Here is a 72,089-nt window from a genome sequence, read left to right as displayed (position 1 = left end):
TTATTTAAGGGCATTAGTGTCAAATCATGTCGGGATGCTCCCAGGCTATAAATAGCCACCCCCCACAACCACTTGCTGGTTGGCTGCTCCGTTAGAAACTGACACTTGTCATAAGAGCAACCCAAATTCCTCAGAGCTTTCGAGAGAAATTCATCAGTGAGGAAATACACCACCCACCGAAACCACAAACCAAACCTAGTGATTGAGCATCACTGAAGAAGTTGTTCCTGTGTGGGACTGAAGCCTTTTACCTTTGAGGACTGTGCATCCTCCAGACGGTTAGGCGTCATGGTCTAGAGCAATCCAGCAGTCAATTGTGGATCGCCGAGTGACCAAGTTTGTGAGGGTTTGGAAGTCTGCCCTGAAGACTTACCACGAGTGTTGGGCGAGGACTGTGTGTCCTTAGCTCAAGGAGAATACGGTAGGGACTGTGTGTCCCGGGACTGGGTGTCCTTTGGTTTCAATACCAAGCCGCTCCAAACCAGATGTACAACTGTCACAGCAGTTGGAACTGGGTCATCAACGACTGTCTTCTCTGAGAATCGGGTTCTAATTCCTCAACTCTTTACTTTCTTTGTATTATGTGTTGATGACTTTCACTGTAACTGTTTGAAGAATTTGCTGAAGACTTTCTCTGAATTTCCTCAACCCCAAATTCTTCACAATAGTTAATCATCATCTGTATTCTGCGTGCCTGCTTACTGTGCAATCTGTTTTCACATTCTTCACTCTGTAATATTACTGTTGTGAACGGTTGCACGTCTGATCCTTTACTGTTTCCGTTGTAAGTTAGTCATCAGTGAGGAATTTCCTCAAAAGGAATTTCCTCAGTGATGAAATTCTAAAAATCTCCTATTCACCCCCCCCCCCCTCTAGTCGATATAACGCACTTTCAAGAACACAAAAGAGTTTGTGGGCGTTGATGTTCAATTTGCTGCCCTCCTTAGTCTTTTCTTGATTCGGCGGTATTGTTGGATTGAAGCGGCATGGACCAACTTTACTCGTATGCTTACAAGAGACCGTTTTCATCGACTGACATGCAACTTACTGCATAAAGATGTCTGGCGGGTGCATGTTTATTCAAGTTTAGTTGAATCGGATTTGACCAAGGTGGTCCTTGGAGAAGGTTAAATAGAAACTTGCATATCACCATTGTGGTTTTGCTTAAGTAAGATGCGATCATACTAGATACCCATAGCAGCCACGTAAAACATGCAACAACAAATTAGAGGGCGTCTAACTTATTTTCGCAGGGTATGCATGTGATGTGATATGGCCAAAGACATGATATGATATATTGGATGTATGAGATGATCATGTTGTAATAGTTAAATATCGACTTGCACATCGATGTTACGACAACCGGCAGGAGCCATAGGGTTGTCTTTAATTGTTTTTGCGCTTGGAGATTCTTTGCTTTGTCGCTAGTAGTAGCTTTAGTAGTAAAAGCATAGTTAGCGCGACAACCTCGATGGCAGCACAATGATGGAGATCATGGTGTGGCGCCGGTGATGATGGAGATCATGCCGATGCTTTGATGATGGAGATCAAGAAGCACAAGTTCATGGGCATATCAAGTCACTTATGATTTGCATGTGATCCTTTTATGCACCTTGTTTTGCTTAGGACGACGGTAGCATTATAAGTTGACCCCTCACTAAAATTTCAAGATAAAATTGTGTTCTCCCTGACTATGCACCGTTGCGACAGTTTGTCATTTCGAGACACCACGTGATGATCAGGTGTCATAGACTCACCATTCACATACAACGGGTGCAAAACAGTTGCACACGCGAAACACTCGGGTTAAACTTGACGAGCCTAGCATGTACAAACATGGCCTCGGAACACAAGAGACCGAAACGTGGAGCATGAATCATATAGTTGATATGATCAACATGGAGATGTTCACCATTGAAGCTAAACTCAACTCACGTGATGATCGGACTTGAGTTAGTGAATTTGGATCATACGACACTCGAATGACTAGAGGGATGTCAATTTGAGTGGGAGTTCTTAAGTAATATGATTAATTGAACTCATTATCATGAACATGTCAAAAGGTCTTTGCAAATTATGTTGTAACTTGCGTTGTAGCTCTATTATTTTTTAATATGTTCCTAGAGAAAATTTAGTTGAAAGATGATAATAGCAATTATGCGGACTAGGTCCGTAAACTGAGGATTGTCCTCATTGCTGCACAAAAGGCTTATGTACTTAATGCACCGCTCGGTGTACTAAACCCCGAGCGTCGCTTGTAGATGTTGCGAACATGTGACATACACGTTTTTGATGACTACACGATAGTTCAAGTGCATAACGCTTAAACAGCTTAGAATTGAGGGGCAGAAGACGTTTCGAACGTCGTGGGACATATGAGATGTTCCAAGGGATGAAATTGGGATTTCAGGCGCGTGCCCTTGTTGAGAGGTATGAGACCTCTGACAAGATTCTTTGTCTACGAAGTAAGGGAGAAAAGCTCAATCGTTGAGCATGTGCACAGATTGTCTGAGTACTACAATCGCTTGAATCGAGTGGGAGATGATCTTCCAGATAAAATAGTGATTGACATAGTTCTCCAAACTCACTGCCACCAAGCTACAGAGCTTCGTGATGAATATCCTTGAGCTATTCGCGATGTTTGGCACCACGAAAGTAGAAATCAAGTAGGAGCATCAATTGTTGATGGTTAGTAAAACCACTAGTTTCAAGAAGGGCAAGGGCGAGAAGGGATACTTCATGAAATGGCAAACCAGTTGCTTCTCTAGTGAAGAAACCCAAGGTTGAACCCAAACCCGAGACTAAGTGCTTCTGTAATGAGGGGAAAGGTCACTGAAGCGGAACTGCTCTAGATACTTGGTAGATAAGAAGGCTGGCAAAGTCGACAAAAGTATATTGGATATACATGATATTGATGTGTACTTTACTAGTACTCCTAGTAGCAGTAGGGTATTAGATACCGGTTCGGTTGCTAAGTGTTAGTAACTCGAAATAAAAGCTACGGAATAAACAGATACTAGCTGAAGGCGAGGTGACGATGTATGTAGGAAGTGTTGCCAAGTTTGATGTGATCACCATCGCACACTCTCTCTACTTTCGAGATTAGTATTGAACCTAAATGTTGTTTGGTGTTTTGTGTTGAGCATGAACTTGATTGGATTATGTTTATTGCAATACAGTTATTCATTTAAAGAGAATAATGGTTATTCTGTTTACCTGAATAATACCTTCAATGGTCTTGCACCTAAAATGAATGGTTTATTGAATCTCGATCGTAGTGATACACATGTTCATAATATTTGATGCCAAAATATACAAAGGAGTAATGATAGCACCACTTACTTGTGGCAGTGCCGCTTGAGTCATATTGGTGTAAAATGCATGAAGAAGCTCCATACTGTTGGATCTTTGGACTCACTCATTTTTGAATCGTTTGAGACATGCGAACCATGCCTATTGGTGTAGACGCATGAAGAAACTCCATGCAAATGGATCGTTTGGACTCACTTGAATTTGAATCACTTGAAACATGCAAATCATGGGCAAGATGACTAAGGCCTCTTTTTCAGTGAGATGGAACAAGAAAGTAACTTATTGGAAGTGGTACATTTTGATGTATGTAGTCCAATGAGTGTTGAGGCACGCAGTGGATATCGTTATGTTCTTACTTCACTGATGATTTGAGGATATGCCGGAGTATTTTATTGATGAATCACAAAAGTATGAAATATTGAAAGTTTCAAGCTATTTTAGAGTGAAGTTGAAGATAGTCGTGACAAGAGGATAATATGTCTATGATGTGATCGTAGAGGTAAATATATCTGAGTTGCGAGTTTGGTAAACATTAAAGGCAATGTGAAAATTGTTTCACAACTCATGACACCTGGAACACCATAGTGTGATAGTGTGTCCGAACGTCATAGCCGCGCTCTATTGGATATGGCGCATACTATGATGTATCCTATCGAATTACCACCATTGTTTTTGGTTAGGCATTAGAGACAACCACATTCACTTTAAATAGGGCACCACATAATTTTGCTGAGACGACACCGTATGAACTATGGTTTGGAGAAACCTAAGCTGTCCTTTCTTAAAATTTTGGGGCCGTGATGCTTATGTGAAAAAGTTTCAGCCCAATAAGCTCGAACCCAAAGCGGATAAATGCATCTTCATAGGACACCCAGAACAGTTGGTTATACCTCCTATCTCAGATTCGGAATCAAAGTGTTTGTTTCTAGAAATGGGTCCTTTCTCGAGAAAAGGTTTCTCTCGAAAGAATTGAGTGGGACGATGGTGCAACTTGATGAGGTTACTGAACCGTCACTTCAACCAGTGTGTCGCAAGGTGCAGGAAGTTGTTCCTGTGGCGCCTACACCAATTGAAGTGAAAAGTTGATGATAGTGATCATGAAGCTTTGGATCAAGTTACTACCAAACCTCGTAGGTCGACAAGGAAATGTACTGCTCCAGAGTGGTACGGTAATCCTGTCTTGGAGGTCATGTTGCTAGACAACAATGAACCTACGAGCTATGGAGAAGCGATGGTGGGCCCAGATTCCGACAAATGGGTGGAGGCCATGAAATCCGAGGTAGGATCCATGTATGAAGACAAAGTGTAGACTTTGGAAGAACTACTTGATGGTCGTAAGACTGCTAGGTTACAGATGGATCTTTGAAAGGAAGACAGATGATGATGGTAAATGTCACGATTAAGAAAGCTCGACTTGTCGCAAAGTTGTTTCTGACATGTTCAAAGAGTTGACTATGATGAGACTTTATCACTCGTAGCGATGCTAAAAGTCTGTTGGAATTATGTTAGCAGTTGGTGCATTATTTATGAAATCTTGCAGCTAGGATGTCAAAACATTGTTCCCTCGATGGTTTCCTTGAGGAAAGGTTGCATGTGATACAACCAGAAGGTTTTGTCGATCCTAAAGGATGCTAACAAATATGCAAGCTCCAGCGATCCTTCTAAGGACTAGAGTAAGCATCTCGGAGTTGGAATATGTGCTTTGATGAGATGATCAAAGCTTTTGGATTTATACAAAGTTTATGAGAAACTTGTATTTCCAAGGAAGTGAGTGGGAGAACTATAGAATTTCTGGTAAGTATATGTGGTTGACATATTGTTGATCGGAAATAATGTAGAATTTCTGGAAAGCATAAAGGGTTGTTCTAAAGGAGTTTTTCAAAGGAAAACCTCGATTGAGCTACTTTAACATTAAGCATTAAGATCTATAGAGATAGATCAAAACGCTTAATAGAACTTTCAAATGAATACATACCGTGAAATGATTTTCAAGGAGTTCAAAATAGATCAGTCAAAGAAATTGTTCTTGGTTGTGTTATAAGGTGTGAGTATTGGGTAAGACTCAAGACCCGACCACGGCAGACGAAAGAGAAAGGACGAAGGTCGTCCCCTATGCATTAGCCGTAGGCTCTATTGTATGCTATGTTGTGTACCGCACCTGATGTGTGTCTTGCCATGAGTCCGTCAAGGGGTACAAAGAGTGATCCATGACTGAATCACTGAACAACAGTCAAAGTTATCCTTAGTAACTAGTGAACTAAGGATTTTTTTTCTCGATTATGGAGGTGACTAAAGAGTTCGTAGTAAAGGGTTACGTCAATGCAAGCTTTCACACTAATCCGGATAACTCTGAGTAGTAAACCGGATTTGTATAGTGGAGCAGTCATTTGGATTAGTTCCAAATGGTGCGTATTAGCACATCTATAGGAGGACATAGAGATTTGTAAAGCACACACAGATCTGAAACATTCAGACCCGTCGACTAAAAACCTCTCTCACAAGCAAGATATGAGCAAACCACATAACTTTATGGGTGTTAGATTCATTACAATCACATAGTGACGTGAACTAGATTACTGACTCTAGTGCAAGTGGGAGACTATTGGAAATATGCCCTAGAAGCAATAATAAATTGGTTATTATCATATTTCCTTGTTCATGATAATCGTTTATTATCCATGCTATAATTGTATTGATTGGAAACTCAAATACATGTGTGGATACATAGACAACACACTATCCTTAGTGAGCCTCTAGTTGACTAGCTCATTGATCAAAGATGGTCAAGGTTTCCTGGCCATGGACAAGCATTGTCACTTGTTAACGGGATCACATCATTAGGAGAATGATGTGATGGACAAGACCCAAACTATGAACGCAGCATATGATCGTGTCAGTTTATTGCTACTGTTTTTTGCATCTAAATGTATCTGTTCCTATGACCATGATATCATGCAACTCCCGTAGACCGGAGGAATACCATGTGTGTATTAAATGTCGCAACGTTACTGGGTGACTATAAAGGTGCTCTAAAGGTATCTCCGAAGGTGTCTGTTGAGTTGGCGTGGATCAAGACTGGGATTTGTCACTCCATGTGACGGAGAGGTATCCCGGGGCCCACTCGGTAATACAACATCACAACAAGCCTTGCAAGCGATGTGACTAAGGAGTTAGTCAGGGGATCTTGTATTACAAAATGAGTAAAGAGACTTGCCGATAACGAGATTGAACTAGGTATAGAGATACCAACGATCTAACCTTGGGCAAGTAACATACCAAGGACAAAGGGAACAACATACGGGATTAACTGAATCCTTGACATAGAGGTTCAACCGATAGAGATCTTCATAGAATATGTAGCAGCCAATATGGGCATCCAGGTCCCGCTATTGGTTATTGACCGGGCAGTGTCTCGGGTCATGTCTGCATAGTTCTCGAACCTGCAGGGTTTGCACACTTACGGTTCGATGACGTTCCGGTATAGTTGTTTTATAGGTGTTGGTGACCGAAGGTTGTTCGGAGTCCCGGATGAGATCCTGGACATCCCGAGGAGCTCCGAAATAGTCCGGAGGTAAAGATTGATATATAGGAAGTCATGTTTTGGTCACCGGAAAGGTTTCGGGCTCATTGGTAGTGTACCGGGAGTGCCGGGAGGGTGCCCGGTGTAACACCCAAGTTTTTAATTTAATTTCTTGATTTTTTAAAAAAAATGGATTTTTAAATTTTGCCTTTGATAAAAAGCTTTGAAGCTCTTTGACAACCTCTTTGAGAAAACTTTTAGAGCTTTCTATTTTCAACCTGCCTGGTTTAAAAAGGGATTCTTCTAGCCTCTTCTCAAAATGAATTGGTTTGGGGGAATATTCTACTCTTTTGGAAAACCTTGGAAATTATTCCTATAGGTTCACTTATGTCTTTTAAAGGTTTTCTTTTTCCTCCATCATGTTTTAGACCATTTTGCACTTCTACATCACTTAGGTTTTCATTATTACTTATTTACCAAAACTTTAGAAAGGTTGGACCACCTTTCATAATTTATTTTCAACAAAAGATATTTCTGTAATCAGTTTTGACCCTGGCAAATTTACAAAGGAACTCAGTGTTCCCTTTCAAGTTCTGAACCCAAACTCTTACCCTTAGTAGACCTTAGTACCCTCAACCTATTTCTACAAAAACTTTGGGTTCACAAGTTTGAAAATTTCAAAATTGATCTGACTCAAGTTTGACCAGAGTATTCTGTTTTCATTAAAAACCTGCCTTAAAAAAATTTAATAATTCTGAAATTTTGCACAGTGTCTCTGCACCCAATGAGAGGCCACCCCAAAAAAAATCACCTCAAGATATTTTGTTCACATGCCGATTTCATTTAATCGAGCACCTCGTGTGCAATAGCCACCACACTCTAAATCTTCTTCAGTAAAAATTCACAGTTCAGTGCATCGTCAAATCAGTCCGTGTTGCTGCTTCGCCACTCTCAGCAGTGTCAACGACAATCGATCGTCCCTGTGCTCGTGCCCATCCTCCCGCTGCTCACTCCCTTGCACGTTTGCTAGCGTCAGTGGTGAGCTGGCCTGAGCTAGCCAGCTCCGGCAGCAACACTAGCACCGGCTGCCGCGGCCACCAGTGCCACCTCTGTTGTAGCCTCTTACAATTCGGCACTGCCCAATGCTCCTCCAATCTCCGTGTGTCCATGGCCTCCAGTGTACGCCGCATTTGCCATCGCCACATTCGGGGGCAGCATAGAGCGCGACTTGTGCCGCTGCCGTGCACAGATAAGACCTCATTGTCGAGCTGCGTCTTGCACCGATGGTTGACCGATCTTAAGCCAAAATGGAACCCCTGCATTGAGTGGATACTAACCCGACCCCTAACCCTCCTAGCTAACCCCGAGACTGCCGGAATTTGTCCCCGGAGATGAGCTCCGTGGCACCCCCTCTCGGGACCCTATAAATAGAGACCCTCCCCTGCTGCCGAGACCCTCATCCACTCCAGCACCATCTCTCCTCTCTCCGAAGCCTTGCCCAAGGCAGAGAAGGGCCTCGGAGAGGTCTTCTTCTCCTACTCCGGCCAATTCGATCCACCTCTGACGTCGACGGCGTTCGAGCAAGGTAGACGGAGAGGTGAGCCCCAGAACCTTCCAGTAGCTCTCAGGTGAGCTCCTCCTCCTAAGCCCATTGTCAATTTGGTCGCAGGTGAGCTCCTCGGTGAGTTTTGGAGTTGCCCAAAGTTGCCGTCCGCCAGAGCAAGGTCACCGTCAACGTGAAGCCTCCCCTTTTACTAATTCTTCCTCTCTCTAACGTGTGGGTCCTCAGTGAGTGTGTCGAAACCCTCAGCCAGCCCTCTCATTTCTTCTATCACCGTCAACGACACCACATGCCTCTGGCGCCCGTGAATATTCAAACCTGACAAGGGGACCCCCTCGTTAGTGTCATCTCTCTGTGTGTGTACCATTTTCGGCGAAAGCGCCTTTGCCAAAAGCCGCCTTCACTGCGGTTGGCATATTTCCAATTCGGGCGCTTTGCCAAAAGCCGCCTTCACTGCGGGTTGGCACATTTCCAATTCGGGCGCTTTGAGTTTCGCAGACTAGCCCCTATTCTAATTTTGTTTTATTATAGAATAGCCCTGGTTTTATTTTTCTTATAACTTTTTAACTACAAAAGCTTTTTCATTGATTCTTTTTGCAAAAACTTGATCTGAGGGTCTATTTCATTTCCAGATTTATCTAAAATTTATTTGCAGCAAATATCTAGGCCTCAACTCTTACGATGTTACATGTTATATAATGTAGATTCCGACAAAGGAAACACCGACGTTAACTTCACCGAGCTTGATCCCGACTACGTGGAACCAGGAAAGCATGTTTGAACTTTTGATGTGTTGTTTGCTCACCAACAAGAATTTAATATTCATCCAATTGCATTATTCAAGCATGTTGCATATCTTATAATAACTGTTCAAAACATGACTATGGCAAGTAATGGTTACGAGAGGTCGTGGATAACCTAGTCACGCCGAACGTGATAGATTATGGCCTGGGCATGACAAATGCGTGATGGTATTGGTAAAGAATTGATAACTCCAGTATCGACCTAGATCGAGTCTTGTTCATGTCCTACTTTCTTTATTGTGCTACCATAGTTTCCTAAATAAGGATTCGGTATAGTCGGTCGTAGGCCTATTATCAGTCACACACCAAGTAGAGGGGCCGGGATGAAGGTATCCATGGCCCTGGACTAAATCCAGTCATCCGGTCAGGGGGCATGGGTGTTTCCAGTTTGGGACCGAGAGGGAGGGCACTCCCTTGTAGCACGTGGTATAAATTTGATCCCATGCTAGTCGAGGTCGGAGCCTCCCCGTCTTATGGTTTTGCCCTGGCAGCGTAGTACGGGTGAAGCCAGGCTTCTGGGGGTAAAGTGGGTGTGTGCTCGTTCTGAGTGTCTGCTTCCAAAATACTGTACACGGGATTAGTCATATTGACTATCGGAACCCATGAGCTATGGGTAAAGAGTACACCCTCTGCGGAGTTAAAACTATTCGAGTAGCCGTGTCCACGGTTACGGACGGTCGTTTGACAAGTCAAGTGTCGGTCTTAGTGTCGGTCGTTGGAGTATAAGTGGTGGAACAATAATGGTTGTGGATATCTAACGATAATGTGGAATATGATATGATTATCTCCTTGGCTCAAGAATTATCTTGAAGGTTGGTTGTACCACCCGGATATTTATTATTTATTTATATGCCCTTTCTGCGGTGTCGCTAAGACGCCCGACTGTGACTTGTTATTTATTTATATGCCCTTTCTGTGGTGTCTCTAAGACGCCCGACTGCGGTCCTTATTTATTTTACGCCCTTTATGTGGTGTCGCTAAGACGCCCGAGTGCGGTCGTTATTTATTTTACGTCCTTTTTGTGGTGTTGCTAAGACGCCCGACCGCGGCTGTTATTTGTTTATATGCCCTTTCTATGGTGTCGCTAAAACGCCCGACTACGGTTGTTATTTATTTTTTTGCCCTGTATGTGGTGTCGCTCAGACACCCGATGATGGTTTTCTAACCCTTGTTATCCTTTTGAGGCGTCGCTCCAGACACCCGATCAGTGCATTTTTACCTTTCTGTTAGGATATCTCAGGAGGATTATAGCCGATTTATCCACTAACTTAATTTATTTCTAATACATTCATTTTGATGAATAATGATCTGAACCATGCATATTAATAACTGACTGCATGCATCTCATCTTTTGTGCAAACTGTTTGCGAGTACTTTTCGAAGTACTCACTGGCTTGTTGATGTGGCCGGATATGGATGAAGGAGACCTCATGGATGAAGAGTTCGATAGCGAGTCCGATGTCTAGAGGAGTCCTAGTAAGTCTTGCGATCTTGGAGTATGCCACTGTATTATTTCATCGCTTCCGCCACCGCGAATAAATCGTCAAGTCTCACTATGATGCTTGGTGCGTAGTAGTACTTGTCATGTCACATTACCCTGATGTGATGTGCCCCTTTTATTACGAGCAGTAGAGTTATCCTATTACCACTATAACATACCCATCTGTTTGAGACTTGGACATGTTGTAATAAATTGTAGAGCAACCTCTGCTCTACCTGTTTAATATTAAGTACTACTGGTTTTCTGTATCAAGATGAGTCTATCAGTGGGAAATAATTTTTCTACACTCGGGACGCACATGGCTGATTTCCAATATTTTTTTTTACTTGGAAACCGGTTGTGACAACCTTCATATCAGAGCCAGGCTGACTGTAGGTAACCCCTAGGCACGATCGCTAACCGGATTAGTTGTTTTTATTTTCTGCATGATTTAGATATTTTCTATTAGTCAACATATATTTATGTTATGACTATATGAAAATGTTGTCTACTGCGTAGATGGCTGGCAATGGTTGCCCGTCGCAGGTGTTCGCCAACGAGCCGGTGGGATTTTCGCGTCTTCTTTCTGTCATTGCCAAGATCGCGATTGGACCGACGACTCACACTGAGTACACGTTCTACCGCCACAAGATCATCGACTCCCTGACTATGCATCAGGCATCGGTGCATTTTATTGGTGGGCGACCAGAGGCCCGTCGTCTTCGTTTTATTGGCAGAGCCATGCCTACGGAGAGGCATGCTATTCAGATGGCGGGTAGGGAGGTGATTGCCCATCTCTGGGACACCCTCCCAGTGATGAAGACTCGTCCTTATCACTACCTGCCTTGCCACGTATCGTACACCAGTCACTATGCTTTTGCCTGCCCCAGAGGAGAGGAAGACGATGCTATTGGGATGCTCGTGCGGTACCTCATAGCCCTGGAGTCATCCTTTGATGGCTTAGTGGATGACTTGGTGGCTGCTCGCATGGAGACCCTTACTCGTCCTCACCACAGGACTAAGCTCCTTCGTCCCGCACCACCTCGGTCATGCCCATCTTCTTCTGCATCGTGCATTCCGCCAGCTCAACTTCGCCGTGAGCTGCCTACGATTGAGGAGTTACATCAAGTCATTGCTCCTGCCCCAATTAGAGCTGCTATGCCTGCTAGTCTAGTTCATGCTTCGCCGCCTCGTGCAGTCTGCCTAGAGCCCGTGCTAGAGGAAGTGGACCCCCCGGCTACTCATCTCGGACTTTCCCTGGGTCAGCCAATCCAGGTCCCCTCCGACTCCACCTAGAGATGGTGTAGCAGATCGCCAGTGCGCTTGTGTGGTATGTACGATATGTATGATGTTGTGCTCCTAGACCGAAGGGAAGTAGTCGTGTTAAGTCATGTAGGACCAGGAGAAGTGCACTAGCTTAAATAACAAGTTAGGCATACGAGAGTACGACCTCAGTGATATGTATAATTATGTGTGATGTAAGATGTATCGCAGTCCTTCTCCAGATGCGACCGTTAATTTATGAGAAGACTTTTCACAATGTTTCCTTGGAAATTTTTTAAAATTCTATTCTCCATTGAACTTGAATTTCTCATTTGGTTTTTGCAACATTAACCCAGCTTTGAGAAAATGAGCCGTCCCTGGACATGCTCCATGCCAAGAATACACGGAGAAAATCAATTTGCTTAGACAGGGAATGATTTCACTCAAGGACAGTCAAGCCGACACGAGAGCAGCCTGGCATTTTTAGAGGTCTGCCGTCTGTATGAGCAAAGCCAGCAACAACATCACGAGATGATGAATCAACTAATGAATATGGGGAATCAGCATGGACCATACCCACAACACTCCAGATTGGCTGAATTACAAAAGACACGTCCGCCAACTTTTTCGCACATCGACAAACCAATGGAAGCAGACGATTGGTTATGTGACATTGAGAGGAAGCTTACAATTGCAGAATGTTCCGACCATGAGAAAGTACTCTACGCACCCCACTATCTGACTGGAGCCGCAACCTCGTGGTGGGAAAATATCCTCCACGTACATCCTGACGAGAACAATATCACGTGGGCTGAATTCAAGGAGAGTTGTCATGGGGCACACATTCCCAAGAGTGTCATGAAAATCAAGAAGAGGGAATTTGAAGACCTTAAACAAAGGAGTTCCAGTGTAATGGAATATCTGGACCAGTATAATCAATTGTCCCGTTATGCAAGTGAAGACTATTAGACAGAGGATAAAATGATGAAGAAATTCCTGGATGGAATCGCTCCGGCATTAAAATGACAGCTGGTCGTTCACACATTTCCAGACTTCAACACACTTGTGGACAAGGCCAACATGCTAGAGGCCGAACGTCGCAGCTTGGCTGACATTCGTAAACGCCGTCGTGGCAATTCGACACCAGCACGCAACATCAAGCCCAAGACTGAGGACACAAAGAATCAAACTCCTCGTACTCCAACCTCAACAACTAAAGTCAACACTCACTTTTATGCGAGGAACAAGGATTTTACTCCCCGCCCCGGTATCACATGGTTCGCATGTGAAGAGGCTGGACACTTCGCCCGACAATGCCCAAAGGCCGGGAATGGTGCAACTAAAACCAACCCTTCTAGCTTTGACCCAGCACCAAAGCGCAACAACTTCAACCCCAACAACAATCACACGAAGGGTCACCTAAATCTTGTCGCAAAAGAAGATGTTACTAACGCGCCTGAAATAGTGCTCGGTAAGTTTCCTGTCAACAAAATTTCTGCCATGGTTTTGTTTGATTCTGGAGCTTCCCATTCGTTCATTTCGAAAACAAAAATAGAAACACAACTTTTCAACCCTCCCCTTGGAAAATTCGATGATTATCAAGTCCCCGGGAGTACAACAGATTACACAAAAATATTGCAAGGACGTTACTATTGAGAACAAAGACTTGACGTTTTGGGCAAATCTCATTGTGATCGAAAGCAACAATGTGGATATTATTCTGGGAATGGACTAGTTAAATACCAACAAGGGACTTATTGACTGCTTCAACCGAACGGTCACACTCACCCACCATCAGGGTAAAAGAGTAAAAGTTGCAGCCTTAAAGAAGTAGAAATCAATCCAAGCAGGACTAAATCAGAAGGAAGCTAGTGAGCTGAAGGACGTCCCAGTGGTATGTGAATTTCCGGATGTATTTCCTAATGAACTACCAGGCATGCCACCAGACCGGGAAAGAGAATTTGTCATTGAACTTGCACCTGGTACCACCCCAATATACAAAATTCCATACCGCATGACACCTACTGAGTTAGTCGAACTCAAGAAGCAAATAAAAGAACTGTTGGACAAAGGATACATCAGACCAAGCTCTTCACCTTGGGGATCGCCAGTATTATTTGCCAAAAAGAGAGATCGAACGCTAAGACTTTGCATCGATTATCGAGCCCTCAACATGGCAACCATCAAGAACAAATATCCACTACCTAGGATAAATGATTTGTTTGATCGGTTAGCACAAGCAAAGGTATTTTTGAAGATCAATTTGCGGTCAGGGTATCATCAGCTTAAGATATGTTTAGAAGACATTCCAAAGACAGCGTTCATGACATGATACGGATTGTATGAGTTTACGGTAATGCCTTTCGGACTAACAAATGCACCAGCTTACTTCCTGCACTTAATGGATAAGGTATTCATGAAGTACATGGATAAGTTTGTTGTAGTCTTCATTGACGACATACTTGTCTACTCCAAGAACCCCGAAGAACATGCGGAACGCCTAAGAATTGTGTTGGAAGAACTGCGTAAACATCAATTATATGCCAAGTTCAGCAAATGTGAGTTTTGGCAGAAGCACGTTGGATTTTTGGGACATGTAATGACCCAACAAGGCATAGTTGTGGATCCAGAGAAGGTCAAGGCTATAAGTGAATGGCCACAACCAGCCAACATGACAGACATCCGAAGTTTCCTCGGAATGGCTGGATACTACAGGAGATTTATTGAAAAAAATTCCACTATTACCAAGCCCATCACCCAGCTACTCAAAAAGGAAAGAAGTTTGAATGGACTGAAGCATGTGAGAATAGTTTCCAAGAGCTGAAGAAGAGACTAGCGACAGCTCCCATGTTGATTGTGCCAGACTTAAAAAAAATAAGTATACTGTGACGCCTGAAGGAAAGGCCTCGGATGCGTACTTATGCAATAGGGGAAGGTCATGGCTTATGCATCACGACAACTACGGCGACACGGAGAAAATTACCCCACTCACGATTTGGAGTTGGCCGTCGTGATACACGCTCTCAAGGAATGGAGGCAATTTCTTCTTGGAAATCGCTGCAAAATATACACAGATCACAAGAGTCTCAAATATATTTTTACGTAGCCAGATCTCAACCTACGACAACAGCGTTGGTTCGAGTTAATTAAAGATTATGATGTGGGCATTCACGACCATCTTGGTAAGGCTAACGTGGTAGGCGATGCTCTTAGCCGGAAACCCACCTCAGATAAGGACCCTGTACCAAAGCTAAGACGTGAGATTGCGAAAGAGTTCGCTCTGCTAAACCTGCTTCTCGTTCCAGAAGGCACATTGGCACAAATAGAAATACAACCCACTCTAGACGGGAATATCAAGAAGGCTCAGAAGGAACAACCCAGCATAGAAGGCATAAAGAAAAAGGTGAACCTTGGGAAAGCCCTGAATTTATTATTGATGAACATGGGATTTTATGGTACGGACACCGACTTGTGTACCAGACCAACAGGACCTCAAAACTCAAAGTTTTGAAGAAGGTCACAATGTGCCATACTCTATCCACCCCGGAGGTACAAAAATGTTCAAAGATCTCTAGACAAAATATTGGTGGCACGGGATGAAAAGGGGTATTGCATCTTTCATTACCTGATGTGATTCATGCCAATGAATCAAGGCGGAACACCAGCAGCCAGCAGGATTGTTGCAACATGTGAAGGTACTCGAGTGGAAGTGGGATGGGGTAGGCATGGACTTCATTGTCGGACTACCCGAGTAACGACAAGGACACGATGCTATATGGGTTATCACAGATCGACTCACAAAGGTGGATCACTTCATTCCAGTAAAGAGTACGTACTCCACTCCGAAGCTAGCAAGGTTATACCTTGCCCGTATTGTGTGCTTGCATGGGATACCTAAAACTATTGTATCCGATAAAGGCACCCAGTTTACATCAAGGTTTTGGGAGTATTTGCAACAAGCTTTGGGAACTCAGTTAGTGTTCAGCACAGCATATCACCCTCAAACGGGAGGACAGACCGAACGTGTAAATCAGATTCTTGAAGACATGCTTAGGGCTTGTGTTCTCACATATGGAAACAGTTGGGAGGACAGTTTGCCTTACACCAAATTTTCATACAACAACAGTTATCAGGAAAGCTTACAAATGTCACTTTTTGAAGCCTTATATGGAAGAAGATGTTGCACGCCTCTAAATTGGTCAGAAACCGGAGATAGTCGTATCTTCGGCCCACAACTACTTCAAGAGGCAGAGGACAAGGTACAACTCATGAGGGATAGACTCAAGACAGCCCAAAGTCGTCAAAAAAGTTTTTTGGATCAGAAACACCGTGACGTCGGCTTCAACCCCAATGATTATGTATATCTAAAGGTATCACCCATGAGAGGACTACAAAGGTTCAAGGTCAAGGGCAAGCTTGTGCCCCGTTTCATTGGACCATTTTGCATAATTGCTCGAAGTGGCAAGTTGCCTACCAACTAGATCTACCCGCAGAACTGTCAGACGTGCACGACGTGTTCCACATTTCTCAACTAAGAAAGTGTGCAAGGAACCCCCGATCAACAAGTAGCCCATGACAGTATAGAAGTGCAACCCGACCTATCCTATCAGGAACACCCCATGAAAATATTAGAGGAAGCAGAAAGGAGGACACGACAAAAAGTCACCAAACTATTCAGGGCACAGTGGAGCAGCCATTCACAGGATGAGTCCACTTGGGAAAGAGAGGATTTCCTGCAGAAAGAGCAACCGCAACTTTTTGAGGACTGGGTGAAATCTCGGGGATGAGATTTTTCTTAAGGGGGTAGGTGTTGTAACACCCAAGTTTTTAATTGGATTTCTTAATTTTTTTTAAAAATGGATTTTTAAATTTTGGCTTTCATAAAAAGCTTTGAAGCTCTTTGACAATCTCTTTGAGAAAACTTTAGAGCTTTCTTTTTTCAACCTGCCTGGTTTAAAAAGGGATTCTTCTAGCCTCTTCTCAAAATGAATTTGTTTGGGGGAATATTCTACTCTTTTGAAAAACCTTGGAAATTATTCCTATAGGTTCAATTATGTCTTTTAAAGGTTTTCTTTTTCCTCCATCCTGTTTTAGATCATTTTGCACTTCTACATCATCTAGGTTTTCATTATTACTTATTTACCAAAACTTTAGAAAGGTTGGACCACCTTTCATAATTTATTTTAAACAAAAGATATTTCTATAATTATTTTTGACCCTAGCAAAATTACAAAGGAACTCTGTGTTCCCTTTGGAGTTTTGAACCCAAACTCTTACCATTAGTAGACCTTAGTACCCTCAACCTATTTCTCCAAAAGCTTTGGGTTCACAAGTTTGAAAATTTCAAATATGATCTGGCTCAAGTTTGACCAAAGTATTTTGTTTTCATTAAAAACCTGCCTTAAACTTTTTCAAAAATTCTGAACATTTGCACACTGTCTCTGAACCCAATGAGAGGCCACCCTAAATATTTTAAGCTCAAGATATTTTGTGCACATGCCGATTTCATTTAATCGAGCACCTGGTATGCAATAGACACCACACTCTCAATCTTCTTCAATAAAAATTCAGAGTTCAATGCATCGTCAAATCAGTCCCTATTGTCGCTTCCTCAATCTGAGCAGTGTCAACGAGAATCGCTCGTCCCTGTGCTCGTGCCCATCCTCCCATCGATCACTCCCTTGGACCTTTGCTGGCGCCGATGGTGAGCTGGCCTGAGCTAGCCAGCTCCGGCAGCAGCACCAACAGCGGCTGCCGCGGCCACCAATGCCACCTATGTTGTAGCCTCTTGCAGTTCGGCACCGCCCAATGTTCCTACGATCTCCGCGTGTCCCTGGCCTCCAGTGTGCGCCGCATTTTCCGTCGCCACGTCCTGGGGCAGCGCAGAGCACGACCTCTACCGCCGTCGTGCACAGAGAAGACTGCACTGTCGAGCAGCATCTTGCGCCAATGATTGGCCGATCTTAAGCCAAAAGTGTAACCCCTGCATCGAGTGGATACTAACCCGACACCTAACCCTCCTGGCTAAGCCCCGAGATCGCCGGAATTCGTCGCCGGAGATGAGCTCCGCGGCACCCCCTCTCGGGACCCTATAAATAGAGCCCCTCCCGTGTTGCCGAGACCCTCATCCACTCCACCACCATCCCTCCTCTCTCTGAAGCCTTGCCCAAGCCAGAGAAGGCCCTCGGAGAGGTCTTCTTCTCCGACTCTGGCCACTTCGGTCCACCTCTGGCCTCGACGGTGTTTGAGAAAGGTAGACAGAGAGCTGAGCCCCAGAACCTTCCAGTATCTCTCTGGTGAGCTCCTCCTCCTAAGCCCATCGTCAATTTGGTCGCAAGTGAGCTCCTCAGTGAGTTTTGGAGTTGCCCGAAGTTGTCGTCTGCCGCAGCAAGGTCACCGTCGACGTGAAGCCTCCCCTTCGACCAAATCTTCCTCTCACCGACGTGCGGGTTCTCGGTGAGTGTGTCGACAGCCTCAGCCAACCCTCTCCTTTCTTCTATCGCCGTCGGCGACCACCACATGCCTTTGGCGCCGGTGAAGATTCAAACCTGACAAGGGGGGCCCCTCGTCAGTGTCATCTCTCTCTGTGAACCGTTTTCGGCAAAAGCGCCTTTGCCAGAAGTCGCCTTCGCTACGGGTTGGCTTATTTCTAATTCGGGCACTTTGAGTTTCTCAGACTAGCCCCTATTCTAATTCTGTTTTATTATAGAATAGCCCCTAGTTTTATTTTGCTTATAACTTTTTATCTCCACAAGCTTTTTCATTGATTCTTTTTGCAAAATCTTGCTCTTAGGGTCTAGTTTCTTTCCAGATTTATATAAAATTTATTTGGAGCCAATAGCTAGGCCTCAACTCTTACGACGTCCCATGTTATATAACGTAGATTCCGACGAAGGAAATGTCGACGTTAACTTCACCGAGCTTGATCCCGACTACGTGGAACCAGGCAAGCATGTTTGAACTTTTGATGTGTTGTTTTCTCACTAACAAGAATTTAATATTCATCCAATTGCATTATTCAAGCATGTTGCATATCTTATAAATAATGTTGAAAACATGACCGTGGAAAGTGATGGTTATGAGAGGTCGTGGATAACCTAGTCACGTGGAACGTTGTAGGTTATGGCCTGGTTATGACAAATGTGTGACGGTATTGGTAAGGAATTGATAACTCCAATATCGACCTAGATCAAGTCTTATCCGTGTCTTACTTTCTTTATCGTGCTACCACAGTTTCCTAAATAAGGATTCAGTATAGTCGGTCGTAGGCCTATTATCAGTCACACACCAAGTAGATGGGCCGGGATGAAGGTATCCATGGACCTGGACTAAATCCAGTCATCCGGTCAGGAGGCATGGGTGTTTCCAGTCTGGGATCGAGAGGGAGGGCACTCCCTTGTAGCGCACGATATAAATTTGATCCCATGCTAGTCGAGGTCGGAGCCTCCCCATCTTATTGTTTTGCCCTGGCAGCGTAGTCCGGGTGAAGTCGGGCTTCACAGGGGTAAAGTGGGTGTGTGCTGGTTCTGAGTGTCTGCTTATAAAATATCGTACGCGGGATTAGTCATATTGATTATCGCAACCCGTAAGCTATGGGTAAAGAGTACACCCTCTACAGAGTTAAAACTATTCGAGTAGTCGTGTCCACGGTTAAGGACGGTCGTTTGACAAGTCAAGTGTCGGTCTTAGAGTCGGTCCTTGGAGTACAAGTGGTGGAACAATAATGGTTTTGGATATCTAACGATAATGTGGAATATGATATGATTATCTCCTTGGTTTAAGAATTATCTTGAAGGTTGGTTGTACCACACGGATATTTCTTATTTATTTATATGCCCTTTCTGCGGTGTCACTAAGACGCCCGACTGTGGCTTGTTATTTATTTATATACCCTTTCGGTGGTGTCGCTAACACGCCCGACTGCGGTCGTTATTTATTTATATACCCTTTCGGTGGTGTCGCTAAGATGCCCAACTGCGGTTGTTATTTATTTTACACCCTTTCTGTGGTGTCGCTAAGACACCTGACTGCGGCCGTTATTTATTTCACGCCCTTTCTATGGTGTCGCTAAGACGCTCGACTGCGGTTGTTATTTGTTTATATGCCCTTTCTGTGGTGTCGCTAAGACGCCGGACTACTGCTGTTATTTATTTTTTTGCCCTGTATGTGGTGTCGCTCAGCCGCCCGACGCTGATTTTCTAACCCTTGTTATCCTTTCGAGGCGTCGCTCTAGACATCCAATCGGTGCATTTTTACCTTTCTATTAGGATATCTTGGGAGGATTACCGCCCAATTTATCCACTAACTTAATTTATTTCTACCACATTCATTCTAATGAATTATGATCTGAACCATGCATATTAATAACTGATTGCATGCATCTCACCTTTTGTGCAAACTATTTGCGAGTACTTTTCGAATTACTCACTGGCTTGTTGATGTGGCCAGATATGGATGAAGAAGACCTCATGGATGAAGAGTTCGATAGCGAGTCTGATGTCTAGAGGAGTCCTAGTCAGTATGGCGATCCTGGAGTCTGTCGCTGTATCATTTCACCGCTTCCGCCACTTCAAATAAATCGTCGAGCCTCACTCTGATTCTTGGCGCGTAGTAGTACTTGTCATGTCACATTACCCTGATGTGACGTGCCCCTTTTATTACGAGCAGTAGAGTTATCTTATTACCACTGTAACATACCCGTCTGTGTGAGACTTGGACATGTTGTAATAAATTGTTGAGCAACCTCTGCTCTACCTGTTTAATATTAAGTACTACTGGTTTTCTGTATCAAGATGAGTCTATCGGTGGGCAATAATTTTTCTACACTAGGGACGCACATGGCTGATTTCCAATAAATTATTTTTAGTTGGAAACCGGTCGTGACACCGGGGGACCACCGAGAGGGGTGTGAGGACCCAAGAGCCTATGGGCTGTGAGAGGAGGTCGACCAACCCCTGGTGGGCTGGCCGAAGCCTCCGTCAAAAGCCCATGCGACTAGGAGAGGAGATAAAAGGCAAAAGTCCTTTAAATGGAAAGGAAGGAGGAGTCCTCCCAAAGTAGTCCACCTCCCTTTTGGGAAGGTGGACTCTTCCTTGTAGGGTTTGGCCGACCCCTTCTCCTTGGAGTAGGGGACAAGGCTGCCTCCTCTCCCCTCCTCCTATATATACTAGAGGTTTTGAGGGTTTTGAGACACAGAAATCAACCACGGCTGCCTCTCTCTCCCTCTAGATCTGTTTCTCCTCTAGTCTAGTTCGGCAGTGCTTAGGCGAAGCCCTGCTGGATTAGTTCACCACCACCACGCCGCCATGCTGGAAAACTCATCTACGTCTCTGCACCTCTTTCTCGATCAACAATGCGGGGATCGTCATCGAATTGTGCGTGTGCTGAACGCGGAGGTGCCGTCCGTTCGGCACTAGATCGGGATGGGATCGCGGGACGGATCGTGATGAGATCATGGGACGGGCTGTGATTTGGATTGCGAAGATGTTCCACTACATCAACCGTGTTATATACGCTTCCGCTTAGCGATCTACAAGGGTATGTAGATTCACTCTCCCCTCTCGTAGATGATCATCACCATGGATAGGTATTGCGTGTGCGTAGGAAAAATTTTGTTTCCCACGCAGCGTTCCCCAACGCTCCTTTTGCAATCTCATATTGTGCAAGACAAAGAGAGGATGTTCCTGTCTTTTTCATCACAATACTATCCCAGAGTTCTTTTGCATTTGATAAGTGAATGTAAGGCCTTTTCTTCTTGTTAGACATGCCTTTTCTTATGAGCATGATCGCGGTGTCATTGAGGTGTTTGTCATATACTTCACCCGGTGTGAGATCCTTAGGGTTCTCATGGTTGTAACCTTTCTCCAATATCTCCAGCATCTCATCGTTGGCAAACCTAAGATGATCATGCATACGAACTCTCCACAAAGAAAAATCAGAAGTGTCATCAAGTAAAGAAGGATTTCCCCCAGCATTATACTTAGGTTTCACCACTCTAGGTTTGGCATATAACCACGGAACACGGGTGTTGTTGTCAGATGGAGGTTGTTGGCCAGAATTAGAAATGGATGCACTTGATTGTTTTAACACACCAATTGGGTTTTCTGGTGGTGTAATTTTCACACCAAATGCTTGCAACCTCATTTTGACCAAAGCCTCAATAGAAGCATCATGCTCCTCTTTGTGCTTAGTGAGGTCCCATTCGAGATCTTCAGAAGTGAAAGATCTCCCTTCATCCTTGGATGAAGCTCCTCCTTCAAGAGGAGTAGCAGGCAATAGGTTCCCATCCTTATCCACCTCACTCTAGGGCGGTTAAGCCACTAAATTAGAGCATGAGGCTTTGATACCAATTGAAAGGATCGAGATGGACCTAGAGGGGGGTGAATAGGTACAATTACAAATTTTAATTGTTTCTTAGCAATTTTAGACAATAATGCGGAATATGAAGGTGAGCCTAACAATTGCAAAGATGGTAGTCGTGCTATGCGTACTAAGCAAGACAACAATTAATTAAAGAGTTAAGCACACGTAATACAAGTACAATAAGAAATATCACAAAGAAAAATAACTACAAGTAGAGAGTTAGAGTTAGGGATAACCGCAACTCCGAGAGACGAGGATTTATTCCGATGTTCACTTCCTTGGAGGGAAGATACGTCATTGTTTAGAGAGGTGCATGTTACCACGAAGGCTCACTGTATTCTCTCTTTGAGACAACAGCACGAAGGGAATTCTCAACCACTAGTGGTAGACCTTGGGGTGGTCTCCGAACCCTCACAAACTTTCTGGGGGTAATCACAATGAACGATTCCTCTCCAGAGTACTCCTTCCGCCTAGGAGTCTCTAACCTCCAAGAGTAACAAGATGCACCACGAAAACAAGGGTGAATCAACTTTTGCTTTGGTGAATGCGTAGATCAGGCACTCCTCCTTCACTCCTAAAAATATCAAGGGCTTTGGTTCGCTAAGGAGGGAGAACTCCAAGAAATAGAGGTCTGAAAATGGTGAAGAGAGAAAAATGGAGTTGTTGCCCGTCTCGGTGAAGAAGAAGAAGGCTATTTATAGGTGTGGAAGACATCCACCCATTGGAGGCCAGATTTCCACCAACCCCGGAAGTTCTGGGTGGGTTCGAGGTTTTAGGAAACTTCCGGTGTAGACAGAATGGTTGAACTGGTTGGAGTCCCTCGGAAGCAGCCAACCCGGAAGTTCCGGTCGCTCCGGAAGTTCCGGCGCCCGGAGGTTCCGGCAAGGTTCTGGTCGAAACAGAAACTTTGCACAGAGCTGTTAATTTCTCTGGTTGGCCCGAAAGCTCCCCGGACCTTCCGGTCCCCAGAAGTTCCGGCCTTGACACATAATTTGCACTCTCAATTTTGACAGATCTGAGAAGCGGTTTTTCCTGAACTTATTTTTATGCAAAGTTGATTCCCGGATAATTTTCACGATGCATCCCCTCTTAATAGTGTGGTTGCCCTAAGGACTCAAGAAACAAAGAAAAACTTTCATGGCACTCCGTCTTTTTTCTTTTTCCAAGTAGAGGGGAAATAACCATCCATGTTGCTTTTTTTACTTTTGTCGGAGTTATTTACACTAGAGCATGTGGTTAGAAATACAAATGAAATTGGCATAGATGTCAAAAACAATTAAGGGCAATGATGCACTTCCAGCAACACCTATAATAGCCTATGGACAAAATTTCTGAAGTGGCATCTTGTATATTTCGTCCAAGCCTTCATGATCTCCTTATGGTGGCATCAAAGTCCAAAAATTACTAGTGGAAATTCCCTTGTTCTTTCCCGTGTGTGCACCTTCCCCTCCCTGCTTGATCCCACTCCGATGGCAATCCTCCTTGTCCATGCTAGGTCCTTCATTCACAAGCAAAACAAAACTATCTAATTTAGGCAGCATCATCTGTTCATGAACATTAGAAGGATTTCCAAGAAACGAAAGTACCTGGTAATTCAATTGGCGTGTGCGAGCTCTAGTAACTAGTCTAGTATGTATAGGAGCAGTGGTTGTGGGTGTAACAATGATATTGATGTCCTCGTCAACTGTGTCCACAATGCGCAAAAAATGGTTTTTGCATGTGAACACGATGACGAAACCATGGATCATCCGGGAAAGTTGGGTTCGGAGCAAAGTAATCCTTCTGCATTAGCTTTGCTCTGGATACCCTATCTCGATTGATCACTCTTCTCACTTTGATTGAGCCCTTGAAATTGAGAATATGCTCCACTTTTCTGTCCATTTCCTCTTGCATGTTCATGAGCATGATCATGTCCATTTCTTCGTCCGAATTCAAAGAATCGAAGAACTCATCTTGAATCACTTGATCAAGATCCACGCGATCGTTCCCTTTTGTTGCTGCTGGCGCCGGTGACTCCTTCCCGTTCACCGCGTACACGATCGACAGGAGAAAACGCCTCTGAAACCCCACCTCTCTGGATCATGTACGGGAGAGGGGCGATTAGGTTTTTGGGGAGCGACTATGCTACTGCTCGCCTCCATTTGACTTCTTCTACGTCCACATCATCTTCGTCACCGCCGTGTCTCCACCAACCAACTCCGGCCGTCCTGCCCTCCAGAAGGCCGAAGCCAACAAGAAGGCGGCCAAGGATGCTATCGTTGCCAGTGCTGCTGCTACGGCCAACTGGCCGATTGGAGAGTATAACTCGTTTATCGCGCTCCTATTTGTTTCATTCTTAGTAGTACTAGCTATATGCATAGATTTTCTACTATATGTATAGTAGATGCTAGTATGGTTCGTAATCAGTATGTCAGTAATCTAGTCAATGCCATGATAGTGATTATTTCCTGGATTAATTTAATCAAAAAATTGCATATTTACTCAACAATCCAAAAACCTAATATGTGTAGGAATTTTTTTGAGTAATGGTTTTTCTGCTGCACTAAAACCGGATAAGTTTACCGGTGAATATTTTAATCATTGGCAGACTAAAACCACCTTATGGCTCACAGCTATGAACGTGTTCTGGGTATCCGGTGTTACTCCCACGGGAATGATCACTCCTGAACAAGACAAGGCATTGAGGGACGCCACTGTCTACTTTCTTGGAGAAGGTCTTAGCATGATCGGAGATAAGCTGTTGACGCATATCTACATGTGCGGGTTGCCATGGACTTGTAGGAGGCTCTCAAATCTAAATTCGGGGCTTCTAATGGTGGGAGCGAGATGTATGTTATGGAGCAGTTCCATGATTACAAAATGGTTGACAACCGTTCTATGTTGGACAAGCTCATGAGACAATATGCATTGCTAAAGAGCTTGAGGTTCTTAAGTGCGATTTACCGGGCAAATTTGTCGTGGGGTGTATAATCGCTAAGCTCCCTAATTCTTGGAGGAACATTGCTACCACTCTGAAACATCAGAGGCGTGATTTCTCAATAGAGGATGTCATCGTCCATCTAAGTGATGATTAGAACTCGAGAGCAAAGGACTCACATGGAAAAGTGTTCGAAAGTCCTTCTATTGCCAATATGGTACATGAGAGGAACTTCAATTCCCACAAGCCCAAGGGAAAGAATTCTATCCAATAGAATACTGACTTTAATAAGAAGGGAAAGAAGACCTTCAATAAGAACAAGAAGGGAGATGGTTGCTTCAATTGTGGTTCTGAGGAAGATTTGGGCGAGTAAGTGCCCAAACAAGTAAAAGAAGCCAGGATAGGACTCCAAGTTTGCCAATATGATTGTGAGCAACAATGAAAGTGGTGCATCTGGGTATGGTAATTTATTTACTGTAGTTTTAGTTTGTCAATCCACCGATTGGTGGGTGGACATAGGTGCAAATATTCATGTGTGTGCTCACATTTCATTGTTCTCTTCTTACCACGTCACAGGCCGAGGGTCCGTATTGATGGGGAATGGCGCGAGTGCTTCTGTTCTTGGTTTTGGCACATTCGATCTGACGTTTACTTCGGGAAGGATCATGGAGCTAAAGAACGTGTCGCATGCCCCCGCCATCAAGAAGAACCTCGTTAGTGGCTCCCTTCTGTGTAGAGAAGGGTTTAAGTTCATCTTTGAGTCTAATAAAGTACTCCATCCGTAAACTAATATAAGAGCGTTTAGATCACTAAAGTAGTGATCTAAACGCTCTTATATTATTTTATGGAGGGAGTAGTTGTTATGAAATATGGACTTTTTATTGGAAAAGGTTATGAATGCGAAGGTCTGCTTAGCTTTTTCCTTGCTGTTTTTTTGTAATAAATTCATGAACAATATTCATTCGAGTGTTAATGAATCTAAAGTTTGGCATTCACGTCTTTGTCACATTAGTTTCGGTGTTATGTCGCGGCTAGCAAAACTGAATTTAATCCGAAGTTTCACTTTAGCCAAAGGTTCTAAGTGCCATTCATGTGTGCAAGCAAAGCGACCCCATAAGCCTCACAAGGTTGCGGAGGAGAGACACTTGGCACCGTTAGAACTCATACATTCTGATCTGTGTCATATGAATGATGTGTTGACTAAAGGTGGAAATAAATACTTCATGACATTGATAGATGATTCTACTAGATATTGATATGTGTGTCTGTTAAATAGTAAAGATGAGGCTCTACACTACATTAAAATCTATAAGGCAGAAGTTGAGAATCAACTTGAAAGGAAAATTAATATTGTCCGATCTAATCATGGTGGAGAATACTTCTCAAATGAGTTTGATTCTTTTTGTGCGGAACATAGCGTTATTCATGAGAGGGTGCCTCTCTATTCACCCCAGTCAAACGGGGTTGTCGAACAGAAAAAACGACTCTAACTGATTTGGTTAACGCCATGTTAGATACATCAGATTTATCAAAGGCATGGTCGGGGAGGCTATACTGACTTCATGCCATGTCCTGAATAAGTTTTTCGACAAAAGATAATGAGGTCACTCCCTATGAGGAGTGGTCGAAGAGAAGGACGACGCTCTCCTACTTACGTACTTGGGGTTGCTTGGCAAAAGTCAATGTGTCGATCCCCAAAAAGTGTAAGCTTGGACCAAAGACCATGGACTGTGTTAATTTGGGCTACGTTAACAATAGTGTTGGCTATAGATTTTTAGTAGTGAAATCTGAGGTACCTGACGTGAAGATCGTTACAGTTATGGAGTCTAAGGGCACTACATTCTTTGAGGATATTTTTCCCACGAGAGATATGCAAAGCACTTCTAGATAGGAATCTGAGGAGACTCGTGAGCCTGTCATTCCTATGGGATATTATGAACAAACACATGATGAAAACCTCGAGGAGGATGACAAGGAAACCCTTGGTAGGGGCAAGAGACAAAGGACTACAAAGACCTTTGGCGATGAATTTCTTGTTTATGTCGTGGATGATAATCCCACTTATGTTTCAGAAGCTTATGCATCTCCAGATGCTGACTACTCGAAGGATGCGGTCCATAGAGAGATGGATTCTATCATGGCTAATTGGACATTGGAAATTATTGACTGTCCCTATGGTTGAAAACCATTGGTATGTAAGTGGGTGTTCAAAAGGAAACTTAGGCCCGATGGTACAATTGAAAAGTACAATGCTAGGCTTGTGGCCAAGGGTTTTGCCTAGAAAGAAGAAGAAGATTTCTTCGACACTTATTCACATGTGTCCAGACTGACCACCATTCGAGTACTACTCTCGTTGGCGGCCTCACATGGTCTTCTCGTCCATCAAATGGACGTCAAGACGGCTTTCCTGAATGGAGGGCTGGACGAGGAAATCTATATGCAACGGCCAGATGGCTTTGTGATAGATGGCCAGGAAGGAAAGGTGTGTAAGTTGCGGAAATATTTGTATGGCCTGAGACAAGTACCTAAGCAATGGCATGAGAAGTTTAATACAACTCTGACATCTGTTGGCTTCGTTGTTAATGAAACTGACAAATGTGTATAATATCACCATGGTGGGGGCGAAGGAGTTATACTATGCTTGTATGTTGATGACATACTCATATTTGGAACCAACCTCAAAGTGATTGAGGAGGTTAAGTCTTTTCTATCTCAAAACTTTGAGATTAAGGACATTGGGTGGCTGATGTTATCTTGAACATCAAGCTTTTGAGAGATGATGAGGGTGGGATTACACTCCTGCAATCCCACTATGTTGAGAAGATTTTGAGTCACTTTGGATATTCGGACTGCAAAATTTCTCAAACACCATATGATCCCAGTGTACTGGTTCAAAAGTTCACATACACAACTAAAGATCAATTGAGATACTCTCAAATTATTGGTTCACTTATGTATCTAGCTAGCGCAACGAGGCCTAACATCGCGTTTGATGTGGGCAAACTGGGCCAATTTGTTCCCAATCCAGGTGATGTTCATTGGCATGTTGTTGAAAGAATTATGTGCTATCTGAAAGGTACTATGAACCACAGACTTCACTATACAGGATACCCGGCGGTACTTGAAGGGTACAGTGATGCGAATTGGATCTCTGATGGTGATGAGATGAAGGCCACTACTGGGTATATTGAGGGGTCGATAGAAGATGTGTCTAGAGGGGGTGAATAGACTACTTGTCAAGATAAAATTTCTAGCCTAACCCAATTTCTAGGAAGACGGAAATCTAGCAATTATAACAAGTCTAGAGCACCCTACACATGCTAGTAAACATATATGGCAGCGGAAAAGTAAAGACTTTGCACATGTAAAGGAGTAGAGTTTAGAAGATCAAACACGAGGGTTGACACAGTGATTTTTGGCATGGTTCCGATAGGTGGCGCTATCGTACATCTATGTTAGTGGAGACTTCAACCCACGGAGGGTAACGGCTGCGAGAGTCCACGGAGGGCTCCACCCACAGAGGGTCCACAAAGAAGCGGCCTTGTCTATCCCACCACGGCTTACGTCCACGGAGGACTAGCCTTACTCATGGTAGATCTTCACGAAGTAGGCGATCTCATTGCCCTTACAAACTTCTTGGTTCAACTCCACAACACGAAGTAGGAGGCTCCCAAGCGACACCTAACCAATCTAGGAGGCACCACCCTCCAAAAGATAATAGATGGGGTAGATCAATGAACTCCTTGCTCTTGTGCTTCTAAAGATAGTCTCCTCAACACAAATCTCTCTCACACAAATATGCATAGTTAGGAGAGTTTGATTTGTTGGAAAGCAGTTTGGGGAGGCTAGAGATCAAGTTTCAAATGATTGGATTGGAATATCTTTGTCTCAACACATGAGTAGGTGGTTCTCTCTCAGAAAATGGATCTGGAAATGAAGTGTGTGTGCTTCTCCCACGAATGAGAGGTGGGTGAAGGGGTATATATATAGGCAGTAGCCAAAACCCAACTGTTACACACAAAAGTGCAAACTCGGTGACACTGAAGTGGACAACTCGGTGGTACCGATTAGCTCAAAGGTGTGAACTTTTGAATCTCGGTGAGACCGATATATAGAACTCGGTGGCACCGAAAAGGTGACTAACGATCAGATGGCCAAAATCGGTGGCACCGAAAAGGTGACTCACAGTTAAATGGCCAAACTCGGTGGCACCGATACTCAAACTCGCAAATTCCGATTTTGTGTATCTTGGCAACAGCATGTTGGTCACCCAAACTCGATAGCACCGATGCAGTTTCGGTTGGACCGATTTTGTGGGAATGGCTAGGGTTCTGTCTTAGGTTCAAACTCGGTGGGTCCTATGTGACAATGTTGGTTACACCGAATTTGTATATGTGGAACTTGACAGAGTGGATATGTGGGGAAAATAACTAAGTGTTTTGGTGGCTAACTTTGAGCATTTGAGCAATCAGTTCATTTTACTACCTCACCCCCTTTTAATAGTATTGGCTTTCCTATGGACTCAAAAGTAATTTCTCACAAATATAAAATGAAGAGTCTTCTAGCTTGAAGCTTGAGCCAATATTATTCCTTTCTTGCATCCATGGGTGTCTCCACATAAACCTTTAGCCATAGCTCTTCATGGACTAAACCAGAAATATCTAGGTAAAAGTGTTAGTCCAAGAGGCAATGTATGTTGTCATGAATTATCAAAATCACCAAGGGAGCATATGTCCTTTCATATATGTTTACCCTTGGAGGTGGTGTTGTTTCCTGGAAGTCTTGCAAGCAAATGATCTTAATGAGATCGACAATGGAAGCAAAATTAAGAGCATTAGACACATCTGGTGTCGAAGCAGAATTTCTTCGAGGTCTTTTGATGGACTTGTGTGTGGTTGAGAAGCCGGTTCTGGCTATCCTTATGAACTGTGATAATCAGACAGATATTGTCAAAGTAAAGAGTTTGAAGAACAACATGAAGTCCAACAAACATATAAGAATGATCTTGAAAGTTGTCAAACATTTAAGAAGCTCCGGAGTGATAGCGTTGGATTACATCCAAACGGCTAAGAATCTGGCAGATCCCTTTGCTAAAGGACTATCACGTGTTGTGATAGATAATGCATCGAGGGATATGGGTATGAGACCCACATGAGCTGCCATGGTAGTAACCCAACCTATGTGATCGGAGATCCTGTGAAGTAGGACGTGGGAAAATAAGCCAGTGGTGAACTAAGGAGAGTAACTTTACTAACCCACTCTGTTGGAGATGCATTACTCTTGGATACTGTACGGTAGGATGACCACTGCCTTAATGTGTTCTAAAGCTTATGTGTAAGCAAGATGTTGTCCTACAGAGTGATCTTTGGAAGAACACACCTATATGAGCCCGACTGCTAGTGATGGTCTATGAGATTGGGGTGATTTCTAGTAAGCTCATGAATGCCAAGAGTGTGGCCAATATGCTCCATCCAAGGGGCCAGCCTTTAGTCCTAGTACTAATAAGACTTGTGGTCAAACTTCTTTACGCCAAACTGACAATTCAAGGCATAGTCCATTGTTCAGTTGTGAAGGAGTGTAGCTACTTGTTCTAGGTGAATCTCAACCTTAACAAGTCTTCACTGAAATGCCGGTATATCAAAATAGTGATTGGAACAAGAAGACATAATGTGCCCTTGAGATATGGTGGGGAATTGTTGAAACATGAGATGGGCTTAGGGCCCATAAGACAATTTCAAAATATCTCTAAGGGCCCATATAGGTGTTGGCATGAAAAGGGGTGGTGGGAAGTTCAGTCCCACCTTGCTAGTGGAGAAGGAGTTGGACCTCTTTATAAGGGTCTCTCTTCCATATGCTATTAGAGATTAAGAAGAGAAGAGGCCCTCGCGCACTCCTCCTCCGCCGCCCGCCTCGCCACGCCATGCTTCTTCATGATGCGTTGCGGGTTGCAGGGTTGAGCCAAACCGAGCTCATACCTACGCGCTTATTTTTATCGGTCACGAATGGAGAATACATAACGGACACGCCATGATCTGAGACATTGGATCGTGGGTTGTTACCCACTCAGACATGGGTTCCGTCCACGTCTCTCTACCCGGTCGCGCCTACATAAGCAAGGCTCCTGCCAACCCTAGTCGTCACGAGATCATATCACATCTGCCTTCACGTGATTGTTCCCTTTTGCTGGTGCTACCGTCGGCGACTCCGTCCCATTCACCGTGTATACAGTCGATGGGAGATCAGGCCTCCGAAACCCCGCCTCTCCGGATCCTGTACAGGAGAGGGGCGATTAGGTTTTTGGGGAGCAACTACGCGACTGCTTGCCTTCGTTCGACTGCTTCTTCTATGTCTGCGCCATCTTTGTCATCACCATGTCTCCACCAACTGACTCCGACCGTCTCGCCCTCGAGAAGGCCGAAGCCGACAAGAAGGCGGCCGAGGATGATGCCGCTGCCACTGCTGCTGCTAGGGCCAACTGGACGATTGGAGGGTACAACTCGTTTATCCCACTCCTGCGTATTTCAGTCTTAGCAGTACTAGTTATATGCGTAGATATTTCTACTATATGTGTAGTACATGCTAATCTGGTTTGTAATCAGTATGTCAGTAATCTAGTCAATGCCATGACACTGATTATTTCATGGATTAATTTAATCGAAAAATTGCCTATTTACTCAACAAAAAAGATGACGAAACCATGGATCATGTCGAAAAGTTGGGTTTGGAGCAAATTAATCCTTCTCGAGTAGCTTTGCTCCGGATACCCTATCCCGATTGATCACTCTTCTTCCTTTGATTGAGCCCTTGAAATTGAGAATATGCTTCGCTTGTCTGTCCATTTCGTCTTGCATGGTCATGAGCATGATCATGTCCACTTCTTCGTCTGAATTCGATGAATCAAAGAACTCATCTTGAATCACTTGATCAAGCTCCGTCGGTCCATACTCGTCGACGGACAGACCATCGGAATCCATCGTTTTCCCTAAAAATTTGACCAAAAAAATCGATCAGACACTATATCGAATACATCCAGCACAAGACAGAGCCAGAGAGTTGTCGGACGTACCGCGGTGTCTTCCGGGCCGACGGCGACGTCCTCCGCGACGAGGAGGAGACAAAAGACTCCTCCGACGAAGCTCGCGAGGCAGAGGCTACGAACGGCGACGGAGCTGCGAGACGGACGACGCGAGGATCCGCCAATTCTGCGGGGTGGATATGGTGCAATTTGTCATGGGGTCAGGATGTTGGATCCGACGTGGCGGGCGTGCCCGAGCTTCTCCATATCCTTTCCATATTTGGGCTGGATATGACGGGTGCGGGTCAGCCCGGGCGTTTGAGACCGATTTGAGAGGTCCGGTTGGGTCGAAATTTCGTCGTCGAACGATCTTTCCGGGCGCTTGAGGGGGGTATGAGGGGTCCGGTCGTGGATGTTGTAAGGCCTTCCACTATATAATCGGTGTCCAGTACCTTAAAATCTTGCCACCTCATCGGCAGTGTGTGTTTGCAGCGTGTGTAAAAAGTAAACCCACACTTGCATAAACACAAATGTCTTTCGTCGCCGATCCATCCCGATTAAGGGGTTACTTACATAACATGAGTTGTGTGTGAGATCATTGTGATAGATAACAATGGTGTGATGCGTCGTGCACCCAATCGACATGATACGTTGGTCTCAAAAGTAAACCTAAACTGCAAAATCAACATGTAATTGGATGGTTAAAGGAACGGTGATATCCCATTTCACCAGAATTTAAATTCTGATGCTCGCATTATTTCTGAATTTATTTCAGGATTTTTAACGATATGTTTTTAGGGGAGGAGATGTTTCCGTTGAACTTTGTAACTCAATGATATACCGGCTCAATCGCGTGTCAATCCACCGCAAATCAGCTCAGCGCCTTCTCACTCACTCCAAGTCCAAACCTTCAGATTTGGTGATTTAGAGAAGGATTTGAGGGAGGGGGCAGTGGCTGGGAGAGGGGGCTGGGGGAGGGGAATGAGGAGGGGTGGGGAGGGGGGCTGGCCCGTGGCCAGTTAAGTCAATGTGTGGCGCCTAAGCGCTAGGCGTCACACATTGTACGCCTGAGGCTTAGGCGTCACACTGCCTGGGGGGTGGGCCCTCCCTGCCAGGTGGTCGGGGGGTGTGGCGCCGAACGGCTAGGCGTCACACAGTGTAGTGTGCCGCCTAGGTGTCGGGCGCCACACAAAAGGGTCAGGCCGGTGAAATATTTCCCCCGATGAGTCACTCCGTGAGTTCTTTCCCCAGGGGTCATTTTTGTCAATTTTGCCTTTCTCACTCACTCCAAGTCCAACCACTCCTTGATGTAGGCCGTATAGTTGTTTTCTCCAGGGTCTGTTCGCTCATATCCGCGCGTAGCCACATTTTTTTTTTTATCAAATCAGTTCACCCGGGTGGACGAATGAATTTCCCTTCTTATCTTTTGGATGTTGGTTTGACTAAGTTCGCCAATCCGGGACCCACCGCCTCTCCCCGGATTTACAACTGGATGGTGCCAGTCGAGAAAGATTTTAGACAAAACGGGGCCCGTGACGACTAGTTGATCGGGACCAGTCAAACCCAAACCACCAACCGCCCCTTCTTCCCTTCACGCACGCATCTCCATGGGGTCCGAAGCCAACGGCGGCGGCGCCGCCGTGATTGACCTGCTCCGCTCGGCGGCGCCCTGCCCGCCGGACGCCGACCTCCTCCTGACGCCCGGCACGGGGCTCGTCCTCGTCGACCTCGTCAACGGCTTCTGCACCGTCGGCGCCGGGAACCTCGTGAGCTCTGCTCCCCCTCCTCTCTTCTGTTTTCGAGTAGTAGGTACTCATATCGGTGCGCGCGCGCGCGGGGTTGATCGGCTCTTGCGGGAGCTCGGTTGATGCATGCCATGCCACCATGCTGGCTTAGTTGGAGTTTTGCTGGTTGCTCTACGATGGGGACGCGAGTGATTTGAATAGGCCAGATAGCCTCCCCCAGCTTCCTCCTACCTTGCTTCTTGGCTCTTCTTGTCACGCACTTCTTGCTCTGCCTCGTGTTTCTTTTCTCTTTATGGCCCATCTTGAATCTCCACTCCGCCCTTCTTCCTCCCATGGATTAATATCATCAATCTGCATCAAGTATTATTACTCGCTTTGCTTATAAGAAAAGATGGCGTCTGTCTGCAGGCCCCTGTCACGCCGAATAAACAGATCGACAAGATGGTGGAGGAGTCTGCTAGGCTTGCCAAGGTCTTCTGCCAGAGGAACTGGCCGGTCTTTGCGTTCCTCGATACCCACTACCCCGATAAGCCCGAGCCGCCTTTTCCCCCGCATTGCATCATCGGTTCCGGTGAAGAAAACTTTGTTCCAGGTTAAACACCGGCTCCACACTTTCCTTATTATTACTTCTCTTATTAAGCCTATGTCGCAGAGCATGTTCAGTCTCTCATGCTGGACTGGGATGCTAAATCCATGTTTTGGCAAACCTGATACGGGAGAATGACAACAGAACACGTTCCGTATCTGGATTCTGACGAAGTTTAATCTGCCATATGCAGCTCTGGAGTGGCTGGAGAATGATCCAAATGTGACAATGAGGCGCAAGGACTGTATTGATGGTTATCTTGCTTCATTTGAGAAGGATGGGTCCAATGTTTTCAGCGAGTGGGTCGCAAAGTTCCAGATCAAAACCGTAAGCGGATCCTTTCTTTTTAAGTGTTCGGTGAAAAAGAAAGGGTGATCACATTTATATATGACTCGTGAATTTGCTTGATGCAGGTTTTGGTTGTGGGAATATGCACAGACTACTGTGTTCTGGACTTTGTGAGTTCAACTCTGGCTGCAAGAAACATTGGCCGAGTGCCCCCGTTGGAAGATGTTGTGATCTATTCTGAGGGATGTGCTACATTTGACCTCCCTGTCGAAGTAGCCAGGAGTATCAAAGGAGCTTTGGCCCATCCACAGGTACTCAGCAACTAAAATATACTTCCTCCGTCCCATAATGTAAGATGTTTTTTCACACTGGTGTAGGGTCGGAAAACATCTTACGTTATTATGGGACGGAGGGAGTACTATGCATGGTCAGTGAGACCGTAGACTTCAGAAAGACTCAGAATGAGAATAGATAGCTTTCACATTCTGGAGCATGTAATTTAGCTAGTATTAGGTTTTGTAAGACATAGGACTTTGACGGAATTCCTAGTATCCAGATTTTATACCGTGCTAAAAACATAGGACACCTGATCCTTAGTTTATAGCAATAGAACAAAGAGGTGTTCTGCCTAAGAGAAGTGGACTAGTTTTACACGGAAAATACATTGCCTTGTTGGCTGCGAAGTGTTTACGCGTAGAGTTAAGCCCGTTTTCTCTTGACCTGAAAGTTACTACATAGACACAATGGTGGCAACTTTGCTTTGATATATTGTGCGTTTCTTTGCTCGTTAAAAGAAAGAAACATGGAGTGATAGTTAACCTGTTATTGTTTCAAAAGAAAAAAGTTAACCTTTTATGATGATGCAGGATCTTATGCATCACATGGGACTTTACATGGCCAAATCAAGGGGTGCAAAGATAGTTGACAGAATAATTCTTGAAGAATAAGACTAATCATTAATCAAGTCTGAGATAGTCTTGCAAGGAGGACCGTGCTAGGGTTCTATGTTGTCCTCCTGTTTATCCACTCTGTAAAATAATCAGATGCTGTATCTGCCGCCTGGTGCACTGACACTGTTCTATGGGTCATGCATCTTTATCTGTATGCATGGTTATATCTGTAATTATCCAATGAGTAAGGTTAACAAGCATTTACTACCTCCGTCCGAAAATACTTATCCTAAAGATGAATGTATCTAGACTTATTTTAATTGTAGATACATCCATTATATGCATTTTTAGGACAAGTATTTTCGGACGGAGGGAGTACTTTCCAGTATGCGCTTCCACCCTGTGTTTTGATGCCGTGTAGTTTGTATACTAGTACCTCCGTCCCTAAATACAAGTATTTCCCTAAATACAAGTATTTTTAAAGATTTCACTACAAACTACATATAAAGCAAAATAAGTAAATCTACACTTTAAAGTATGTCTACATACATTCATATGTAGCCCCTAACGTAATTTCTAAAAAGACTTATATTATACTTCCTTGTCTCATAATATAAAATCATTTTTTACATGTAGTGTCAAAGAGCATTTTTTACACTACACTATGCTCTTATATTAATGTATGGAGGGAGTACTTGAGAACGGAGGAAGTATATTCCTGGTTCGAAGTTTGTGCATAGTAGTATCTGAACTCAAAACGGGAATGGGTGGACCCGGACCTGGCCTTGGAACTGGCCCGGTGGCCCCAAGGTCAATATACGAGGCCATGAATCGACCCATTTCATTAGAATTTTCTGACCTCAGTGACCCATTGGATACACAAGCCGACCTAAAATTCAGCATTTTTTTACACATGTTTGATGTCCTCATGTATTACTCATCCCATCCTCGTCCTCTTTTGATATTTTTTTAAATAATCATGTCCACATATAGATGTGCAATATGTCTATATGTATGCATGCATGCATGTTCGTACATCCTTGATTCAGAACTTCAGATACTGTAACACGAGGATATCATTTAGACAATATGTATATGCATGCCTGTTGTTTTGTGTTTCATTAGTTCAGATGAGTCGACCCGTCTGACCCATACTGTTTGAGCCGGGTCATTTCATTTAGACAATATGTATATGCATGCCTGTTGTTTTGTGTTTCATTAGTTCAGATGAGTCGACCCGTCTGACCCATACTGTTTGAGCCGGGTCAGTGACCCGGCAGGCCGATCCGGTCCGTTCCCATCTTGAATCTGAACCAATGAGCTGCTGATGATATTGCTTGGGTAGGCGTAGATTGGTCCGCGGCGTCTCCTCGTCGTACCTCAGGATGTGCTGTTACCGAGCGCAACCATATCAAGCGCAACCATATCCAGTTCTTCAAACAAACGCCACACTGCACAAACGCTTTATCATAAATAAAACCATTATCTTGCTACATTGCTGCCCCTGCCACAGGTTAATCTTTTGCGTTCAACTATTTTCTCATTATAGATAGACAAAAAGCAAAAAAAAACATAAATGTACTCAATACGGGTCAATATATTATTACAGTACAGTTTTTACAACACTTGTACAACACTACAACAGGTCAGTCATGCATCGGCAATGCCCTTCTCAAACAAGACAAGAGGGCTGGGTGCTAGTTATATACAAACGAGCCATGATATTTGAGTGCGGCTGCTGGGGCATCGTCGGCTAACAGACAACCAGGACACAAAAATTCTACTACCTCTTTAGTTTTGCTGCGCTTCCAATGCAGCAGAGTCTTCTATTTCCACCCTCTCGTTTATCCCTGCCCTAGAGGCCATGTGCCTCTAGGCATGCACAGGACAGGGGGTTCCGGTTCAATCGAATCCCTATGTTCAATATTTGACAAGATCTACCGGTGCTGCTGATGGTCACAAACCTGGCAGCTCCTAGCAGATCTAGGGTTCGCAAATGTGCACTGATCACAGGCCCAGATGTTGCCATCATCCATACCACGGGTTGAGCTGCCTGACTTCGAGGCACCACCAGGTGCCTTGTTCTTGCTACTCTTGCTCTTACCGCCAAGGTTCTTGGAGTTGGAGCTTACGGCCTTGCTACATGCACCTTGGCCGCTATGAGCTCCAACATCATTCAATCCAGACTCCAATGCACGGACCAGGTTTTCAAAATAATTGCGAGTTACGCTGTTAAACAGACAAAGAATTGTTGTGCAGAGATGAGTAAAAGAAGCATATAGCAATGACATGACAAGTACTCCGTACTGAATTATGGAAAACAAAAGCACACGCTGCAAGATGTTTTGCAGTTAAACATAGGGAGAAAAGACCGCCACATAATTACATCGTGGAAACCAGAGTACCTTTAAAAGATTGTGGGAAACACTATTTTGATGTCCATATTAAGGATGATGACCCCAATTATATAGAAACAACACTGACCAAAACAAATACACTAGGATTTTCATTACCTGGTCAATCCAGCCAATTTTGTACGGAAGTCATTGAAATCTTTAGATGGGCAGTCTGCATCGAGATAGATCTGAAGTTCTTTCTCCGCACACTGATGAAGGCGTTCCAAACCAGATTCTGCTTCACCTGAATAAGCAATAGCAAAATGATACCCTTTAGTGATAGATGCTTAGAATGGAATCTATAGTATGAAAAATACGAACCTTGAACGTATTCGAAGAACTGCCTTTTGGCATGTTCATGGTCTGGAAGGTAATAACCATATGCGTAAGTCCACTTCAATACCCGCCTACATTCAACAATCTGCAAAATGAGATCATACAGCCTGGGTGAGATACTCAGGTAACTGAGCAAAGTACTGGCGGCACTTGGTGACTCGAGTGTCATTCGTACCTGTAACCATGCTTCAATTATGAACTTAAGCTGTGACTCAGGTTGGCTTTGTATGTCACTTAGTTTTTCAAGCTGTAAGGTTTACCAAACAAAATAACAGTCATTAGGCGTTGGAGAATTTTAGAAATAAATTGTGAATCCCTTCTAATGACACCACCCTGAGTGACATTGCTCAGATAAAAAAAATGATGCAAGCTGTAATATCAATGATGTTACAGGTACGAATGTCAGCTACCTTATCATTCTGCAAACTCTGCAGATCCCCAAGCGCCTTTTGCCTCGACTACATAATGAAAATAGTGTGTAAATATTGTATGTTACATGCAAAAGAAGAGTTGCTAGTAGTACATTAACTATTTCATCAATCAAAATGAAAAAACAAAGCAACAAAAAGTACATTTAGATCTTTATGTTCCTTAGCTTGGTCTACGGAAAATTAGGCTCTTTCCAATGGCAAGGAGTGGCTGCAGAAGAAACTTCAAATTGCATTGTCTTGGTTTGGCTTCCCACGATCACACTATTGCCCGGCTACGGTCCCGTGTTATTCATCTTCATGATGGTGATGCTAATACGTCTTTCTTCCACTCCAGATATTGTAAGAAGAGGAATTTTATAGCCAAATTGAAGGTTGGTGATCAGGTTGTCACAAACCAAGGGGATAAAACATTGAGGCTGTGCTGAATTACTATGAAAACCTCCTTGGTTCCTCTCAGGTTCGGGATTTTTCCTTGGACCTCTCAGTTTTTCACTTCCAGCAGCATGATTTTGTTTCTTTGGAGGAGCCTTTTTCGGAGGATGAAGTGTGGTCAGCCATCAAAGACTTGCCGTTTGATAATGCACCTGGACCTGACACGCTTAATGGTCGTTTCATAAGTTGTGTTGGGAAATTATCAAAGTGGATCTGCTGCTAGCACTCTCAGCTGTTCATCATGGTCATGCGTCCAAATCCGGATTTTTCAACTCTGCTCTCATCTCCCTTCTGCCGAAGAAGGTCGATGCCGTCCAGGTGAAAGACTTCCGGCCCATGAGCCTTATCCACAGGTCTGCCAAACTGGTTGCTAAGCTCATGGCCAATCGCCTTGCACCGTTGCTGCCTGATTTGGTGCCCATAAACCAATCTGCTTTTATCAAGGGAAGGAGGATTCATGACAATTTTCTCCTTGAAAGTTGAAACAAATGGCAAAATGTTTACACCAAGGGAAGGAGCCTCACATTTTACTCAAGCTGGATATGTTGAAAGCCTTTGATTCTGTATCTTGGCCTTTCCTCATTGATGTTTTGAAGCATGTAGGTTTTGGTCAACATTGGTGTAATCTCACATGTTTGCTGCTCTCCACATCTTCCTCTCAGTTCCTAGTCAATGGTGGGCTGGTTGAGCACATCTTCCATCGTCGTGGCCTCCATCAAAGCGACCCCCTATCCTCAATATTATTTATCCTTGTGATGGATGTCTTGAACTCTTGTGAACTGGGCTGCTCATGTGGGTTTGCTAACCAGTTGCTGTGCAGCGAGCTCAACACCTGATCTCTTTCTATCATCAGGCAACTTCTGGACATTTTTGGTCATGCCTCAGGTCTTGTGACCAATATGTCCAAGAGCTCGTTACACCAATTCAGTGTAAGGATGGAGATATGGAGGTCGTATCCAGCAGTTTATCTTGTGATATTAAGCACTTCCCTTGCACCTATTTGACTCAACAGCGCAAAAAACAAACCGACCAAGGCAGCCTCCACCCTCTTGTTGATAAGGCTGCTAACGATCTCCCTGGACGGAAAGCATCACTCATGAATCGTACTTGGTCGGTTTGTTGTGACTATGAGTTGTACTTTCTGCCATTCCTATTTATCTCATTACTACGTTGGGCCTTCCCAAATGGGTTATCAAGGCCATTGATAAGCGGCGTAGGGGTTTCTTGGAAGGGCCAGGAAAATGCTAATGAGCGCAACTGCTTTGTTTCCCGGGAGCGAGTCCAGCGACCAATCCAAGAGGTGGTCTTGGTATTCCTAACCTTCAACGTTGGGTTGGGCGCTCCGCGTGCGATGGTTATGGCTGCAGAAAACTGGCAAGGATCGCACATGGTCTGGTTTGCCCATCCACGTTCCTCAAAATGCTCTGGCTTTGTTTTTTGCGCTGTTGAGTCAATTGTTAGAAATGGGCAGACCACTTTGTTCTTGTCTGATCGATGGCTTCAGGAGATTTCCAAACCTTTTCAAGCTGATCTCCAAAAGAGCGGTCAAGGAGCACACTGTGGCTCAAGCTCTAACAGAGCGGAGATGGGTGCAGACATCAAGGGCGCCTTTACTGTCCAAGTGCTAACTGAACAGCTTCAGTTTTCAGATTAAGTGAAGGGACTGCACCTTCAACAGGAGTTTCCTGATCAGCACCGTTGGCGGTTTACACGGTCGGGATTGTACTCGTGCAAATCAGCATATGAGGCTTTCTTTATTGGTGCGATCAGATTCACCCCTTGGAGAATCCGGGGGACCTGGGATCCTAGGCACTGTAAGCTATTTATTTGGCTTGCCATCAACAAGTGCTGGACGGCAGACCGCCTGGACAAAAGGGGGTTGCCGCACCCAGCTGCTTGCCCCTTGTGCGACCAAGTTGAGGAATCAATTCAGCACATCCTCGTATCGTGTGTCTTTCCCAGGCAGGTCTGGTTTCATATTCTCCAAAGATAAGGCCTAATTGCTATTGTTCCGCAACCCCCCACTGGCTGGTTCACAAGCTCGTGGGGTCAAGCTCTCATTCAAGTTCCCAAAGAACTATGGAAAGAGCTTAACTCCTCATTGTCTTGTTGGCGTGGGAAATATGGAAGCATCCGAATGATTGTGTTTTCAATGGCACTAGGCCAAATGTTTCCGTGTTGTTGCTGACAGTTGCTAACGAGTTCGCCCTCTGGTGTTCAGCTGGAGCTTTCGTGCTTCGGGGGCTTTTGTCTGGGATGCTTACCTTGGACATTAAGCTCGTCCTTTGTCTGAGTTTTGGTTGTTTTGATTTATGAGAATTCTTATTTGTTCCTTAGGGTTGTGTCATGAGGTGTGTTTGGGTCAAAGGAGTTTCTGCCCTCACCCTTGTACTTATTTCTTTCTTCTTAATGAAATGATATGCAGCTGTCCTGCGTTTCGAGAAAGAAACAAGCATCAATAATATATTCCTTAACCCTATCACAGTGAGATCTTAAAAACTCGAAATATCCTACATAAAGCATTGTCTTCGACCGTAAATGAACTCCTGGCAAGTTTGACAATCAAAGAAACCACCACTGCAACTAAGAACAGTATAGCAGTCATTCAAGCACCATTTGCAACTTCCAAGTTGGCTTAGTACTGATTTGTACACTATGCACCCATGATATTCGTGAGCTTATCAGTGCAGAAAGAGCCGACAATGTATATTACCACCCAAAGGTTCGCTCACAACTTACCACTACATGATAAGAAATTATCTCATCAGTTGGATTGGGAGTTACATGCCTAGGCTACCTTGAGAGCATAGGAATTGTTTAGGAGTTTAGCTCACTATTTACCCACTTAAGACCTGACATTAAAGGAGTGTCAATGCTGCTAACTGAGTTGAGAATCACTTACTGACTGATTGGCTGCCCATCGCTCGTAGTAATGTGTATATCTCTCGAGGGAGTTCTTTGCCATTTCTCTTCTCCTTTCAGAATCGTCAAACTAAAACAGAAATGTAGAAGGAATTAGCATAAATAATTTAATGATACAATAAACTTGATGCTCATGACTAGGTGAACCATTACCGCTCCCTCTTGCCTTGCTGCCTCATAACGATTACAAGCATAAAAACCACCTGTCCTCTCCCCGTGATCTGACCATGGACCAAGACAAAGCCTGCATTCACAGCATAATGCGTCAACTATTTAAAATGGCAAAAAACTATAAGCAGAAGTGTAGCAGCAATGTGATTGTGTACCAGCAGAATTCAAATTTACATGGCGGTGTGCAGGTAATGTGCATGCAGCCCTGATTCTTTTCAATAGGCCGCTTGCACTTGGGACAAGGCTTCGAATTAGCTAGTATCCTGAAAAACAGAACCAACAGGTGGTGAAGAAAGAAAGATAGGTATGGTTGATACTCAAAACAACTCGAAGTAAAAACGTACTATATCTGCACAGATGCAGCATTCCATTGACTGAACTACAACACCATTATGTTAGTAAGAAATGGGAAAAGAATAGCACAAACTAAGCAAAAAAGTCTAGAGAGTGCCCATCAGACCCTAGAAGGATACATGTTAGAAAGAACACTAGTATGGGTGAAATGGAACTATTTAGAGAAGCCAAAACTAGAGATGTGTGAGAGAAAGAAAAAGGCTTTGCGGTCCAATTTGCGGATCATGTAAGCTGTGTATCTACTGCAAGCATTTTTGTGAAGAAACCTAATTTGGTTCAGTAAGGAAATATGACAAGTAGAATTTCAAAAGAGAAGCAAGGTAGTAACTGGTAAGCAATAGGGAAGTGGAGAGAATGGGCAAATAGTTGCTAGACTAGAACACTTGCTAGTCCCAACTGTGTGTCTTATTCCATTAGCAATTAGATAGAGCAAAGAAGATGGTTAAGGACCAGATGGGCCGGTATACATGTTACACAACATACCCATGTCAAAGCTTGGCACACTTGGAAATCAGAGATAGTAATACTTCATTGACATGATCATGCTGTTGGACAGACAATGCGAAATTTGGCAGAAGACGTACCAGTTCATATTCTCGGATTCCGCACTATTCTTGAGAATCCATTTGGAAACTGTGGAACAATCTACAGGGCGATGAGCTTCCTCCGTGCACTGACAAAAATTCACACGACTCTTAATCCTAAGCTCTACTGGACATATCACAAATAAGCTACAGCCAGAAATACCCACATTCCAACAGAACCCGTAAGAACAGCCACAAGAAACATCATAGCTGCCACTGCCAACGACAAATTCCACAGCATATTCGCAGCCAGGAGCAGGACACCATTTTGTCTGTTCAACATAAATGACACACAGTGATAATTGAGGTATAAATCAAAAGGTAATAGACAGCAGTGAAATACACACGACATTTAAGCATTTTTTTGCAGTTATCAGCTACCAACAAGAAACTCTGATATATAAAATCAAATACAAAGAAGATAATAGGTGCCAGAACAAAGGGATTGTGCAATTACCACCCATCGCTAACTGGGCAGCACTTGGTGCTCGGAAAAGAAAATTTGTATTCAGATAAAATTCAGAAAGATATGGACTTACTTTTCTATTATCTTCAATGTAAGATCTGCAAAGATATCGTTCATACTTCCCCTTATCCTCCTCACTGGCGAATAAATCAACCATATCTTGTCCAACAGCAGCAGAACAGGATGGATCAGGACATCTCAACATCAAACATCCTGGACCATCGTTTATAGCTGTGCCAATATAGCCTGTCAATGAAACGGAAAATTTAATCAGCACAAGCCAAACATTAAAGCTAATGACTTCAAACATTGCATTTACTTACAAGGAAAAGATTATATTAGAAGGTGTAAAATAAACTGAAATCATTCCATGAAACGATGGAACAAAACTCAAATTGTTCATGAAATGATAACACAGGGGCATATACACTAAATGGTTCACAAAGTATGCAAAAAACCTAAAAAGGAACCAAACTCCAAGAGGAGAATAAGGATGGCATCAAGTTGAAACACTGGAAAACTGATACTTGTCTTTAGACATGACATTTGGTTTTGTTATGAGTCATTCTAGATTTCTAGTCAAGTGACCCAAGTAAAAATACAGAATGTTAAATTGGAAATCTAGACTTTTTATCTACTCAATTTCAAAATGGTTCAAACAGGTAATATGCTATCCAATATAGAACTCCAAACGGCTAGATCCTAGAGCATTCAAATAGAGCACATATGCCCAACAAGTGATATTATTGCAAATAAGAAATGAGAACCACAAAAAAAATTGTTAACAATTTGGAGGAGCATGGCCAATGCTGTGCAACAATAACACTGCAGGCTTGCAACCTATCAGGGAAAAGCATAATAGATTTGTTTGCGTTCACACTACAGGAAAAAGCATAATAGATAGTTAGGCACACTTGGTCCATCACCAAGCGTATTCATGACACAATTATCTAGGCAAGGGCGGTGTAAAGTATGACCATCCAAAAAAAGGGGATAACAAAAGAACGAACCTCTCCAACATACACCACAGAAAGGATGCCCACATGAAGCAGCACCCATTGACTCACGTGGACAACTTTCGAAGCAAATCCCACACGTAAGCTGTTAAATGATAGAAAAGTAATGTAAGTTAAGTTTATATACACATGACCTACATGTAGCAGGAATGTTTTCATTAGCATGTCTAGTCTAGAACATAAAAAGGTGCAAGCACATCCCTTTGCCGCAAGCATTCAAAATAACAAGCCTACTGTTCAACATTTTCTCCAGTAAAAGACAGGTTACCAGGCAGGTCATACTAACTCCACAGGCTACAAAATATACAGGCAATCCAATAATATAAACGTCAACTAGAAGAATACTATATTGTCCAAAGGGGGGGGAATATGCTTCGGCGACAGAGCAAAAATAAATAAATAGCGAGCCTTACTTCTCTTTCGTTTGGCATTTCATTTTGCTTCTCCGGTAAACCAACAGCAGTACGAACTCGTGCTTCATCAACAAACCACTCATCATGCACCTTACTAACGCTCCTGCAAGAAGAAACTTTATAATGCCTTTACAGAAAGGAAATATTACAAGCAACATAAATTAAATATCACCCCTACAGAAGCTGTCACAAAAAAAAGAAGATACAAGCAGCGCTGCCATTGAGAAGAAAGGGCCAAAGAAGTATGATCCTAATATAGCAGTATCTCATTCGCACCTATTTTGTGCCGGAACTTGGATAAAATTTAACTATTTAAGCATGTAACTACCATGTCAGATGTGATGATGCCTATTACCAGTTATAACTGCGAAGAAGGGCGCATGCTTCTGATTTTGAAATTGAAAGAACAGTTGAAACCCGATTCATGTCATCTGCTTGATGTTGCTTTATGTCAGTTTCACTCAGTACACTGTAGTTTTGCTGGAATATAAACAAGAAAATAGTAGTAAGATAAAAATAGATATAAGGTGAAATGAACACCTAAGAACCACATAAGCTGAGTACTGCCAGTTCATCACTAGATTAAATGGAGAGAAAGAAAGTTAATCTTGGTCAAACCAGCATGTAGTTACTAAATAAAAATCCTTTGGCAGTAAAATCTGACTATTTAACAGGTACATACACCAAAAATCACACACTCATGGAATACATAATCAGAAAAAAACTAGGCAAAAGAAAAGAAAAATAAGAATTCTGTTGGTTGTATTTTCCACGTCCAGGAAGGAATTTGCTGATTTCTAGTATATTATTCAGCCTCGAAGAACACATGGAAGCATGCGCAGAGAGAGATAACATGTGTTTACATGCTAATAGCCCAAACCTCGATACATTGTCGACCAAAATGTACACTGGAGGCCCGGACTTTATGTATCAAAGGTCCCAAGAAAAAAAACAATATTGTTAAAAAAAATCGGATTGTTATAACTCTATTTGTGTGGCAGAATACTGATATCATTACAATTCTACAATAATATATATTTCTACGTTCAAAAGCTACCTGGATTGCAGCAACGATTATACTCCCTCCGATCCAAATTAATTGACGCAGCTTTAGTAGCTTTTGTACTAAAGCTACCAATTTAAGCATTGTGTGCACAGTGGCACACTCAGTGATGTGGGCCACCCAAAAGTGTAGTCAAATTTGGCTACAAATTAAACAGCCTCAAATCAGCTCCGTGGCTTTTCACTTCTTTGCTAACTATATATTAACTTGAATTTGTAAGGACGGCAAGAGGAGAAGAGAGGATATTGGAGGGGTGGGGGTGATGGTAGAGGAAGATGGAAACGAGGGTATTAAAAGCCGGACATTTCATTTATCATACAAACTTTCTAGAGGCTAATTGGTTCAATTTTTATAAAGGATTTAATGCTCCATGTCCAAATCAATAGATCTTGCACTTGCTATAATTTACATCATCATGCAAGATGAACGCTATGGTAAGTTAACTGTGTGCACTTCCAAACAATATTTATTAACCAGTACAGTAACTTGTCGGATTACATGATCATGTAAGCAAAGAAAATACCAGTCCTCTAGTACTCTGTGTTAAGCAACACTGCAACATTTTACGCGATCGGCTATTGCAGATTGGACAGCACTTGATGCACTCACATCACAACGCTTCAGAATGCAAGTACATCTACCGAAAGTGTGAATAAAATCTAGAAAACATATCATGACAAAATGATGGTATACTGAATGTCAATTATGTTTCACGAAGAAAGGCATACGCCAAAAAATATATCAGAACATAGAGCATTTTTCTGTTCACATCTGATTAAAACTGAAAATCAGTATGAATGGGAAGTGCACTAACGAATGGAAGATATATTCGACCCTATCAATTTAAGTTCAAGCATAAGGGAGGAACAAAAATATAACCCCGAATCAACACGCTAGAGTTGTGTACCATCAGCTTCGAAAGCTTTTCTTTCCCTAATCGTTTCATCGCTTGATATGTAGACAGAATATCACTACAAATAGTGAATCGGAACAAAATGAATTTAACGACCTATGCGAAGATCGTGCAATGTACCCTATTTCATAGTTCGAAGCTAGAAAAGTACTTGCATCCCACATAGAAATTTCCATCGGTTGTGAGTAAGTAAACACTAAGTAGACTCGTGTATTCACCTAATTAGCATGATCTGCGAATTAATCACCATCTTTTGGCTAGAGCTATCAGATCAAACATTAAAAAAGTGCCAGCTCCAATCAAACCAGCAAGCTTCAGGAAACCTCCCAAAAATCAGATTCAGAAACATACCAATTAGACTGGTATATCCTTGCTTCAAGGTTGCATGTCAGTACATGCCTAATACATACTCGCCATTATTTACTCCCCAGTTCAGAAGTTCTCGTTTGCATGCTATCCTACAGTCCTACCCTAAGCAACGCTCTCCCTATCATGCTACATTCATTACCACTTATTACCAGCAACCAGAACTGGAGTCATAACCGACGAGCAAGGCGACACACTGTGGATTACAAGCTACAACACGAAATGAATTTGGCATGCCAGGACACCAGTGACAGCTAGCACCTATTGGACAACCAGAAGTAATTCATCGGGAATGCTCGGCTTATCTTTTCATCCATGGAAAGGACTCTGATCGATGTCAGGCAATCACACAGGCAACCGAAAGCAATATCTAGATCATCCAACCAGTCACATTTCTATCCACTGTATATATAATATCGTAGTATATGCGTGAGATCATTTCTGTCCACATCATCCATCCTATCATTAAGGGGCAGACAGAACGACCGATACGTGGCCACTCCGTCGCTGCTGCATCCCCCATTCCGATTATCTTGAACAATCAATTTCTATACCGGGACCGAAGCGGACGGCAATCGATGATCACCTGCTGCCTATGGGAGATTAGGTCATCCGAGTCATCGGAGTCGCGGTCCGCGAAGTCGTAGTCCGCGTCCCCGTCGTCGCTGAGGGCGAGGCCCGCCTCGCCGCCGCTGTAGAAGTCCTCGTCGGCGGAGTCACGCGCGTCGTCCTCTGAATCCATCGCCGCCGCCGCCTCGCGCACCGGAGCCTCGAGAGCGAACCGGATCGGGCGGATCGGAGCCGCGCCCCACCGTTTGGACGGAGCAGGCGGCTCGGATTCGGGGGAGGGACGGGGGCTGTGGAAGGGGAAAGGGGTGGAGAGGAGGAAGACGTGGGGGGAGGAAGAGGATGGGTGGGATTCGCTCGGGGGCAGAGGAAGCCGCGAGCTTTCTCCTTCCTTCCTTGTTTGTTTCCGCACGTTTTCTTTCTCGCGTGTAGTAATTGCTATTTTCTGCTTCTTCTCGTAACAGTGCCTTCCAGACGGAACCTTTTCCTTTCATGGGAATCTTGCGCTGCACCAAGAAAGGAAGAATCTTTGCTTCACAAACAGGAGTGACGCGTTCCTCTGTGTCCGAATACCTCTTTCTCTTTGCCACGCCACGGCTCAGGGCAACGGTCTTTCATGCCTCGTGCGGCCGACTCCAACGTTTTGGATTTTCAAGGTCAAAAATCATGGCCAATAAGCGGTTATTTTTTTTGAAAGTGATAGGTTTTTATTCCAACATAACAGAGTTACAATCCTCAACCACGAGATCATTGGCAAAAGGAGGAGAGTGGCCCAGCCAACAGGCTCTACTATCCCCACATCGTCCATAATTCGCTAAGCAGTCTACAACTCTACTTTAATCGCAGAAAACTTTTACACGAATAAAAACCCTATCACTTAAAAGAAACTTGATCTCTTGGATCATATGGCCATAGTCTGATTTATCCAACGAAGCACCCGTTACTGCGTTGATAGCAGCAGCACAATCCGATTGAACCATAATTGCAGCGTCGAAATGCTCAGTAGTGAGCTTAATACCCTCCAGAACAGCATGTAATTCCGCTTCAAGCGCATCATTGCAATGGAACAGCTTCCGGTACGCAGCAAATATCACCTCACCCGTCCTTGTCCTCAGAATTATCCCCGAGCCAGCTGATCCATCTGTCGCGCAGTACGAGACATCCATTGACAGCGCCACCATTCCAGCCGGAGGAGGAGGCCAAGGTAAGCGTGATGCAGGCTTAACGGGTACACAAATTGGACCGTGAACCACCGGAGCTTTTCCTTTAATAATCTCCTCCACACTGCTTGATATCTGAGTGAAGGTGTTATAATAACTTTGCAGGAAGGAACATGAGACATCTTGCGGAGGGGGATCTTTACCATGAAGCAATTCATTTCTGACATACCAGGATCGCCAGAGGACCATTATAATTCTGCTACGGATGGAGACGTGGGATTCTTCCAGGAGCTGAAGTAGCCATTCGTTGCGTGTCCATTTGATCAAAGATCTATCCGGAAGAGGCCAATGATTCCGCATTAAGTCCCATAAGGAGGCAGCGATCGGACAAGAAATAAGAGCATGAAATGAGGATTCTTGTTCCCTATCACATAGCCGACAGAAGCCATTTAGATCAAAGTGTCGTCTCTTCTTCTCCGCGTCTGTAGGTAGGGTGCCCGAGACAACTTGCCAAGCAAAATTCTTCAGCTTTGGGGGAACCTCCGCACTCCACACTAACCGCCAGAGTGGTCTGTCTCCAGATGGGTTAGCACTGGTTGAGCTTGGGCAAAACTGATCATAGTGATCAGTCATCGCAACATGGTACGCACTTTTCACCGTCAACAACCCGGATCTCTCCCAAGGCCATGATATGAAATCCTCCCGCATTCTCGGTGAAGTTCTTCTCTTTAGGATGGAATCCACATCCGGGTGCCAAAAGTATTGTTGGAGCAGCTCCACCTTCCAGTATCCATGATCATTCAGGAAATCGCTAACTCTGTTCAATCGGCAGTTTCTCTTGGGTGTAATCGGTGTAAACGACGGCTCCTGGGGATCCATGGATCTCTCCACACCCTGATGTTTGTGCCATTGCCCACCCTCCACAACATACCTTTCTTTACAAGTTCGAGCCCATGTTCAATACCTCTCCAAACTGCCGATGCATTCCCAGTGAAAACCGTGTCAACCAAATTCCTGTTTGGGTAGTATTTAGCACGAAGGAGTGTTGCACACAGGGAGGTTGGTGTCATCAGTAGACGCCACGCCCGCTTGGCTAATAGTTCTTGGTTATAGGCCCTCATATCACGAAACCCAAGGCCTCCTTGAGACTTTGGCAGGATTAACTTATCCCAACAGACCATGCCATTTTCCGACGGCCATTCTCCACCCCCACCAATATTGACGCGTCATTTTGGTGAGATCATCACATACGAATAAAGGAAGCTTGAAAATACTCATGACATAAACTGGAATAGCTTGCGCCACTGCCTTGATCAAGACTTCTTTACTGGCTTGCGAAGCATACCTTTCACTCCATTCGATTAACCTTTTGTTAAGGCTTGCTTGTAAAGATTCAAATCAACCTTTATGCATACGCCCATCCGGGACCGGAAGGCCAAGGTATTTAGCTTTGAATTCCTGTTGGGTTACTTGCAAAATACCTTTTATCTCATCGACAACCAACGGCGAGCAACTATTCGTGAACAAAATCGAGCATTTTGAAGGGTAAATAAGCTGACCTGTTGCTGATGCATAAGTACTCAACACATCCTTGATAATCAGTGCTTGATCCGCTGAAGCCCGAAAGAAGAGAAGAGAATCATCCGCGAAAAGTAAGTGTGACATAACTGGGGCACCCCGACTATTTTCATCGCCTCAAGGCCTCTTTCCGACGCAGCCTCATGGAGGAGAGCAGATAATGCGTCAGCGACGAAGAGAAACAAAAATGGAGATAGTGGGTCACCTTGACGAAGACCTCGGGAAGGAGAAAACTGGTTCAAAGATTTCCCATTGAACTTCACAGAGAATTTGACAAAGCGCACCGAAGCCATGACCAGGGTAATCCAATCTCTTGCAAAACCCGAATTCAATAAGGCACGTTCCAGGAATTCCCAATCGACACGATCATATGCTTTGGATAAATCCAGCTTGTAGGCGCAAAACTCAGTCCTTGCAGACCCTATTTGAAGATGATGCAAACACTCGAAGGCAATGATAGATTTGTTAGAGATCAATCTACCGGGGATGAACGCGCTTTGATTTTTAGAAATAAGTTCGGATAAAAAAGGCCGCACACGATTCACCATGCACTTGGAAACCACCTTGTATATGACATTTCATAAAGATATATGGTGAAATTCCTTCAGGGAGGAAGGATGCTGGACCTTAGGTATTAGAATGATTGATGTTTCATTAACACCCTCCGGCATTACCCCCGATGAAAAGAAAGATCGTACCGCGTTTACAATGTCCTCCTTCATCAACCCCCAGTTTTGTTGATAAAATCTCGCAGGAAACCCGTCTGGCCCTGGGCTTTCATAGGTCCAATTTGAAAAAGTGCATCCGAGATTTCCTTCTGTGAATAAGGGGCCATTAATTTTTCATTCATATCATCCGTAACCTTAGGCAGGGTTTTATCTAACATGACATCCGATACCAACGTGGGGTCCTTCGTATACACCTCCTTAAAGTAAGAGGCGGCCATACGTTCCATCTCCGATGGAGCATTTCACCGTGATCCATCATCTTTCTGAAGCCTTCGGATATTATTCCTCCTTGCCCGCCACACGGCCTGACGATGAAAGTATTTGGTGTTGCGGTCCCCTTCCTTCAGCCAGGTTATATGACTACGTTGGAGCCACATCATCTCCTCTCTATATAGCATCTCGTCTAGTTCTTCCATTTTCTGTTTCACTAGCATTCTGTCAGCATTATTGAGCTGCAGGGATTCTAGCTCTATGCGAAGACTATTGATCTGTTTCTCCACGTGACCAAAGTTTTCTCTATTCCACTTCCGGAGATCAGACATGACCGATCTCAAAGAGGCTGCCACATTCCCAAGGTCACCAGATGGTTTTACTTTAGCCCATGCCGCCGCGATAACCTGGGATAGGCGACAGTCCCGTCCCCACATGATTTCGTAGTTTGGATTCCCTTTTCGACGTTCGTCGGTTACCTCGTCTAGATGCAGGAATAGAGGGCAATGATCTGACCTTGGGGAGATCAGGTGTTGTACTTTAGCATAAGGGAATAATTCCCTCCATTCATTCGATGCACATACTCTATCCAAACGAACACGAATATTACCATGCCCTAGACGACCATTATCGTATGTGTACGGCACGCCAGAGAAACCCAGGTCCATCAGCTCACAAAGTTCAAGGGTATCCCTGAAGGATTCCATCTGACTTTCACGTCTAGCCATCCTGAAAAAATGCTCATGTTGCCAAAGGGTCTCGTTGAAGTCCCCACAAACTACACATGGCAAATTAGAGACTCCCCTTAGTCTGAGCAGGTGATCCCACATGCGTTGCCGATTCTCCACACGGGGTTCCCCATAGATAAAGGTAGATCGCCATTGTTTACCCGATCCATGATCAGTGATGACAACATCAATATATCGCTGACACGAGTCCAACACTGTAACTTGATAGGTTTCATCCCAAAATAAAGCCAAACCACCACTATGGCCGATACAATCAACACCACTAAAACCCTTCAGGCCTAACCTCCATCGAAGATGTTCAATTTTTGCATCGGTTTGTCTTGTTTCAACAAGGAAGACAAAACTTGGGGAGTGGGCTTTTACAAGAGCCCCAACTTCATGAACTGTCCGGCGGGTCCACGCCCCCCGGCAGTTCCAAATTAATTGACTCATTGGGATTGGCGGCGCTCCACCTGGGAGCCCGCCGAGATGTTGTGAGAATCAGATTGTGCTACATCCTTCTTCGTGCGTTTACTCTCTGAACTAGTGGTTGGTGAATCAATGCTAGATGTATCCTTCCCATCTGTAATCAACAGGGGTGTCGTAACCCGACCAGGATCAGCCCCTTCATCATGATCCACCAGTAGCCGTTTGTGTGCAGATTTATCTACCTCCATTGCCAACGGGAGGGTCTTTTTGACTGGGCTGGATGTTGTGTCCTTAAGCTCCTTGTCAAGGGACGTCACCCCTTTTCCTACCGAAACTTTGGGAGCAGGGGGATCCGAAGCAAGTTTATCAGAGCGAGTCGGCTCCCATTCTGCCCTGAACTTCCCAGGGGGGTCAGCGTATAGATAGTCACCAAACTTGAGATCCTTCTCTTCATGCACACCATTACCGCATTCTTTATGATCATGACCGATAATACCACAAGCCTTACAAAACCGTGCCAATTTCTCGTACCTGACGGTGTAGATTGTCCTCACTTTTCCTTTAACAATGCTAACAAACTTTGTGAGAGGTCTCCTGACATCATGCTTCACCCGGACTCGGATGTAATCACCTCTAGAATTTCCAGCGATTCTTGTTTCCACGATTTCCCCTGATGATCTCAACAATTTTTCAACAACATCCTCTCTACAATAACCATCCGACAACTTATGGATCTAGAGCCATATGTGCATATGCACCATAGGGACTTCAGTGGCCTCAGAATAGCCATCATAAGGAGCAAAGATCACTGCCATATTACGAAACAACCACGGACCTTGGGACATGATCCGATCCCAATCACCAAGGCAATGAGCCTGGATCACGAATAGGTTGGCACAGATGGGGCAGAACCTCACGGGTTTAGCCGTGTTCCAAGAAGCCCTCATATCCTTGAAAAAAGCAGCTTGACTAAAATTCTTACTAGTCTGAACCCTAGCTAGGGCAAGCCATGGAATTTCATGTGCTAGCTCTGGTACTTCCTCTTCAACGACCACATCATCGAACTCCTCTTCATGGAGATCTAGCTTCTCGAAGAAGTCACTGAGTTCCTCATCTTGTTTACCCTGGGATCCCAGATTCGTAGATGAGAAAGCATCAGGTGCTGACGGGCTCAGCAATGGAGAAAACCAACGCCGGGAGCACAGAGGCGCCTAGGGCGGAGGGAAGTGTGCAGGCGAGATAAGGGCAGGGCGCAGCAGCGAACTACGGGCGGGCGGTAGACCTACGACGAGGGAGTCGCCGTAAGGATGCTAAACCCTAGCTGCCCCCAGGGGAATTTTTATTTTGCAATTTCATGGCCAATAAGTGGTCATAAATGTAAAATATATGTATGTTTCATAGATCCATTTTTGTCATATATTTGGATTGGATTTACGTGCACACGGGACGGATGCATCATGCATCCTTTTAGTGTCTGCCTCGGACCCGCACGTATGTCGGCCATCCAACCACCTCCCATCGGTCCCATTTATTCCGTGTGTGTGAGAGGGCTCCACACGTCAGCCACCCAGTCCCCCTTCCCTAGGTCCTTTTTAATGCCACGTGTGCGGGTTGAGGGGCGGCGAGTGCACTTCTCGATCTTCTCCAACTCATGTGCCGCCTCCCCTCCCCCCCTCCGATGGACGACAAAGGCTAGCCAACGTCACCCATTGACCAAAATATCATGGAAGTGGATATCCCAATGAAGCCCGGGAAGCACGATCATGAGGCCTGCTCATTCTCTGGGTCCTCGAGGCGTCGCGTGACGAGCATATCCCTGATGTCACATGCGACATCGTGCCAATACATCTAATTCGGCATCGAGAATGTCAGCGCTACTGTGATGAGGCCACGCGAGTGTCATGGACGGACGTACACGTGCGAGACGACTATCACCTCAACCCAGAGAGGGTGCATGTGTGATGTAGGTAGAGACCCTAGGGTTCCTAATCTTTCACACTTGGAGGTGGGAAGGATGAACACAAGAAGAAAAATAAGAGGAACACTCAAAGAAAAGAACACAAGTCACACATCTACTAACTCCACATATCTCATACAAGCGCATAAATCCACAATAAACAAGAGGAAACGAGTAAAGAGGTAGTTCTTCCAAAATCCATGGAGGAGTTGGGGCCTTCATGGGGTAGTCTTCTCCAACCCTAAGAGAGGAGTGTCGGTGTTAAAATCGGTAGATCTTGGGTAGGGGGTCCCGAGCTGGTGATCTTAGCTAGATGGTAACATGAAAAAGGGGACATGGTAGTCTACCCAGGTTTGGGCCCTCTATGAGGTAATACCCTACGTCCTACTTGTATTGTATTGGTTGTGGATGGGGTGCAAGGTACAATATTTCTACCTCGAGATCGTATGAATGAATTCTAGTCTAAAAACATTGCCTCTAAAGACTAAACCCCTCGACTTATATATGCACCGAGGGTATCTAGGGTTACAGGTATGTCGGCTACAACTATGCATAACATGTTGATCATTCAAATACGCCTTGAAGTGTATGCCAAGTCTCCGAAGGGCCAAAGCATGTGTGGCACATTATTCAGTTGTCAGTGTGTCATCGAGCCGACCCAACCATGGCAGGCCGATGTGGTGTGCACCCCTACTCCAGGACACTATCAGTTGCCCATGAACTTGTCTTCAAGTCGAGGACTCTAATTGTTTCTTCGGAGGTGCTCCATGGTCTTCGGCTTCGTAGGCGAGTTCTATCTTTCACGTTGATTGATGGATCCGAGGATATATCCGGATTTGAAGTCTTCTTCCTTTGCATGCGCTTATATGATGTTTCACTCCAAGGCGTAAGGGACATATTTTGCTAAAACCCTCTTTAATTCTTTACTAAATCCGAGGACTCTCTTAGCTTAATAGCGAAGGTTACGCCATGTACGCAGGGTAACTCGAGTGGGCTCGGCCTTGACCACTTTTTGGCTGAAAACAGTTCAGTCATCATTCATCGAGGAGACGAGTCGTCTTGTCAATAGTTATGGCAGTGCATCTCTTGCACCAAGATCATTTATAATTAGCACGTCCCTTTAAAAAAGGAATCGTGCACCGGATTTCTAGCAACATCATTAACCAAATCCCTTAATCATTGCATGCATATATGTGATGCCCCCATTTTGATCGTACGCTAATCATACATGCAAATGCGTACGACCAGGATTAGGGACTCATGGGAAGATACAATAAACTCTAGACACAAATTAAAGTTATACAAGCTTCATATTACAAGCGAGGGGCCTCGAGGGCTCGAATACATAAGCTCGAAAACACACGAGTCAGCGAAAGCAAATAATATCTCAGCACACACATAAGTAAACAAGTTTTGCCTTAAGGAGGCTAGCACAAACGTAACATCAGATCGAGAAAAGTCAAGGCATCCTGCCTGGGAGCCTCCTAACTATTACTGGCCGACAGCGGCCTCCACGTAGTAGTAGGCTCCGTCGGGGTATTAGTAGTCGTCGGCGGGATCAGTCATCTCCTGGGCTCCGTCGTCTGGTCACGGCAAACGTATCAAGGGGAAAATGGGGGGAGCAAAGCAACGGTGAGTACTCATCCAAAGTACTTGCAAGACTGGCATCGGAATATGCTAATTATGCATCAGTATCAAAGGAATGAGGCCATATCTTTCGACTGGCTGCGGAAATGATACCATAGAGAGAAAGGTATAGTCATATCGAAGACTAACATCTTCAGTGTGTTACAGCATTAGACGAGTGAAGATCGACATAAGTATAATGTAGCAAAGTTTATAATGTAGCAAAGTTTATTATGTAGCTCTGTTTTTTTTGGTCGGCCGTGGGAGAGCTTTGTGGTGCTCTAGCTCACCTCCTATGCACATGAGGTGTTCGATGAAAGGCCCAAGCCACACTTAAGCTTTCTCCTCTTGAAGCTCCTTGTCCAAGCTCCATTTTCCTCAAGTTTTGTGTAGTTTTGGCGGCCCGTCTGTGTCCCGTCCCCATCCTCACTGTCGTCGATCGTCCGCGCCCATCTCGGCGTCGGCACCACCGTGGTTAGTCTATTCTTCTTATCTTCTTTCTAAAAGAAAAAAGTTCTTACTTGTATGATTTAGATAGATACTTGTGTAATTTTCTTACTTCTATTATTGCCTGTTATTATATAGTGCGATGGTTTTGGTATCCACCTCCGTCTGCCCTCGTCCTGTCTATGATTCGGATGTGGTATATATTATATTTTATAACTATTTGTTTTATTTAGTGCTTATGACAATTATGCCGACCAACGTGACATAGGTTTTTTAATCTAGGAGGTATGTGAACCGGAAATTCGAACCGACATACAAATTCTTGCCGAGAAGTTAAATTTGGTTGAAAAAGAAAACAGTTACTTGAAAGAAAAATTACAAAGAGTTGAAGAGGAGAAGATGATATTGGAGTTGGATGTTGCCGATGTGCGTGACGATCACAAGATCAAGATGAATGCAACGCTTGAAGATTGGAAATATTAGAAAATATGCCATTCATACGGAGGCTTAGTATCATTATGTCGTTGGATCAATTTGTACCTTAGTTGTGGTTATGATCGCATTTGTTGTTGCATTTAAATTTAATAGTTTCAATGTATGTTCTAATTATATGCTCTAGAGAGCTATATGTTGTTCAATAATGAGAACTATGTAAGAACGTTATGTATTTATTTTGGTCACTACTGTACTTTGGCTTTAATGTGATGATGAATTTCTATTAATTTGGTCACTTCTCTATTCATGATATGTTGTAATGGTTTTTAATACACTTTATTATATAATGCACGTAGATGAACCGGCAATAGATGTACGGTCACCGACGCACCTCCGAGTATATTAAGGGCTGCATAAATTTCTCGAAGCGGCTGAGGCAAACAAGCATAATGGTTTTATGCATTGTCCATGTGTTGTCTGTGGGAATACGAAGGAATTCTTCGACTATAAAACCCTTCACTTCCACCTGCTTTAGAAGGGTTTTATGCCGCACTATAATGTTTGGAACAAGCACGGAGAAAGAGGGGTTATGATGGAAGACAAGTAGAAGAAGAGGATGATGACAACTACCCGCCCCCTCAATACGATGATGCTGCAATGGGGGAAGCTGAAGATCAAGAGGAACCAGACGATGTGCCCGATGATGATCTTCGTCGGGTCATTGTTGATGCACATAGAGAATGCGAAAGTGAAAGGGAGAAGTTGAAGTTCGATCGCATGTTAGAGGATCACAAAAAAGGGTTGTACCCAAATTGCAAAGATGACAACACAAATCTCGGTACCACACTGGAATTGCTGCAATGGAAGGCAGACAATGGTGTATCTGACAAAGGATTTAGTTCTCTACTGAAATTAATGAAGAAGAAGCTTCCAAGGGATAACGAATTGCCCGACAGTATGTAGGAAGCAAAGAAGGTTCTATGCCCTCTAGGATTGGAGGTGCAGAAGATACATGCATGCCCTAATGACTGCATCCTCTACCGCGGTGCGTACGAGGATTTGAACGCATGCCCGGTGTAGTTGTGTGGGATGAGAACGAACATGAGGAATTTGACCTACATGCATTGTTGTTTGTAACCATCAACGATTGTCCTGCTCTAAGTAACCTTTCACGAGAGACAAACAAGGGATACAATGCATGCACACACTGTTTAGATGACACCGACAATATATATTGGGACAAATGCAGGAAGAATGTGTGCTTGGGGCATCATCGATTTCTTCCGACCAACCATCAATGTCAAAAGAAAGGAAAGCATTTCAAATGCGAGGCAGATCACCGAAATAAGCCCGCCCTCCGTACTGGTGATCACATACTTGATATGGTCAATGATTTACAAGTAATCTTTGGAAAGGGTCCTGGCGGACTATCTGTTCCGAATGACGATGCGGGATACGCACCCATGTGGAAGAAGAAATCTATATTTTGGGACCTACCCTATTGGAAAGACCTAGAGGTCCACTCTGCGATCAACGTGATGCACGTGACGAAGAATCTTTGCGTGAACCTACTAGGCTTCTTGGGAGTGTATAGAAGACAAAATATACACCGAAGGCACGGGAGGAACATCAACGTGTGCATGAAAAAGATGGCATGCATCCAAAGCAGTATGAAGGTCCTGCCAGCTACGCTCTTACCAAAGAAGGGAAGGAAATCTTCTTTGAATGCCTGCTCAGTATGAAGGTCCCGTCTAGCTTCTCTTCGAATATAAAGGGAATAATAAATATGACAGAGAAAAAGTTCCAGAACCTAAAGTCTCATGACTGCCACGTGATTATGATGCAACTGCTTTCGGTTGCATTGAGCGGGCTTCTACCGGAAAACGTTCGATTAGCCATTGTGAATCTATGTGCATTCCTCAATGCAATCTCTTAGAAGGTGATCGATCCAGTAATCCTGCCAAGGTTAAGGAGTGATTTTGTGCAATGTCTTGTTAGTTTTGAGCTAGTGTTCCCACCATCCTTCTTCAATATCATGATGCACATCCTAGTTCATCTAGTCGACGAGATTGTCATTCTGGGCATTGTATTTCTACACAATTTGTTCCCCTTTGAGAGGTTCATGGGAGTCTTAACGAAATATGTTCGTAACCGCGCTAGGCCAGAAGGAAGCATCTCCATGGGCTATCAAACAAAGGATGTCATTGGGTTTTGTGTTGACTTCATTCCTGACCTTAAGAAGATTGGTCTCCCTCAATCGCGGTATGAGGGGAGACTGAATAGAAAAGCACACTAGGAGCAAACTCATTAATAAGTAGGGACGAACATTCTTGGTCTCAAGCACACTACACAGTTCTACAGAATTCTACCTTGGTGACCCCGTATGTCAATGAACACAAGAATATTCTGAGCTCCAAACACCCGGAGCAGTGTGACGACTGGATTACATATGAACACATCAATACTTTCGGCAGTTGGTTGCAAAAACGTCTCATGTGTGACAACACTGTTTCTGATGAGTTGTACTCGTTGGCGAGGGGACCATCTTCGACTGTATTGACTTACCAAGGGTACGAGATAAATGGGAATACATTTTACACGATCACACAAGATCAAAAGAGCACCAACCAAAACAACGGTGTCCGCTTTGATGCAGCAACCAAGAGGGGAAAGGACACATATTATGGTTACATAGTGGACATATGGGAACTTGACTATGGACATGATTTCAAGGTCCCTTTGTTTCAGTGCAAATGGGTCAATCTGTCAGGAGGCGGGGCACAGGTAGACCCACAGTACGAAATGACAATAGTGGATCTAAACAATCTTGGGCACACAGAGGAACCATTCCTCCTAGCCAATGATGTGGCACGGGTTTTCTATGTGAAGGACATGTCTACCAAACCGAGAAAAAGAAAATATAAGGAAGCGAATACATCATACGATGAGCCAAAGCGCCACATAGTTCTTTCAGGAAAAAGAGACATCATGGGATTGGAGGGCAAGACAAACATGTCTGAAGATTATTAAAAGTTTCATGAAATTCCTCCCTTTAAAGTCAAGGCTGACCCAAGCACCGTGTTAAACGATGAGGATTATCCAAGGTTACGGCGCAATAAGCAAAGAACACAAGCGAAGAAAAAGTGAAGAAATGAAATGTCAGAAATAGTTTAAAATTGATGATGTGGCTTTGAATGGTGCATTTTGAACACACAAAAAGTGTGGAGTTCAAATAAGTTCAAAAAATGAAATCCCTTTGTAACAGATGAGTTTTGGTATGAAACCCTAATACTTCAAAAGAGATTGTCCGTTTTGTACACGAAGTGCATCCAGTTTTTGCTCCAACCCTCTTAACTTTTTAGCACATGTTATGTGGGTGAAATGATGATACCATGCCAACTTTCAACATTTTCAGAGTTCATTTGTAGTGTTTTTCAATTTAAGGGTCATTTAGCTAAAAAAATCAATAAATGCATGAGAAATACCAAATGAAGTCAGAAATAGTTGAAATTGATGATGTGGCTTTGAATGGTGCATTTTTGAACACACAAAAAGTCTAGAGTTCAAATAAGTTCAAAAAATGAAATCCCTTTGTAACACATGAGTTTTCGTATGAAACTGTGATACTTCGAAAGAGATTGTCCGTTTTGTACACGAAGTGCATTCAGTTTTTGCCGTAACCCTCTCAACTTTTTAGCACATGCTATGTAGGTGAAATGATGATACCAATGCCAACTTTCAACATTTTCAGGGTTCATTTGTAGTGTTTTTCAATTTAAGGGTCATTTAGCTCAAAAAAATCAGTAAATGCATGAAAAATACGAAATGAAGTCAGAAATAGTTGAAAATTGATGATGTGGCTTTGAACGGTGCATTTTGAACACACAAAAATCTGGAGTTCAAATAAGTTCAAAAAATGAAATCCCTTTGTAACAGATGAATTTTCGTATGAAATCTTGATACTTCGAAAGAGATTGTTCGTTTTGTACACGAAGTGCCTCCAGTTTTTACCGTAACCCTCTCAACTTTTGAGCACATGCTATGTGGGTGAAATGATGATACCATGCCAACTTTCAACATTTTCAGAGTTCATTTGTAGTGCTTTTCAATTTAAGGGTCATTTAGCTCAAAAAAAATCAGTAAATGCATGGAAAATACCAAATGAAGTCAGAAATAGTAGATAATTGATGATGTGGCTTTGAATGGTGCATTTTGAACACAGAAAAAGTGTGGAGTTCAAAATAAATAAAGTAAAAAAAAATTAAATGCCACCTACCTGGCCACCACGGCCTGAATACGACTAGAAACCCAACCACCCTATTGGGCCAGGATTCAGGCCCGTAGTAGGCCCAATAGGCCCAGAGGTAGTGACAGATTAGGCCCGGAAGCGTGGAATTGAGAGGAGCTCAAGAGGTTGTACGCAACAGCACTTATAAACCACTCGCTACCTCTCTCGGCTAGCGATGCAGGACTAAACTTTTGGCCCCGGGCAGCACCACACTTTGGTCGAGGTTGGTGGCTCCAACCGGCACCAATACAGACCTTGGTCTCAATTTTAGCCACCAACTGGTACGAAAGGTCTCTTCTTCCCGCCCTTTTGGGCCGACGAAAGTGTGGCTTTGGTTCCGGTTGGTGCTACCAACCGGAACCAAAGGTTTTCGTATATATTGCGGGAGTTGTCAAAATTGACCTTTAGTCCTGGTTGGTGTACCAAACCGGGACTAAAGTGTTGCTTTGGTCTTGGTTTGAGCCACCAACCGAAAACAAAGGTATTCGTATATTGCGGGAGTTGTCGAAATTTCCACCAACTTCCATTCCCCCGTTCTCTCTTCACCGTCGCCGTCTCACATGAGCCCATCACTGCCGGCCCGCGCCTCCTCCATGAGCCTGTTGTCGCCATCGCCGTCGCTCCCGAGCCCGTCGTTGCCCCAAGCCCATCGCCGTCGACGTCGCTCCCGAGCCCGTCGTCGCCCCGAGCCCATCGCGCGCCATCATCCCTGAGACCGTTGCGCGTCGTCGTCTCTGAGCCCGTCGTCGCCCCGAGCCCATCGCACGCCGTCGTCCCCGAGCCCATCATCATCGCCGTCGCCCCCGAGCCCATCATCGTTGTCGCCCCCCTCATTGTCATCGTCATCGTCGCCCGTCATTGTCGTCGCCGTCGCCGTCACCGTCGTCGCTGTATTCCCCGAGCCCATCATCGTCGCCTATCGACCGTCGTCGTTCCGAAGCCCGCCGTCGTCGCCCGTCGACGCACCGGTAGCACGTCCATCTCCATCTCCCTATTTGCGAATCCATGTGTGAGGAGACGTAGTCTAATTGCGAATCCATGTGTGTGTATTTCAGTCTTATTAGAATATGTTGGGTACATTTTTGAACTCCCCAATGTGACACAAGTTATAAAACATATAAAAATATTTAGATTAGATTAAGTTACAATAGCAAATAATGTTATAAAAATTATAAAAATATTTAGATTAGATTAAGTTACAAATTAAGTTTTTATGTTAATATTTGGGATTATGTATAAAAGTTAGTTTTTACCTTATTTTTATTTTAGTTTTAATAAAAAGTATTATGCCGAAAAAGGGCTTCCCCCACTTTGTAATATTTGCAGAAACAATGGATAATCCAAGAGACATTGACCAAGAACAAATTTTGGGGATATAATCCACGACGACGGTATTGTCGATTTTTTCTCAGCGACATCGATGGTCTGGAAGGAGAGGACTACGGCTCCGGTGATCGAACAATGGAGTAGGAAGGACATTATCATGATGGCTTCTGTGACTACTGAATCTCGGAGGAAGGAGACCATAATGACGACTCCGGTGACCGAATGGAGGAGGGAGCTATTGAAAAGTCTGGATCGAGCCAAACTTCGGTAACGAGACGAGGCGAAGAGGAGGTTGGGCAAGGATCAAAAGTTCACGATCACAACACTCGTTGACGATGGCCTACCGATTAAACCCAAGCAGACCAAGGACGCATTTTCTGCTCAGTGCAGAGCTATTGTCAGGGACAACATCCCGATCAGCATCAAGCAATGGAATAAGCCTAAGGACGATGACGTCCCTGAAGGTGATTATGTCACTGATAGGCAGAAAGATGATCTTTGGACCGCGCTGAAGGAAAATTTCACCCTACCGCCAGAGGAGGATCCGAATAAGCCAGTTATAGAGCCACTAGTCAAGGCGTGTGCTCTTAAGAGATGGCAGATCTATTCAGGAGGTGGAAGAATGAGTTGAAATCAAAGTTTGTCGACAAAGGGAAGACTCCAGAATTCGTCGGCCGATTTGAGAAGATGAGAGATCATCGCCCGCATTTGTGGCCTACAAGGTCGTCTGTTGTGGGACAAAGCTGAGAATGACCTGATTGCTAAAGGGGTCCAACCACAGACATGGAACTGGCCCGACCGTTCAAGGAATTGGTTCTTCGGGGTTGGGGAACTTTGGACCCTGAAACAGGGAAGTGTCATTGGACAGACGAGCAACTTGGAACACCCATAAACAAGCTTCAGAAGTGTATCACCGCCATGCAGGAAGGGACATTTTTTTCCCGACAGAGAGAAGGACGAGATGACTGAGGCCCTAGGGAGTGCTGAGCACCCTGGACGAACACGAGGCACACCAAGCTCTTTTTCGTGGAAGGTTGGGTTTCCCGACGCAACCGGTTACAGAAGCCGAGAGAGAAAGAGGAAAGCGGAGCTGAGCGACATGCAGAAGATCAATGCAAGACTACAAATTCTAGAGGAACTTGAGAGCTAGCGAGCTGCCGACCAACCATCTGAGCGGCACGAAACTACCCCAGAAGTTACCCCGCCATCTCAGCGGAGAAGCAGCGTGGCTTCCACGGAGCTCGTTCAGCCTGACTTCATGGTTCCTATCTACCCCGTGGATACTATCATGGAGTCTCAACCTTGCGATCTTTTGATGAAATGCCGGAACCTCACTTTCAAGGATGCTATCGGCTTTGTTGCACCTCCTCAACCCAACAAAACTTTTCACTGCCTTCCGATTCCACGTGGCTTTGCTGTTGTGATGGTGGATGAAGTAAAGGAGGGACTTGAGCAGCTCGAGCTTGACCACCCTACAGGTGAAGGGGAGAATAAGCTGGTTCATGCTGTGAGGAGTACATGTCTATGGCTGAAGGAGTACATCAAGCTTCCAAACTAGACGCCTCCTCCTCCTCCTCCGGCGAGTGATCAGGGCACTCTGGCTCCTCCGACGCATGAGGGCACTCCGCCTCCTTCTTAGGATCCTCTTCCGGCGCGTGAGGGCACTCCGCCTCCTTCTTTGACTCCTCCTCCAGCACATCGGAGCAGTCCGCATCCTTCTTTGGCTCCTCCTCTGGCGCGTCGGAGCACTCCGCCTCCTTCTTCGGCTCCTCCTCCAGTGCGTCGGAGCAGTCCTCCTCCTTCGGCTCCTCCTCACGCGCGTCATAGCAATCCTCCTCCTTCGGCTCCTCCTCAGGCGTGTGCTGCTAGTAGTCCCCAGCAACAACACTAGAAGAATGTTGTTGACGTGTACCTGACTTGATGCCTCCGTGGCAACAGAGCCAGAACTGCTCCGAGTTGCTCAACAATTAGTAATTGTCTTGCAATGGCCCACCAGCGTGTGGATTCGCGACAGTTTTTGAGGGTAGAGTATTCAACCCAAATTTGTTGGTTCGCCAGACGGGAAGTGAAAGGATACTCTCAAGTATTAGCAGCTGAATGTGTCAGATTCAACCGCACCAGAAAGATTAGTATCTGCAAGCAAAGTATCAGTAGCAAAGTAGTATGATAGCAACGGTGCCAAAAACGATCTGTTGACGGCATACTATTCCTAACGGTTGTATCAATGGCGCAAAAGTTGCCCGTGGACGGGAAATATTCTTTCCCGTCAATGTTGAGCGAAAAAGTATTGTTGCAGGTAGCAGCAGCGTAACGAGTAACAACAGTGGCAAGGAAGAGCAGTAGTGATAGCAGTAGCAAGTAGCAACAGTAGCAAGTAGCAACAGTAGTGACAACAGTAGCAAGTAGCAACAGTAGCAAGTAACATCAGCAGTGGGACAAACTCGTAGGCAATGGGTCGGTGATTCGTTTGGATGACATTCCTCATGTAACAGTTATAACACGGAGAGATATGTGGCTAGCTCCCGTTCGTCAATGTGATGTAGGCATGCATTCTGTGTGTAGTCATACGTGCTTAGGGAAAAGAACTTGCATGACATCTATTGTCCATCCCTCCCTTGGTAGCGGGGTCCAAAAGGATACTACGGGATATTAAGGTTCTCCTTTTAATAAAGAACTAGAACACCGCATTAGCACTTGGTGAACACATGAACTCCTCAAACTATGGTCATCACCGGGAGTGGTTCCGGTTATTGTCACTCCGGGGTTGCCGGGTCATAACACATAGTAGGTAACTACAACTTGCAAGATCGGATCTAAAACACACATATATTGGTGACAACATAATAATTTCAGATCTGAAATCATGGCGCTCGGGCCCTAGTGACAAGCATTAAGCATGGCAAAGTAGTAGCAACATCAATCTCAAAACCTAGTGCATACTAGGGATCAATCCCCGTCAAAACTAACTCGATTACATGATAGATCTCATCCTACTCATCACCGCCCAGCGAGCCTACGAATAGATTACTCAATAACGATGAAGAGCTCCATGGAATTGGAGAGGGAAGAAGGTTGACGATGACGATGGCGACGATTTCCCCTCTCTGGAGCCGAAACGGACTCCAGATCTGCCCTCCAGATGAAGAACAGGATGTGGCGATGCCTCCGTATCGCAAACGCGATGAAATCTTCTCTCTTTATTTTTTCTGGACGAAAGTTATTTTTTAGAGCTGGAGTTGGGGGCGGCGGACCCACGTGGGCCCCACGAGCTTGGTTGTCGCGGACAGGGGGCCGCGGCAATAGGGCTTGTGGCCCACTGGCCCATCCCTTCCGGTGGATCTTTCCGCAGGTATTTTTCATATTTTCCAGAAATATTCTCCGTAAATTTTCAGGACGTTCCGAGAACTTTCATTTCTGCACAAAAACAACACGATGGCAATTGTGCTGAAAACAGCGTCAGTCCAGGTTAGTTCCATTCAAATCATGCAAATTAGAGTCCAAAACAAGGGCAAAAGAGTTTGGAAAAGTAGATACGATGGAGAAGTATCAACTCCCCCAAGCTTAAAACCTTGCTTGTCCTCAAGCAACTCAGTTGACGAACTGAAATAGAAAGAAAAACTTTGACAAACTCTGTTTGATCTTGTTGTTGCAACTATGTCTAACTCGTAACCAGAATTTCAGCAAGATCACAAGTTAACCACATAAGCAAGTGACACAAAGGTCTCACAGTAAACTAATATCAATGGCATAATCAGCTAGCGAGCAAATAATAATGAGTTTCAGATACCAACAATTTAATCAAAACAAGCATGAAGCAATATGAATAGGTGGTATCACGCTAGCTCTTTCTGAGACCGCAAAACATAAATGCAGAGCACTTTCAAAGATCAAGGGCTGACTAAACATTGTAATTTATAGCAACGAAGATCCAGTCATAGTCATACTCAATATCAATCAAAAGCAAAGCATAAAAATGATAGAGGTGCTCTCTAATTGGTGCTTAAATAAGAAGAGGATGACTCAACAGGAAAATAAATAGACAAACCCTTCGCAGAGGGAAGCATTGATTTGCAGAGGTGCCGGAGCTCAAGCTTTGAAAACAGAGATAATAATTTTGGGTGGCATGCTTTCATTGTCAACGCAATGACCAAGAGTTCTCAATATCTTCCACGCTACTCATGCTATAGGCGGTTCCCAAACAGAAAAGTAAAGTTTTAACTCCCCCACCACCAATCAATCACACTCCACGGCTAGCCGAATCCTCGGGAACCGTCCATACTAACATCAATCCGGGGGGAGTCTTGTTTTACAGTTATGTTTTCGATTTAAGCATGGAACTGGGCATTCCAATTACCGACCCCTTTCTCGTGAATGACAGTGAATAAACACATGTCAAGGATAACACGCCTAACATGGAAGATACCAATAGCCCCCTGTCACCACATGAGCGGTTCGGGCATGCAAAACAAATTATTTCTTGAAGGTTTAGAGAATGGCACATGCAAATTTACTTGGAATGGCAGGTAAATACCGCAAATAGGTAGGTAAGGTGGAATCTCATGGAAAAACTTTTGGGTTTATGGAAGTGGATGCACAAGCAGTATTCCGCTTAGTACAAGTGAAGGCTAGCAAAAGACTAGGAAGCGACCAACTAGAGAGCGACAACAGTCATCAAGATGCAATGAGTTTGACTAACATGGAGTGCAAGCATGAACATGATATAAATCACCATGAACACGAACATCATAGAGGCTATGTTGATTTTGTTTCAACTACATGCATGAACATGAGCCAAGTCAAGCCACTTGAAACATTCAAAGGAGAATACCATCCTATCATACTACATCATAGTCATTTCAAAATCTATGTTGGCATTCAAGACAAACCATTATAAGCTCCTAGCTAAATAAGCATGGCATCAGAAACTATGATCTCTAAGTTGTCATTGCAAACATGGTTCTCTCTCAACAAAGCTGAATCTGGGACGACAAGCTAGTCATATTTACAAAAAACAAAATAGATAGAGTTCATACCAGCTTTTCCAGTCTCAGTCACTTCATCATATATCATCATTATTGCCTTTCATTTGCACGATCGAATAATGTGAACAATAATAATAGTGCTCATGCATTGGACTAAGCTGAATCTGCAGGCAAACACAAAGGAGAAGACAAAGTAATATGGCTCTTTGAAAGCTAAACAGGTATGCATGCGAGAGCCACTAAACATTGTAACCAATATCTTCTACCTTGACCCAAAGAAAAAGAAAACTATTTACACGGGAAAGCTCCCAACAAGCAAAAAGAAGAAAGGAAAATCTTTTTGGGTTTTCTCAAAAGGACACAAAACAAGAAAGCAAGAAAATGAAAATAAACTAGCATGGATAATACAGTGGCAAAGTGTGAACACCGATGAACAAAGTGAAAGCATAAGCATGAATGTAAGGTCGGTGAGAACACGCACTCCCCCAAGCTTAAGCTTTTGGCTTAGCTTGGTCTACTCCCAAGGCGGGAAATAACCAGCTTCGGGATACTTCAGAGCGGACTGTGGATGCCACTGCTGTGTGAGCTCCTCTGGCTCCCACTCATAAACTGGCGTCTGGTACTCGACTGGCGGCTCGGGCACGGGCACCTGTGGTTGGGCTAAGCCCCAATATTCGTAGATGTCCGAGGGCATAATAGTGTACCTGCCTGCATGAAGATCGAACAAAGAAGGAGCAGGAAAAGTAATAGTCTCTCGAGTACCCTGACTAAATACCAGGTTATAAATCATCCGTCTACTAGCATCTCTATCCAGAAAATCATGGCGAACCATGCTGTCATAATCCAGATATTTCTCAGGAAGAAGCATCTCTTCTTCCTCACGAAGTCTAATAGGTATCTCAAAGTGTCTAGCAAGACGAGTAGTATAGATACCTCCATAGACGACACCTTTGGAACGGTTTGTGTTCAACCGCCGAGCTACTGTAGCACCTAGACTATAAGTCTTAGTGCTATAAAGGCCTTCGTGCAAAACCGCAAGGTCTGGAGAGCTAAGTGATCCAGCCTCCCCACGGCCAATCAAACATTTTCCCACAAATAATGAGAAGTACCGAAGCACAGGAAAATGTATGCTAGCAATTCTAGCGCGAGACACACCTCTCTCCTCTCCAACAGCAATAGTACCTATGAAATCCTCCAAGTCCCGTGGACGAGGATCATGAATATCCCCAACATAAGGTAATTTGCATGCATTACAAAAAATCCTGTAGTGTCATGCACTGGGGGATATCGTACAACATGAACTAAACCATAGGAGGATTCTTCCTCGGATAAAAGTTGAAGCTTTCAACGAAAATATTGGTGAGGAGGAGGTATTGTGAGCACTTATCTTCAACAAACACGGTAAGACCTGCGTTCTCCACCAAGTAATAAAAGTCTTCATAAAGCCCGGTGGCGCGCAAAAATTCATCACTTGGCCACTCGCACGCTCGAACTTCTGTGACTCCAGGAACCGCGTACTTGGGGTGGTTCTTCTCATCCTCCTTGGGGTTACGGCTCGAAGTTCCTCTCAAGAACCTCCTCATCTTTTTTCCTTTTCTAGCTCTGAAAAATTCTAAAATTTTTAGAGACTTCGAAAGAAAAGTGAATAAAGATTAACCCAACTCGTAGCAACTACTCCTACTAGTGCCTAGAGACCGTATCACGCGCTAAAACTACTTGGGACCAGCTAAAATCAACATTTCAAGCTCAAGAATAGGGTCACCAAGGTAGTAAGAATACGCGAAGGATAAAGCACTAGAGCAAAAACTAATTGGACCAATGGAGGAGTCACTTACCAAGGAGTAATTTCCCCAAAACGGTTCGGAGAATGATGCTTTGAGCAAGGAGATCGAAAATCACAGCCAAATGAGCAAGAACACGTGTTTGAGGTGCGAAACGATTTTTTCTGGAGGTAGGGGAAGAGGATGGGAGCTGGAATGAGTGGAGGCCGTGACCAGGGGGTGGCCGCGGTGATAGGGCTTGTGGCCCACTGGTGTGGCCCCCAGGCCAGCTCTTAGTCCCAGTATTTTTCAAATATTCCAGAAAAAATCATACTAGATTTTCAGGACCATCGGAGAACTTTTATTTTCGGAGTATTTTCTCTGGGACGCTAAAATAGGAAACAGGAAAAACTAAACTAAACCTATCATTTTTCTTCTAAGGAAAAGAAAGTGAAAGCTTAAAACAGAGGTATGTGACTCTTTGATTCATCCATTTCATGGTCATCGAAAGAAAACCGTCAATGGGGTTGATCAAATCCTCATGACAAAACTTTCTTGAATCGCAAAAGGAAACGAAGAATTGTCGAATAGCCACGAAGTCACCTTAATGGGGATATGAATCTCCCCAACAAGCAAACCATACTTCATCTTGACACGAGGAATAGGGCATTCAAAGCTCCCAATAAGAATCGATGAAGTTTTTTCGATAGCATTGATGCAATGTACTTGATATCGTTTCTTCGGAAAGTGCACGGTATGCTCATTACCGTTGACATGGAAAGTGACATTGGCTTTGTTGCAATCTATAACAGCCCCTGCAGTGTTTAAAAAGGGTCTTCCGAGGATGACAACCATGGCATCGTCCTCAGGAATATCCAAGATAACAAAGTCTGTTAAGATAGTGGTATTAGCAACCACAACAGGGACATCCTCGCAAATGCCGACAGGGAAAGCAGTTGATTTGTCGGCCATTTGCAGAGAAATTTCAGTGGGTGTCAACTTATCCAACTCAAGTCTACGATAAATAGAGAGAGGCATAACACTAACTCCGGCTCCAAGGTCACATAAGGCAGTTCTTACGTAGTTTCCTTTAATGGAGCAAGGTATAGTGGGCACTCCGGGATCAGCAAGTTTCTTAGGAGTTCCACCTTTGAAAGTGTAATTGGCAAGCATGGTGGAGATCTCAAGATCTGGTATCTTCCGTTTATTGGTCACGATATCTTTCATGTACTTGGCATATGGAGACATTTTGAGCATATCAACTAACCGCATCTGCAGAAAGACGGGTCTTATCATTTCAATAAAGCGCTCAAAATCCTCATCATCCTTTTTCTTGGATGGCTTAGGAGGAAAGGGCATAGGTCTCTGAACCCATGGCTCCCTTTCTTTACCATGCTTCCTAGCAGTGAAGTCATTCTTATCGTATCTCTTAGGTTACGGGTTATCAGGATTAACCGTAGGTTCAGTCTCCACATCCTTATCATTGCTAGGTTGAGCATCATTATGAACATCGCTGTCCATATTGTCACCAGGTTCATGTTCATCACCGGATTGTGTTTCTCCATCAGACGCAAAAATATCATTTGGTTCTTCAGGCGTGACAGCATTTGGTGAACTGACATGTAGGTTTCTATCATCCTTCTTCTTCTTAGGATGACTGGGTGTGTCAGCATTAATTCCTTGAGAATATTGATCAATTCTCTTAGGATGGCCTTCAGGATACAAAGGTTCCTCAGTCATTTTGCCTCCTCTAGTAATGACTCTGACAGAGTTGTCATTTAATTCATTGAGCAGGTCATTCTGAGCTTTAAGTACTTGTTCTACCTGAGTAGTAATCATAGAGGTATGTTTACTCAGAAGCTTCAGATCATTGACATTTCTGTCTACACAAGCACTTAAATGACTAAGCATACGAGTACTTTGTTCCAAATGTCTGCTAACATAATCATTGAAACTCTGTTGTTTGGCAACAAAGTTGTAAAATTCATCAAAGCATATGCTAGCAGGTTTATCAAAAGGAATATCACTCTCATCAAACCTATGCAGAGAATTTACTTCTACTACCTGTATCGGGTTATCGAGACCATGGATCTCTTCGATAGGTGGCAGATTTTTGACATCTTCAGATCTAATGCCTTTCTCTTGCATAGATTTCTTGGCTTCTTGCATATCTTCGGGGCTGAGGAATAGAATACCTCTTTTCTTCGGAGTTGGCTTAGGAGGTGGTTCGGGAATAGTCGAAGCATTATCGTTGATCAAAATG

The 72,089-nt window shown here is 44.1% G+C and overlaps 2 protein-coding genes across 2 annotated transcripts; one reads left to right on the top strand and one right to left on the bottom strand.

The window, feature by feature from the left end:
- Window positions 1-33,783: 33,783 nt before the first annotated feature.
- On the top strand, window positions 33,784-35,978 carry LOC123404047 (nicotinamidase 1). Its single transcript, XM_045097961.1, has 5 exons — window positions 33,784-33,999; window positions 34,387-34,570; window positions 34,758-34,891; window positions 34,978-35,163; window positions 35,719-35,978. The coding sequence occupies exons 1-5, from the start codon at window positions 33,841-33,843 to the stop codon at window positions 35,797-35,799; spliced, it is 744 nt and encodes a 247-aa protein (XP_044953896.1). The 5' UTR covers window positions 33,784-33,840; the 3' UTR covers window positions 35,800-35,978.
- Window positions 35,979-37,321: 1,343 nt separating this feature from the next.
- LOC123404046 (probable E3 ubiquitin-protein ligase ARI8) lies at window positions 37,322-48,640 on the bottom strand. Its single transcript, XM_045097960.1, has 15 exons — window positions 48,192-48,640; window positions 45,619-45,743; window positions 45,264-45,366; window positions 44,845-44,935; window positions 43,908-44,080; window positions 43,536-43,640; window positions 43,369-43,457; window positions 42,586-42,693; window positions 42,413-42,503; window positions 42,240-42,329; window positions 38,885-38,932; window positions 38,650-38,721; window positions 38,460-38,559; window positions 38,256-38,382; window positions 37,322-37,971 (listed from the first exon to the last, which is right to left on the bottom strand). Exons 1-15 carry the CDS (start codon window positions 48,345-48,347, stop codon window positions 37,680-37,682), a joined length of 1,770 nt encoding a protein of 589 aa, XP_044953895.1. The 5' UTR covers window positions 48,348-48,640; the 3' UTR covers window positions 37,322-37,679.
- Between the last annotated feature and the right edge of the window lie 23,449 nt (window positions 48,641-72,089).

This window comes from Hordeum vulgare, chromosome 6H (genome assembly GCF_904849725.1).
Source record: "Hordeum vulgare subsp. vulgare chromosome 6H, MorexV3_pseudomolecules_assembly, whole genome shotgun sequence".
Classification (NCBI taxonomy): domain Eukaryota; kingdom Viridiplantae; phylum Streptophyta; class Magnoliopsida; order Poales; family Poaceae; genus Hordeum; species Hordeum vulgare.
Note: the sequence above shows the minus strand (reverse complement) of the source record. Positions and strands in the feature narration are given on the sequence as shown.

What these genes read in the sequence shown, in the direction of transcription:
- LOC123404046 (XM_045097960.1), bottom strand. Translation starts at nt 48,347, where the DNA reads ATGGATTCAGAGGACGACGCGCGTGACTCCGCCGACGAGGACTTCTAC. An exon ending in CTTCTTCGCAGTTATAACTG is followed by an intron (nt 45,367 to 45,618) that starts GTAATAGGCATC and finishes TTCTTCTTGCAG; the next exon opens with GAGCGTTAGTAAGGTGCATG. An exon ending in AAATGCCAAACGAAAGAGAA is followed by an intron (nt 44,936 to 45,263) that starts GTAAGGCTCGCT and finishes ATCATTTAACAG; the next exon opens with CTTACGTGTGGGATTTGCTT.
- LOC123404047 (XM_045097961.1), top strand. Translation starts at nt 33,841, where the DNA reads ATGGGGTCCGAAGCCAACGGCGGCGGCGCCGCCGTGATTGACCTGCTC. An exon ending in CCGTCGGCGCCGGGAACCTC is followed by an intron (nt 34,000 to 34,386) that starts GTGAGCTCTGCT and finishes GTCTGTCTGCAG; the next exon opens with GCCCCTGTCACGCCGAATAA. An exon ending in TGAAGAAAACTTTGTTCCAG is followed by an intron (nt 34,571 to 34,757) that starts GTTAAACACCGG and finishes TGCCATATGCAG; the next exon opens with CTCTGGAGTGGCTGGAGAAT.